At 38.1% G+C, this 72,089-nt stretch overlaps 4 protein-coding genes across 6 annotated transcripts; 2 read left to right on the top strand and 2 right to left on the bottom strand.

Annotated features, from left to right (window-relative positions):
- Positions 1–31,230: 31,230 nt before the first annotated feature.
- Positions 31,231–32,983, bottom strand: LOC113322563 (protein GPR107-like). Its single transcript, XM_026570671.1, has one exon. It carries the CDS (start codon positions 32,800–32,802, stop codon positions 31,498–31,500), a length of 1,305 nt encoding a protein of 434 aa, XP_026426456.1. The 5' UTR covers positions 32,803–32,983; the 3' UTR covers positions 31,231–31,497.
- Positions 32,984–47,899: 14,916 nt separating this feature from the next.
- On the top strand, positions 47,900–54,584 carry LOC113322951 (myosin-2 heavy chain-like). Its single transcript, XM_026571157.1, has 18 exons — positions 47,900–48,133; positions 48,704–48,916; positions 49,087–49,182; positions 49,365–49,417; positions 49,585–49,681; positions 49,988–50,061; positions 50,233–50,347; positions 50,862–50,972; positions 51,486–51,562; positions 51,781–51,847; positions 52,419–52,484; positions 52,694–52,801; positions 52,906–53,036; positions 53,311–53,377; positions 53,492–53,559; positions 53,654–53,747; positions 53,843–53,913; positions 54,015–54,584. Exons 1-18 carry the CDS (start codon positions 47,984–47,986, stop codon positions 54,400–54,402), a joined length of 2,046 nt encoding a protein of 681 aa, XP_026426942.1. The 5' UTR covers positions 47,900–47,983; the 3' UTR covers positions 54,403–54,584.
- A 3,600-nt stretch (positions 54,585–58,184) lies between these two features.
- Positions 58,185–59,702, top strand: LOC113323617 (probable membrane-associated kinase regulator 4). Its single transcript, XM_026571938.1, has one exon. The coding sequence runs from the start codon at positions 58,313–58,315 to the stop codon at positions 59,474–59,476; it is 1,164 nt and encodes a 387-aa protein (XP_026427723.1). The 5' UTR covers positions 58,185–58,312; the 3' UTR covers positions 59,477–59,702.
- A 7,393-nt stretch (positions 59,703–67,095) lies between these two features.
- Positions 67,096–69,092, bottom strand: LOC113325442 (cilia- and flagella-associated protein 298-B-like). 3 transcript variants are annotated; one of them, XM_026573650.1, is made up of 6 exons: positions 68,839–69,092; positions 68,349–68,416; positions 68,107–68,239; positions 67,728–67,834; positions 67,591–67,648; positions 67,096–67,452 (listed from the first exon to the last, which is right to left on the bottom strand). In XM_026573650.1, the coding sequence occupies exons 1-6, from the start codon at positions 69,008–69,010 to the stop codon at positions 67,433–67,435; spliced, it is 558 nt and encodes a 185-aa protein (XP_026429435.1). In that variant the 5' UTR covers positions 69,011–69,092; the 3' UTR covers positions 67,096–67,432. The 3 variants fall into 3 exon arrangements, 2 of the variants coding, with proteins under 2 accessions (XP_026429435.1, XP_026429434.1); XM_026573649.1 differs by having other exon boundaries at positions 67,601–67,648; XR_003348033.1 differs by lacking the exon at positions 67,096–67,452 and having other exon boundaries at positions 67,609–67,648; positions 67,728–67,940.
- Between the last annotated feature and the right edge of the window lie 2,997 nt (positions 69,093–72,089).

The raw sequence follows: 72,089 nt of genomic DNA, 5'->3' as shown, positions 1-72,089 counted from the left end.
AATAATCGATTTTCAGAATGTACAATGATGTCGCTAAAGTGATGAGATCACACATACCAGCTGAAAACCTACCTGCAAGGTTACAAATCCTCAATAAGGGATATACACCATAAACTAAGGTGTTGCGACTACACTTAGTGGAAGTGTGGTTGAGGTCGTGGCTCCATAAAGGAAGTTGGAGAGACCACTTGGTTCGATCAATCCTCACCTAGAAAGGAAGTAGGTGAGGAAGGCACAACTTACTTATATCATCAGAAATCATCTCATAAGATTGTCTTTAAATATGCCCGAGAATCAAACTGGAGGACGCTCTGAAGTTTAATGATTCCAGAGAACAATGGCATCCCAAGTGGATTATGAGAATGCGCACGAGTCAATGGAAAAATCATGCGAGCATATTTATGATTAATTTCATATACACTTGCTTAAGGAAATGAAACAAGATTAGATAGAACCAATCTACTTGTTGCTTAATTTCAACGAAGATCATATTTGGCTTATACAATCCAGGTAGAACTTGGTTCTTTGACAAATATACAGGTATTTGGCGTGGTAGTGCTAACCAACCAAGTGTAAAGCCTATTGGACATACATGATTAATTTGTCATAAAGCATAATGAGAAGAAAGCAGTCTTAAAGGATAAAGACTCGCTTTGTGGATCGAGGTTTCCCACAAAGCCCTGGAATTGTTCTCTTGTAATGAACTTCATAGTGTTCCGCTACTCAGTTAGATTGGTAATTTCAAAAGGACTTGAAATGCAGCATATGTATGTGGTTGTTACGTATCTATGAAAGAATCAACAGATAAAGATATTTACAAAATTAATTGATAGACTTTTGTTACCCAAATCAAGTGACTCTAAAACACAGAGTGTGTTTACAGTTAGATAGAACGCTCACTTATAGATAGAAGCAATCAGGCGGATGTGGTATACCCGTCTAAGTGACCATTTGATTTAGAAGGGATAGACAAGAAAGTTATTTTCATTGCGTATCACAAGAAAGTTCCTGATTTTGATTTGTAGCTATCTATGTCGATGGTACAGACATGATGGGTACTCTTGATGTAATAAGACACCTTAAAAGCTATTTGATTCCGAATTTGAGATTAAAAATCTGGGGAAAGCTCGACCGAATACTGATCTTGTGGTATATCATTCCACCAGTTTGTATATGTCTAAAGTTTTCAGGAAATTTAATAAAGAAATGCATCCTGATAGCACTCCCATGATTAGTCGAGGTATAAATGTAAGTAAGTGACCATTTCGTCTAAAGAAAGATGACGAAGATGTGTTGGAAGATGAAATTCCCATATCTAAGTACAATATACGCATTGTTGTACTTAGTATAGTAATATACTCGATTAAAATCTACATTCTCAGGGAACTTGTTAGCTAGATATAGCTCATCCACAAGGCAACGTCATTGGAATGGTATAATGAATGTAATCATGTACTTAAAAGTAACCATTGACATGATTATTTTTTTATCCCAGCAAAGACATAAAAATGAATGCTAAAGAAACTGCAATCCAAAAGTTGTTGATTATGAAGGAACAATAATCTATTCTCCAACGAAAGTAATCAGGGGGAGATATGGTAGACTATTTTCTAAGTCATTACCGATATTCAGTTTCGAAAAGTACATGACTAAACAAACTGTCTGGAAAAATTTTGACAGTAATCAAGGAGAGATGCCGACATCAGGGGGAGGATCCAAGGATATGATGTCGACATATTTTACTTCGAAATTGAAGCTGTGTTGTACTCTTTATCCCTTCGATCGAGAAAAGTTTTTCCCACAGGTTTTTGTCACTCGACAAGGTTTTTAGCGAGACAACACTAAAAAAACATCAAGTATGTTGAACGTTGCATACATAAAGATCGCGTTGATATTACTGATCTGAATCAAATAAATGAAACACGATAGTCCGTTAAGCAACGTAACTTCCAGAATCAACAACAGGGTCTTATAAACATTCAAGTCACCAAATTAATGTGTGATAAACTCCTTTTAACTGCATTAGACTAATGAAAATTGTCTGACATCAGGGGGAGCATCTAATGGTGTGTTGAACTCTTTTTCTTCACCGAGGTTACTTTTTCCCACATGGTTTTGTTGCTCGGCAAGGTTTTTAATGAGACAACAACAAACACCGGGAATGTAATTTCCTAGCTAAGGTTATTGTATTTCCCACGTGAATTTTCTGCCTTAGAAGTTGTGAAGCAACTAGTCAAATTCAACGGAGCAAAGTGATCATTTGCAACAGATTACCTTTACTTGCATCTGTCACGTTGTACTCTTTTTCCTTGTCAAGGTTTTAATGAGGAAACGTATACGCATCCAACTATGTTCTAAGTGTTCTTAATATTGTTCTCTTTTTCTTTATTTCAGTTTTTGTCCCTCTGGGTTTTCCTGACGAAGTTTTAACGAGGCAATTAACTTAGAGGCGTCGATATTTGAAGATCGTATTGCATGTGATGAACTACATGTAAAGTACGAGACAACATGTGAAGTACTACATGTGAAGAGTTGTACCAAGGTTTTATCCCACTGGATTTTTCCTTGTCAAAGTTTTAGTAAGGCAATTGATTTCGGCACACAAGTCATCAAGGAGACAACGACATTTGAAGAACTACATTCGAAGCACTATATGTGAAGCACTACATCTGGAGTTCCATTGTTGAACCGCATAAGGGGGAGTGTTATAGGGCACGTGGCCCATAGATGTGTGGTCCATTAGATGACTAGGTTTTCCTTTACATGTATATAAAGAACATTATGTGTATGCAATATCTTATGTCTCTTTATCAATAAGAAGTTCTTCCCCTTCTCTAATTGTTACTCCAACAAAATAGTAATAATAAATAAGAAGTTGGTTGGGAGTCGTGCTATAATCTATGCTCTAACGCCTTTTTAAATAGCAAACACTTCTATGAAACAAAGAGCCGCAAACTTTACGACAGGAATCATGAGTAGCTACATAATTCTTCAATCTTTTGAAGAACATAACCATATCATCCCCAACTTCTGCTGAGGTGGAAAAGGCCGATATACCAAAACCGTAGCCGTGAGGGATGTACTTATCTACATATCTATTGTGTTTGTGGGTGATTGCACTAGATATTGCATGTCCGCCTCTATCCATTGTGAAGGGTGAAACACTGAGGGTGAAACACTGTGACATCAAAATATACATCATGTCCATTCTAACACTAGAATGTCTATTGGAAGTAAAGAATTATCATTTTGCGATAAGAAACCTGGCGAAACTTCTTTCCTAGATAGGACGCCAGCTTTGAAACCCGCCAATATATCTCGGACAAGGTATTGTCGAAATTCGAGGCCATTTCTCGGTTATGACTATGGAACATACTTCCTTCACCAAATAACGGTATGCTCTAGCGATAACCGAGTATCGGACGAAACTGCCTCGGCTCAATGGTTTGACTTTTATACCATTAGGGGGCACTGCCTTAAGGTAATCTTGTGTATGGTCAAGTTTATTACTTTTCCAAAGAAATTAATCACGTGATGACTGAACAAACTTGGTGGTAGATTCTTCTTGACATAGTCGAAGTATAATGCCGCAAATGTGTGCATAGTATGTGCGGAAGCATCGACAACTCGGAGATCAGAAGAAGATAAACCACAAGTCTTCAAGAAGGTGTATTTGCCTGCTGGTAAACATGGTATGTGTCTGAAGTACATAATTTTGCAAGAATAGTCCCTTATAACTGACGAGTCTGTATATATGAAGCGATATAGCAGTAATGACTAGTATCAGCCATTGTATAAACCCACTAACCACCGTCTTTGATAGGTAATGTAAGAATACACAGTTGGAGTGGTCCAAAACCTGCCCCATCACCAGTAAAAATGTGTGTCAAATAGTGAACCGGTTGTGGACCAAACAATTCTGTAGCTTCTGGAAGTGCCTGAGGGTTTGTGGTGCGCATAGAGAAATAGAGTCGAGAGACTCTTGTACAATTTCGCAAGAGGAGTAACTCTCCCGGGGGATCTTGTGGTTTTTTTATGGCAGCAATCAACTGTGCAGTTTTGTCTACTATGTATTTCAAAATGTCACTTCCGTATTGAAGGTCAATAATCACATGACTCCCGAGCAGTTTTACTCCCGGTTGAGTGTGAGCAATGTTAACAAGGAAAACACCTTCCTCGGAGAAATGTTATAGTATGTTAAGCATCACATTACAATCAACAACAACAACGATGTCTTCAAGACATTTCATGTCAGCAAATTAAAGTTTCATAAAGGTATGACTGACTTATTAACCAAGTACACATGTAAAAAAATAGAAGACTAAGGAAATTGTCCGAATTCTGTTGATTGCGCAAGATCGACTAAAGAAATTGTCTGTGTATGAATGCATAAGACTAAAGAAATCATCTGGCATCAGGGGGATCTTGTAGATAATGTAACAATACGCAGTTGGAGTGGTCCAAAACCTTCCCCATCACCGGTAAAAATGTGTCTCAAATATTGAGCCGGTTGTTGATCAAACAATTGTGTAGCTTGTGGAAGTGCCTGAGGGTTTATGGTGCGTATAGAGAAATAGAGTCGAGAGACGCTTAAACAATTGCGCAAGAGGAGTAACTCACTCTGGGGATCTTGTAGGTTTTTTTTATGGCAGTCATCAACAGAGCAGTTTTGTCTACTCTATATTTCACAATGTCAGTATTAAAGGTGAAGAATCACATGACTACTGATTAGTACTTTTACTCCCTGTTGAGATAGAGCAATGTTAACCGGGAAAATACCTTCCTCGGAGCAATGCTCTAGTCTGTCAAGCGTTACAATACAATCAACAACAACGATGTCTTCAAGACATTTCATGTCAGCAAAGTAAAGTTTGATGAAAATATGGTAGACTTATTAACTAAGTACACATGTAAAAAGTACAAGACTAAGGAAATTGTGCGAACTCTATTGATTGCACATGACTAAAGAAATTGTCCGAGTATGAATGCATAAGTAAAAAAATAATCTGGCATTAGGGGGCATCTAACAGTGTGTTGAACTTTTTTTTTCCTCACCAAGAGATTACTTTTTTCCTTAGAGTTTTGTTACTCGGTAAGGTTTTTAATGAGACAACAACAAACCCATGTAATCCGATTTTCCAAGGTTATTCTTTTTTTTCACACGGGGTTTTTGACAGTTGTGAAGCAACAAGAGAAGTGAACTTCAGTGAATTAATCTTCCATGGACTTATCACGTTTTACACTTTTCCCTTCATCAAGGTTTTGTCCCACTGAGTTTTCCTTGTCAAGGTTTTAACAAGGCAATATATGCGAGTTCAACTTTGTTTTATATATTCCTAATATTGTACTCTTTTTCCTTAGTTTAGATTTTGTCCCTCTGGGTTTTTTCTTGAGGAGGTTTTAATGAGGAAATAGACTTAGATACGATGATTATCGAGGACATCATAACTACATTTGAAGAAGTACATAGGAAAGACTATATGTGAAGCACTACTAATATTTGACCGCACAAGGGTGAGTATTGTAGGGCCTTTAAACCATGTATGTGCAGCCTATATAGAAGTCTTTTAGTTTTACCTATAGGTCTTTTGGTTTTCCCTTTTCCTAGTATATAAAAGATGTTATCTATATATATTCTAAGGGACAATGGTGTTTTTCCATATCGACGGTCATCTACATTTCGGACACATAAAAGACGGTCCAGATGGACAATGCATGAGATCAACATTTTAGATAAATAAATGACATCTTAGATTGATCCACCAACTCTAACACCCCAGTAACACTCCGCCTGATATCTTTACAGGACTTATCTTCTCATTACTCTAGCATTCAACTCCATCTGTTTCAAGTTTCCTTCTCATCGATGCAAATGGATCTCCCTCATCAATGTGAAAGGCGTTACGCTTCAGAAATCAATGTAAATATGATTCATCTCATGTTTCAAAAAATGGAAAAGAAATCTTTTATTTTATTTTTTTGGATTCAGGACTAGGGTTCTTCAGAAATCAATGTACTTAAGAGCAGATTTACCGTTAATGTGGCGTACAACCAAATGATTAAAGCAGCAACGATTTTGAAAAATATATACTTCTTTTTTTCTTCCAAGGTCATGATAATTGGATGTGTATTTTTAGTGATGTTTGATTGGATGTTGTTTTCAATGGTTTAATTCTGTTAAAAATATTAGCTAATTTATGATTTTATAATTATAATATAGAGAAATCTAGATAAATTATCCTTCGAGACTAATCTCGGTCAGTACGTATAGATAAGCCTAGAGATATCAATTTCTAGGTCCTTCATTGTCGGTCAACAATCTCTAGAGAAATATTTCTCTAGATTTTTTCTTTCTTAGAGCAAGGGCTATGGAATGAGTGTTTTTAACACTCATTCACTACCTAAACGAGTGAGAGACTGAGTGAAAGATTGTGTTTCTAACCATGGAAGAGGCTAAAATAGACACTAAGAGGCACATGATCAGCCTCTTGGAGGGAAAATTTCTTGAAGAGGCTGATTATCAGCCGCTTGAGAGAGAAAAAATCACCCAAGAGGCAGAAGATCAGCCTCCCCAACATGATTTTAGATATTTTAATATATATTTTTTTTTATCTCCAGGAGGCAGAAGATCAGCCTCCTAGGACAATTTTTTCTCTAGGAGGCAGAAGATTAGCTTCCTAACTCAAGTTTTTCTCAGGAGGCAGAAGATCAGCCTCCTAGTGAAGACTGTCGACCACTCATTCACTTGAATGAGTATGTGAGTGATTTTTGATGAATGAGTGGGTATTCTCACTCCATAGCAGCACCTAATGTGATCAATTCTAGTGAAACTCATTCATTTTGAATGAGAACCCTCACTCCATAGCCCTTGCTCTTAGTCGGTGTTAGTAGGGTCACTCTAGAATTATCTAGAGATATTAAGTGGTCGGTTAGCAATGCCTATAAATAGGCAATAGATGCGATCATTTGGGAGCATCCAAACTCGAGTGAGTAAACAAGCAGCACGGTGAGAGCTAGAGTTAGTAAGAGCCAAAAAGTCCTTGTAAATAGTGAGTCAAAGTGCTACACCAAAACCTCTTGTACCATTTTCATTTCCAAATTAATCAAAGCCTCACTTTTCAATTAAACCAACCTCTTCTACTAAATCATTTCCATAAACTCATCACAATTCTGCATTGCGCCAATAAATTTGGTATCAGAGCAAACCTAACCAAGTAATCCTAAAACTCTACCTATGGCAATTAACCAAAGTATTCAAGGTTTTAATTATGTCCAAAGTATAAATCCAATTTTTGATGGTGAGAGCTATGATTATTGGAGTTTACAAATGAATACTTTGTTCATTTCGCAAGACCTATGGGATCTTGTAGAAGAAGGTTATAAGGTACCCGAGTCCGCAACAACTCTATCATCATTGACGGATGCAGTGAAAAAAGAGTATAAAGAAAGTAAGAAGAAAGATGCTAAATCACTACTATTTCTACAGCAGGGGGTAAGGAAAGCTATTTTTCCTCGAATTTCGGTGGAGAAAACTTCGAAGGAGGCCTGGAATATTCTCAAAGTAGCATTGCAAGGGTCAGAAAAGGTAATCTCCATTAAACTACAAAATTTATGGCGAGAATTTGATAATTTACTTATGAAAGAAAATGAAACTATCCAGAATTTATTTTCAAGAGTTACTGGTATAGTGAACCAAATTAGTAGTTATAGAGATACCATTGAAAACAAAAAAGTTGTAGAAAAGATTTTAAGAAGCTTACCGTTTAAACTCGACCATATCGTCGCTGCCATTGAGGAGTCAAAAAATTTATCGACTCTCTCGGTACACGAATTAATGGGTTCACTTGAGGCGCACGAAAAAAGGATACATAAGTTCGTCGAGCAACCGTTGGAGCAGGCATTTCAATCAAAAATAAATTTCAACGAAAAGAAAAATACGGAAGCCAGAAAAGAAAGCTCTAGAGGGGATCATCATCAACATCGCCTCACGAGAAAAGGGTCGGCATCAAATCAATGGCCCAGGAATTTCTACCGGGGACGTGGAAAAGGAGGTTATAGAAACAACAACAGAAGGTACGGAAAAAGTTACTCCTCAAATCTCCGTTGTAATGTGTGCAAAACGTTTGGCCATGCAACTGAAAATTGCAAGTACAAGTGCACCAAGTGTGATAAATTAAATCACATGGAAAAAGATGGTTGGCTTAACGAAGCTAAATATTCTGAGTAAAATGATTCTCAAAATCAAGTATTTTATTCCTGCCTCACCTCAAAACAAAAAGCGCAAGGTATATGGTACGTTGACAGCGGATGCAGCAGTCATATGACAGGAAACAAAGAATATTTCATAAAATTGGAGGAGCGAGAGATTCCACCGGTAAAACTCGGAGATGGAAAGTTCCATAATGTTGAAGGAAGAGGATTCATATCCGTACGTACAAGGTCAGGTAAAACTCGATACATATCTGATGTTCTTTATGTTCTTGGCCTAGCTCAAAATTTATTAAGTGTTGGACAACTTATAAGAAAAGGGTACTTGTTACATTTTGAAGACGGATAATGCACAATTTATGATAAAATTAATAAACAATTGGTGGTAAAAGTAAAAATGTCAGAAAATTTTGTCTTTCCTCTACAAATGCCACCAATTGAAAATTGTGCAATGAGTACCAATCATATTGATGAATGTAAGTTATGGAATTTGAGATACGGGCATCTCAACTACAGAACCTTTTGTTGAGATTATTAGTCCCACATTGTATGGGCATCTAAGATCCCGCGGTTTATAATCTTTTATGGCCTCTCCACTCATAGCCAGTTGGTTTTGAGTTGGATGCCGGTATTCTAACATGGTATCAGAGAAGGCTATTTGTGACGAGTCATTTGACCGCGCCTTTACTCCGCGTCACCGATTTAATTGTCCACGTGTTAGACCCAACGAGGCTACACGTGAGGGGGCGTGTTGAGGTTATTAGTCCCACATTGTCTGGGTAATCTAAGATCTTGCGGTTTATAACTCTATAGGCCTCTCCACTCATTGCCAATTGGTTTTGAGTTGGATGCCCGTATTCTAACAGTGCCAACAAGGTTGCAATGAATTATTTGACCACTAGTATTGTTTCAATGACAAGGGCATAAGAGAGATCTAAGTACTTGCATGTAAGTATATGATTTATTTATTTTTACTTTCTAGTTAGAAACTTAGAATTGTGTTTGTTAGTTATTACTTTGAACAAAAATCTAATACTTGTATCAATCTACATCTTTTCAGGTAAGGTGTGCAGCTCATGTACTTGCACTTTTTGTAAAAGATGTTGTAAGGGTCTACAACAAATCAATTATAAGAATCAGGTCAGTTGTCAAGTATATAAAGGGTTCTCCAGCTAGGTTGGCTAAGATTAGGCAATGTGCAAATTTAGTTGGAATAGAGTCTAAGATAGCATTGATATTAGATTTTACGACTAGATGGAACAGCACATTCTTGATGCTAGAGTCTGCACTAGTGTTTGAAAGAGGTTTCATTAGGTTAGAAAGGTATGATAGGGAATATCAAAAGTTGTTTTATTTCCCTAAAGACGGCGAGAAAGATTTACCCAATGCTGATGATTTTGATATTGATGTTAATGTTGGTGAAGAAGAAGAAGTTTTTAGTGAAGAAGAAGAACTTGATGTGAAAGGCAAGAAGAAGGCACAAAAGAAGAAGAAGAAGAAGAAGGCAATAGTGAAGAAACCTGCTCCATGTCAAGAGGGATGGATCTTTGCCAGAGGCCTTGTGAAATGTTTGAAGGTATTATTTGATGCCACTGTTGCATTTTTTAGCCTCAACTAAGGTAACAACACATACACTCTTATGGCAATTAGTTCTCATTTATGAACAACTAGTTGATTTTAGAGATAATGTAGATGAAGATTCTTTTATTGCAACTATGGCTGCCAAAATGTTTAAGAAGTATAACAAATATTGGGGTGATTATGCAAAGATGAACTCTACAAAAAAAAATTCCATGTTGTTGGATCCTAGAGAGAAAGAAAAAAGACTAGAATTTGCTCTTGAGTGTTTGTATGAGAAGAAGTCTTCAAAGGTTGAACTTGCTATGAGGAGTGTGTTATTGTATTTTAGGATTCTATTTGAAGAATATAAGGATGTGTATTCAGTTCATGGGGAGGAGTCAAGAACTTCTATTTAGGGACAAGCCAAATCAGTGCTAAGTAAACCATGGGCAGGTCCAAGTCGTACGAAAGAGTTGATGTCAAGGAGTAAGAGGCATAAGAGCAACCCAAATGATGATGTGGGAAAAACAAAGTTGGATAGATATTTCATAGACAAGTTTGAAGAAGGTGAAGAAGAAGATGGTGATGATGAGGACTTTGACTTATTAGGCTGCTGGAAGACCAACAGTAACAAGTATAAGATACTTGCACATATGGCTAAGGACATACTAGCCATTCATGTGTCTTCTTTTGTCTCTGAATCTGTTTTTAGCATAGGAAAGCGAGTGTTAAGTCCTTGTAGAAGCTCTTTATCTACAAGGACATTTGAGGCATTTCTTTGCACACAAAGCTGGCTAAGGAAGCCAATACAACTTGATCTTCTATGTGACTACATACTATATGACGATGTTGAAGTTGAAGAAGGTAACATATACATATTCTATTTATTCCAATCTTTTTCCTTGTTACTTTTTTTAGTAATAGACCAATAGTTACTAACTGGATAACTACTACTACTTGTTTTTGCAGCGTTACTTGGTCCTATCAACAATAATGCCACCACCAGTGTTGTTGTCATGGAATAAATTTTCAAGACTTTGTATTTGCCACCAGTGTTACTTGTTACTTTTGCCACCAGTAAGACTATTGTTTGATGTGTGTCTGAGTGATTGTGTCTGTCAGTCTTTTGCTACTTGTTACTTTTTCAGATTTTCAAGACTTGGTATTTGACACTTTTCTTGTTAGTTGTTATGTATTGTGCTTTGAGATATTTCTTAATATATTGTTTCTCGGTAAAACAGGTTCTTAACAGAAAAAAATTACTCTGGAAAAACTAAGGACCGAGACTAGTACCGGGATCGTCCCTGGTACCGTACTGGTCCCGAATGGTACCGGAACAGAGGAACAAGGTAAAGGTACCGGTCCAAAATCTAAGGACCGAGACTAGGGAGGTACAAGTACTCGGCCTCGGCAAGAACCGAGCCGAACCGTACCGTGTGCACCCTTGCATCCGCCATTAGAGAAGTTTGGTGACGACTATGTGAGATTGAAGAAGAAGGGTGTTCTAGCGAAGAACCGGTTTGGTTGGTGAAGATTTATCCACCGCATCCTACATCTCTTCAAAGGCGTATTTTCTAGGGTTTGTTCAAACTCTACATGTAAGTAATCCAACTCTTATTAGTGTGATGATTAGTGTGAAACTTACCTATTGGGTAGATGAATTAGTTATCCATCGTTAGCGGTGTTAGCGATGAGTGAGTAGACAAAAAAGGCATTGTTATCCAAGTGTTATATGCATCTTGAAATTTTGTGGAACCCCAATTTGGGAGATATCGTTGTAACCCATTATTTATCATAATGGAAATTTTCTCGTGGTTGTTTACTCTTCGTATTGAAGAGGTTTTTCCACGTTAATCGTTGGTGTTGTGTGATTGGTTCGTCGTATTGCGTATTATTGCTTTTGTAGGTTCCATATTATGCATAGCGTCCCGGATCGGTAATTCCCCCAACAATTCTTTCGTAACAACATTATAGATTTTCCTTTTCCCGGTTGGAATGGTCCAAAAATGAAACGCAGAGAGCGAGAGCAAATCGGAGAAACAAGGAAAGCATTAAACAAACAACTTGGGCCTGGACAAGAAAACTACTTGTATCACTTACTGGGACGAAGAAAATAAGGCTAAGGCCCATTTTTTAAATTTTCTCTGCCCTCTCCATTATCATAATTTTTGTGCACCATCTCTAAGAATTAGTCACCTGCTTGCTTAATAGCTGTTATAAATCACGCATGAAAGTTTATTTGTATAATAAGTCCTCTTGTATCAATTAACTGTTTGGCCTATGACAAACATAGCAATGTTTAACAGAATTATTCCGGTCCGCAAACACTTTTTAATTCCATTTTATTCGAGTATTTGGTTTTCTCAAATGTTTTATAAACTAAAAAAGACACTCGCACATCTATCCATTATTTGACACTTGCTTAGGTTCGCGTTTTCAAGACTTCTTTTGTTTCTGGCATTTACTTGATCTAACAAGAGCCGTTGAGAAAGGTTATAACCACCAGTTCCAAGGTGTTAAACGCATGACACATGCAGTTTATGCAGACTTGGGTGGTACATTAACACCCACAGTTTTAGGGCAACAAGAAAAGGTGAAAGTAATGTGAGTGAGACTGAAGATAAGGCATGCCCTGAATTGATTAGTGAAAAACAGGCAATTATATTACGAGTACACATTACAAGATACGTGATTAGAAAACAAGAATTAAGTTCAAATCATAAATACTGCATCTTTAGTCAGGGATTGATGAGTACTCGTAATCATCGAGACAAATATTATAACACAATGCTGAGAACTTGGGTTTCAACAAGCACTTGCAAGTCTGACATGATGGTAGCACTCGGCATCCACGTACTCTAGATTTTTGGGAAGACAACCCCTGGAGCTGAATGCCTCAATCCAAAATAAGAAAGTCAAAAGTGGCAAGCAACACCGAGGGGCCGAGGCAATCAGTTTCGCACTGGGAAGGGTCAAACTACAATATAAAAAGTTTCTGCCAAAGCTTTCTTTGAGAAAAGCACCATTATAAATGATTGAAACAGTGCTTCGAAGGAAATGTCAAAAATCTATCTGAAATAGCCAATAAGACCAATTTTAATCATGATTTGCTACTATGCTTCATACTTGAGCAGAGGCAGTACGTGTTCTAAAATGCACAAGAGCAAGTATTAATAAAATCCTACTAGCACCACCTTAATTGGTAAAATCTGAAGGTCAGTCCACAATGCGAGGTATTACTCTTAGTTCCCTGATATGTACATGCCATTGTGTAACTGTGGACACACGAACTACGCGGGGTCTGCGTGCCCGCAATCAATTGTTAAAGTCTAAAGAGATTACGATGGTGATACCCTGATGTGGGTTCATTGGCTCAAAACCCACGGGTTTATCATGGCCTCCTCCAACTTCCCCGTGCGTAGCGATTATGCATGGGGTACAAATATAAAAGGAAAGCAACATATATAAGCAAATGCATGCGGAACTAGATGAATGTAAAGTGCTGAAATGTAAATAAGACCAAGGTTTACGTGGTTCAGCACTAAGGCCTACATCCACGGGGTTTGTTGTTCTCCTATATTATTCACGGTTACACGAATAGTTGAATGACTTGGGGTTTACATATTTCTCTCCACTATGGGATTCCTTACCTTTGCTATTCTCTCTCTCTCTCTCCTGATGTTTTTCGATCCCCTCCCCCTTTGTGGAGATTGGGTATTTATAAGGTAGGAATGGGACCCATCTCTGAAGACCGTTGGAACCTTATCTTCTAGTGTCTTGTGTCCATCACGCAGAGGTCTGCGTTTCCCCCTCGATCCCGCGGAGGCATCTTCGCTCGTTCCATAGGTCGGTCGACACGTGCACTGCTCAGAGTGTTTAATGCGGGTGGTTGAGGGGTCTGCTCGTGTCAGACAAGTGTCTTCTGCCCCTGTCAGTCCGTGTCAGCTGACTTTCTCTCCACCGTTGATCTTAGCTCCTCTTCTGGGGATGAGATAAAGCAACTCCTAGGGGTTTATTTGGTGCTTCGCGACGCATCGTGTTTTGATGTCTTGGCTTGCATGCTTTCCACGTACCTTTCTGTATACACGTGTCCGATAGTGAGATATATGTGTACACAATTTGCCCCTTTTCTTCAGGCTTAACTGACTAATGGGTGCCTTGAAGAAAAACTATCGTCGCACATTCTTCTCACTCCTAATAACTTCTCCTAGATACTTGGGCACGTCTTTTATTCGTGCATTAACTGCTTATGTAACGGGCACGTTTTCCTATTTCTCCCTTAATTTCCTCTTTTCTTTCGGGTATTTTAAGGATAGAGAGGAAATTTAATTTCATTCTTCCTAAACACTCTCTCAGTTCATTCTTCCTTTAAGTTTCCTGCCTGCCTTCATTAAACCTGTGACCTTAAATTCTTTGTCAGTCTTCATTGCACCTGTGATCTTAAATTCTGTCAGTCTTTATTGCACCTGGGATCTTCCCCTGTTCGTTTCTTCTACTTGCTGTTTTTGCCGGTGAGTTTTTCTTTTCTTGATTTCACTGTTTTATGCCGTGTTGATTGTGAATTTTCTGCTATTGTTGTTCCTTGTTTGTGATGAAGAACTTTTCTGATGCTTGCATACTAGTTTGCCCCTGTTCTTCATCTTAAATTAAGGCAGCCATTACTTCGAGGGTGGAGTATTGAGATTGTATCCTAATTTTAGGGTTGCTATGTTATGTTTCGTGGTTGTATTGCTATGAATGTGTTTTTTGATTTTTGGTTATTGTGTGTAACCTGTTCTTGATTTTATTCTTTCCGCAGCCATGTCTGACCGTCCGCGGCCTACTTATGAGACTCCTGATTCTAGGTTGTCGAGATCTCCTCAGCGTCGAGAGTCTCAAGATGATGTTCGTCGGAGTCGAGTTCTTCCGGAGCGAGAGCCTCGTCTTCTCGGGAAGAGATTCCTCCGATAATTCCGTCTGGCTCACGGAGAGTCTTTAATCACTCAATGGTGCGTCCTCGTGAAGAGACTCGGAGTACGCAGGCTCCTCCCCGCGCTGTTGCTTTTGACGTTCCTCCTTTACGTTCGTTAGTGCCCGAGCATCATCTACGGTCTTCTCCAACTTTAAAGGGAAGAATACAAAGGGCGTAGCTCCTGCGGCTGGATCTTCAAAGAATCCCCCCGTGAAGAGAAAAGCGTCTGAAGCGTTTGTTAGTTCATCCGGCCCCGCCGAGGAAGAGGCTGCTCCCTTGATACGCAGTGTTTCTGTTAGCAGGAAAAAGTAACCTTCAAGCATATCGATCTTGAAATATTCAAGGAGAAGCATGAGCTCCAAGCCTTCGGGGTTCGTTTTATGCCCCCGAGGATGATATTACGTATGAGCTGATCTCTAAGTACGAATTCGATGAATTTCACTTGTTAACGACGGTTGGGGCCTTCGAGGCTGGTCTGATGCTGCCGTTGTACAAATCGGGTGATTCCTTCTACTACGACGTGCTCGCTAGTCGTGAGGGTTCTTCCACAAATACTCATAGCCGTTCCGTATCCCAATTATCGGGGAATTATCTCCGCGCCCTGAAGGAATGCTATCTGCGGAGTAAGGGGGAAACGTCGATGACTGCTACGTCCCCAATCCCTTGGAGAAGGAATGGTACACTCCTGAGAATTTCAATAACTCCTTCGGTGATTACGTCAATAGCAGGAATCGCAAGCCGTGGAGTGTCAGCCTTCGGAATCTTCCTGCTCCTCGAGGCGAGATTCGTCTGTTAAATGAGGTCAGCGATGCCAAGCTGAAGTATGTTCCTGGCACGGAGGCGTCCAATCGTCGGAAACTCTTCCCCGCGCGAGAAAGGATCAAGCGCGATCATGACTACGAGTGGCACGCCACTGTCATTGAGATAGTAGGTCCGTGGGCTTACGGTTGGATTCCCGGTTCCCGCGGATGGCGGCCAACCGAGAATAGTAAGCCGCGCGAATCTCCTCCCGCTCGCTATGGAGATTTCTGCCCCTGGCGTCTGAACTTTGCGGGCATGAATTTTCCTTATGCCCTGGATGTCGTAGAGGGAGACGAGGAGGATGGTTCCGGTGCTATACTCCCATCGAAGAATATCTCAGCTGCTCAGGTACGCAGATTCTAGTTGTGTTTCGTTTTTATAACTTCCATCGGACGGGAAGAATAATTCCTTTGTGGTGTCGGTTTCAGGTATTGAAGAAGAAAAAGATTAGGCCGAAGCAGTCTTCTACTATGGTGGTGGGCGAGGTTGAGGCCCAAGAAGAAGTTACTAGTCCTGTGAACGAAGAGTTTGCTGAGGACGAGATTACAGATGGGGAGGAACGTACTGGTACCTCCCCTATCAATGCCGAAGAAGAGGTCTTCGCTGGTCCGCGGTGGAGGAAGGAACAAGGGTGTAGTGGCGGATGATGTTGTCATCGAGGATGTTTCCGTCCCTGCTGGTGATGTCATGGATACCCTCCCACTTCTCAAGAATTTTCTTTCGATCGGATGTATTCCACGGGGGAGTTCTTTGACGAAGCCCTCGATTTTCCCGAGGACTTCTCTTTACTTTCCCCTAATGACGATTGGGATGTTCTTGGTGGTGATGGTAATGGTGATGCTGCTGTAGAAGGTGTTGGTGCGGAGGAGCCTGCTGTGCATGTAGGCGCGGGAGAACATGCCAACGTTCATGCTGAGGGGGTCGAGTCGGTCAAAGGAAAATCTGTTGTTGACGCGCCCGCCGATAGTCTTCCCCAGTCGCCGATGTCTGAGGGTGAGGATGCCATCATGAGTTGGTTTAAGGAGAAGAATCTTCTGTTTGTCTCTCATCCTGCTCCTGTGGTTGTTGGGGAAAAGGAATCAACCGCGTATACCCGTCGCATGATGGAGATGTCTTCGAGGCGCAGGTGTCTGAAGCCTGGGGAAAAAGGTTGACCGTTCCCGAAGCTACCCTCGTGCCGGAGCCTCCTACTTCTGTTGCCGATATGATGGCTATTGCCGACGGGTATCAATATGGCTTCCCGCAACAGCGTGTGCTGGAGGTAAATTTTCGTACATGCTTGTTCGTGAGAATAGGACGCTTCGGTTGAATAATGTTTTGTCATTTTGATGTGTAGATGATGAGGAGCGAGCATTGCAACCACGTGCTATATGTTCTTTAAAGCAAAATCTCTGAAGCTCGAGGCTAAGCTTCGTCATCGGGAAAAGGAATTATCTGCGGCGGAGTGGTGGAAATAGAAGAGCTGAAGAAAAGCCTTAAGGAGAAAGAAAACTGGGTGAAGCAGAGGCTGATCTTCGTTCAGAACTTATTGCAGTGCGCGCTGAGTTAGAGCAAACTCGTAGCCAAGTTTCCACTTTCACAGGTTTGGTTCTTTTCCCTCGCCGTATGTCGTCATTCTTTTATCTCTTAGTTGTTCTGTCTGAGTCTCCCCACCCTATGTCCAGTGGGTGGCATCCCCGAGCTGGTATGGCTTCGAAACGAAAGAGCTCGGCAAAAATCTCGTATTAGAGATTTGGTTGAGAAGATTAAGAGTGAGGCTAGGAAATGGGATGCTCGGGCTGAAGTATGGCGCGCGCGGCATGTTCAGATGGTCGACATGCAAAATCTGTACAACCATGATCGTGCTTTATTTAATGGCACACTGCTGTGGACCAGTGATAATCTGCGGGAAGCCCGCGAGCGTACTTCCTTGTTGGAATCTAGGATTCAGCTATTGGAAGAAGAATTACAGACGGCGGGTCCATTCCTCTTTCAGGGGTCCAAGATAATATGCTTGGTCTTGCCAGGGAACGAGATGATGCTCGTGCTGAAGTCTATGCTCTCAGCAATGCTCTTTCCGCGTCTCGTGCCGATGTAGCCCGTCTTGCTGAGTCTGAGAGGAATCTTGAAGTGTGCATGTATAGACTCAGCAAAGGGGTCTCAGAGATAAATAAAGAGGTCGACCACCTTCGTCATATGGACTCGATGAAGCAGGTAGAATTAGATGCCTGTCAATTTACTCTCACCAACCTTCAACTAGACTATAAGAAATTATCCGCGGAATATGATCATCTTGATGAAGCGCGAGATGCGGTTGTTAATGAATATGAAGAGGCTTCGGCTTGTGTCGAAGGTATAATCCCAATTCATCGAGTGTGATCTTGTTTGTTTTCTACGCTAACTCCGTGGTGTTGTCTTTTTCAGGGCTCGAGGAACGCCTTCGCGTCACAAATGAAGAACTTGAAAAGGCTCAATCTTCCTTAGCACAGCAAGAGGAACAAACCAATCACTTCAAGAATTTAGCAGCCACCCGCGAGGAGGCCGTTGGTGCTGCTTCCAGAGAAGTGAATCGGCTATCCTCGTTATTATCCCAAGCCCAACAGCGGACAACAGTTATTAAACATAAGGCTCGTTGTCAATTGGCTGAGGAGACGAACAAGATGCTGGAGAGGATAGAGCTTGGCCTAAGGAATGAACATGGTCTCGTGAAGAACTACCCTCGTCGTCCCGTTCCTGCTGCATTGCCCAGCTCCTCGGGCCCCTCTTCTGGTGGGAGCGTCCCATCAAGTCTTCGGAAAATCCTGACGACGGGACCGCCACCTAGGTAGAGATGGCAGCGTTCTGTAGGGTCCGCGGCATAATTGTGCTTTTTGTAACGATGTAAAAGGAATGTTTTTTGATTGTGTATCCTTGGCTTTGGCCGTTCACTTCTTGTAATCACCCTTTATGAAATGAATCCTCTTCTTGATATACCTACAATGTTTTTGTATTTTAAGTTTGTGAAAAATCAAAACAAAAGTTAAGTGTTTTTGAGTGCGATACGAAAGGAAGGTACCTTCGTGATCGTCTTGAGACCTGTCACCCCGCTGGCAAATCCTGGGCCAGAGGATTCCCAGACGGTGGGGGCCGGGGCAACGTTCTAGGATATGGGGCGTAAAATATGTACGCACCCATTCCGTCGACCCGTTGCCTTAAGATTGGTTGGGTATCTCTTTCTGCTGGGTGCCTTCCCCCTGGTCCTACACTTATGGACACTGATGGGGGAGCCCTGAGAGATTGTAGATTAACTACTTTCCCCAATATTGTAGGTAGATTCCACAGACTTGATAATTTGAAAGCTTGTTTAATTGATAAGTTGAGGTCTGCAATTCCTCTTCCAGAGATAGAAACATGTTGGGCGGGGAGGCTCCTTTCTTCTTCTGGTATATTCCCAGCAGATTCAAATCTGCGTTGCTTCTATGGGAAGTATGGTTTGAGCCATTTAGCATTCCAAGGATGCCGGAGGACCTCACCTTTTAGATTACGAAGGTAGTAAGAACCATTACCCGCAATGTCGTGGATCATAAACGGTCCTCCCCATGTAGGTGCTAACTTTCCCCATTTCTTTTCTTGCTGATATCGTGGGATTGTTCTCAACACATACTGTCCCTCTACAAAATTTCGTAGCTTTACCTTTTTGTTGTACTCCCTTGCTAGTCTTCGTTGATAATTTTCCATCTTTTGCAATGCTACTTCCCTTCTTCCCTCCAAGTCGTCCAACCTTTCTAACATCATATCTGTTGTTAGGTTTTTCTCCCAGGCTTCAGTCTTCGTGGTTGGCATGAGGATTTCTGTAGGTATGACTTCAGCTCCATAAGTAAGAAGAAACGGGGATTCCCCGGTAGCGGACCTTCGTGTTGTCCTGTATGCCCACAAGACATTGTGCAGTTGTTCGCACCATCTTCCCTTATGCTCGTCTAATTGTTTTTTGAGTATAAGGGCGAGGGTCTTGTTGGTAGCTTCCGCTTGTCCGTTGCTTTGAGGGTATAAGGGGGTGGACTTGTTCTTTCTTATTTTAAAGGTGTCGAAGAGCATGTCTATATTTTTTCCCTGTAATTGCTTGCCGTTATCAGACACAATTTCAGCAGGTATACCAAATCTGCAAATGATGTTCTGGAATATGAAAGTGAACACATCCGCGTCTCTGATCCTGGCCAAGGCCTTAGCCTCCACCCATTTACTGAAGTAGTCCGTGGCTACTATCAAAAATCGTCTCTTCCTGGATCCTTCGATGAAAGGCCCGACGATGTCTACTCCCCATTTTGCAAATGGCCACGGGCTATCGACAGAGTTTAACAATGTTGCCGGCGCGTGGATTTTTTTCGCGAAGCGCTGACATTCTTCGCATCGTCGGGACATCCTCGCAGCATCTTGTATCATGGTCGGCCAGTAATATCCTTGCGTTTTTGCCTTGTCAGCTAGTGATCTCATACCGCTATGATTCCCTGCGTCACCATAATGGATATCCTTTAGAATTCGATGCCCTTCTTTTCGGGATAAGCAGCGTAGTAATGGTCCGAGGAAAGATTTTCTATACAGGACCCCGTCCCGAAGATCGTATCTTCCCACTTTGGAGAGCGTCTTTCTAGCTTGCTTCCGATCCGCAGGTAGGCTTCCTTTGTCGAGGAAGGCATGTATTGTCACCCTCCAGTCATCTTCATTGCTGAAATCTTCGTCTTGATTTGCTTTTGACAAGATTCTTCATCAAAGTCGTTATGGATGTCTTCTCCTACTTGGTCTTCAATATATTCTTCCATCGTATCTTGATTGGTAGCGAAGGAGAATTGAGATGCAATCGAAGGCTCGTATACCCTTGCTATTTTAATACCTTCGGCATTTTTATCCCTCAACATGGATGATATGTATGCTAGGGCATCCGCATGCCTGAGGTCCCTTCTGCATAAGTGCCGGAACTTAATGTTCGGGATTTGTGAAGCCAATGTTTGGACCAATGCCATGTAAGCTGAAAGGGTGTCATCGTACACATTATATTCGAGCGCGATTTGCCGTATGACCAGCTGCGAATCACTTGTCAGCCTTACATCGGTTACCCCCATCTCTATTATTATACGTAGGGCATGTATGACAGCTTCGTATTCAACAATGTTATTGGTATGCTCTTTGAATTCCAATCTAAGTGCCTGTATGATCCTTTCTCCAGTTGGGGTGATGATGACAATACCTATTCCTGCCCCTTCCTTATTTTTAGATCCGTCGACGAAGACTTCCCATTGTCTATGACTCGCAGGTTCGAGGATATCCATTGGATCCTTGATTGCTTCCTCGGCTTCTGGTATTCCCTTGATCTCTTCGTCGTTGTCTAGAGGGAGGTCTGCTAAGAAATCTGCCAGAACTTGGGACTTCTGAGAATGTTGAATTTCATGAATGATGTTGAATTGGTCCAGATGGGTGTTCCATTTGGCTATTCGGCCCACTTTTCCTGTGCTTTTGAGGACTGCTTCCAATGGTGCTCTGCATGGTACCCTGACGAAGTGAGTTAGGAAGTAGGTTCTCAGTTTTTGGGTAGCCCATACCAGTGCGAGGATGAGTTGTTCAATCTTAGTATAATTTCTTTCCGCGGGATTGAGTGTCTTGCTGACGTAATAGATAGGCTGTTCTATCTTTGTATTGGTTTTGACTAATACCGCGCTGACTGCGTCCTCCGTTGCTGCTATGTACAGTGCCAAAACTTCATCAGGGTCAGGTTTCTGCAGGATAGGGATCGAAGCTAGATGTTCTTTGATCTTTTGGAATGCTTCCTCGCAATCGGCGGTCCATTCGAACCTGCTCCCTTTCTTAAGAATATTGAAGAAATGTTTGCACTTGTCCGAAGACCGTGCAATAAATCTGCCCAACGCTGCTATGGACCCATTGAGCTTCTGCACTTCCTTTAGATTCTTTGGTGACGGCATCTCTACTATGGCTTGAATCTTAGCTGGGTCTACCTCGATGCCCCTTTTCGTCACCAGATAACCGAGGAACTTCCCTGAGGTGACACCGAAAGTACATTTCTCCGGATTTACTTTCATGTGATGCTGTCTCATTGCATTGAAAATATTCCTCCGGTCCTGGTGGTGATTTTTACGCAGCTTGCTTTTGACGAGCATGTCGTCCACGTAGACTTCTAGGGTTCCTCCAATCCATGGTTTGAAGATAGCATCGACCATCCTTTGGTATGTTGCCCCTGCGTTTCGGAGCCCGAAAGGCATTCTGGTATAGCAATAAAGGCCATGTGGTGTATAGAATGCTGTGTGTTGCTGATCTTCTTCTGCCAGGGCTACTTGGTTGTAACCAGAGTATCCGTCCATAAACGACAGCTCCTCGTACCCTTCAACTGCTTCAACCAGTTGATCTATGCTCGGCAGGGGATAGCTGTCCTTTGGACACGCCTTGTTGAGATTGGTAAAGTCGATGCATATTCTAACCCCTCCATTTTTCTTAGGAACAATGACCATGTTGGATATCCAGGTAGGATACTTGACTTCCTTGATAAATCCTGCGTCTAGTAGCTTCCGAAGTTCTGTTTCTACCGCCTCATGATATTCTGGAGCCACTTTTCGTATTTTCTGCCTGAACGGGGGTGTGCCCTGTTTGATGCGTAGTTCATGTTGGATTACTTTTGGGTCGATCCCTGGCATATCTCCTAACTTCCAGGCGAACACATCCGCATATTCCTTAAGTAATTTGGTTAAGGAATGTTCTCTCCCTTCGCCCATGATGGTCCCGATTTTGACCCTCTTCGGGTCTTCTTCCGTTCCTATGTTGATTTCCTTAGTGGGTTCCACGGGTGTGAACATAGGCCTTGGATTTCCGAGGACTGGGGCGCTCTTTAATTGCTATTTGGCGTGTTTCTGCTCTTTGTTGATCGTTGAGGTACTTGTTTCCGAGCCTCGGACATTACCCTCTTTCGTCAAGCCTTTTCCTGTGGTTTCCTTAAGGAATAGTTCCACGGCTTTCTCTTGCGTGGTTTCTTGATTTCTTATTCTTCGGATTTTTCGCTGTTCTTCTTGCTCGTTGTCCCCATCTCGCTAGGACGCGGTTGTAGTACCGAACATGTGCAGCAGGGTCGCTGGACCCATCATAGCATTCGAACGTCGGGACAGGGCATTTCAGGGGAATAGGGGTGTTGGCCAAGCGATGCGTCAGGGGCGTGGAGTTAGCTTCTCTCATAACCTCTTCTAACCTTCCCCCTCCTTGTTTATTTTTCAATTGCCTGATCTCTGCCATCATCTCATCTCGCAGTTCCTCCATTGCGCGTTGGTGTTCTAAATTCTTCAGATCATTTCCGTTTGATTCTCCATCGTCATAATCCAGGTCGGATACGCTATGTCTCCTTGTCGCGTCTTCATTAGTCGCTAGGACGACTCTGCAGTCTTGGTTTGGCTCTGGTGCTTTGGAGCTTGCTTCATCAAGTTGTTGGTTGGTCTTTGTGCTTAGAGCAATCCGCTCCTTTAAATCTTGATTTTCTCTGGCCAAAAGTGCTACAGCTTCTGCGTAAACCTGTTGGTTCCTTCTCAGTTCCTCGAGCTCAGCCATTAGTTGGTGTGATTGGTTGGACCCCTGATTGGGAGTCCCCGCACGTGCCGCTACAGCCGTGGCGCCGCCCTCCTCCATGGTCTGTACTAAAGGTGGCAGGGGTTCAACTTCTGTTGCTGGTGTTTCCAAATTGGAGTGAGCGCCCCTCTGCGGTGCCCGAGCCTCCGGTATGGTTTGATTCTGGTTATTTGTTAGCGGCATTCCAAAGGTTAGCAGATGCGCGGGTTGGAATGTTCTGGATTCATCCACCCTTTCCCTTGGTTGGTTAAGTTGACTCATGGCGAAGGTATTGCTAGCCTCCGCAGCCTTCGGGACTACCGCGGCTTCCCCGTATTTTATCGTTGCTGCTCTGAGAGCCGCCATTGCAACAGAATTAGCGTTCATGGGTGAAGTGATTTCAGTGGTATCCTGCCTTCGATTGGTCATTTTAGTTTTATCTCCTTTCTGCTTGCTTCGGGTGATGATCGGGGTTGTCCGGGGTGTTTCTTTTGACAAAGCTTTGGATTTTCCTGCTTCCTGCGTCTTCTCCATCACGTGCCTTTTTGTTGACGAAATCTAGCGTAAACTCGCCTTCTTTACTCACAACACGTTCTCTGTAAAAATTTATTCAAACAGAAACGGGGATGTCCGCGTGAAGCGGGTTAGTTGTCGAAATACAATTTTTCAAAAGCGGGTTTATTAAAGGCGATCTTTAGTATATATAAAAAAAAACTGAAAATTGTAAATCCGACGGATTAGGACAATAACCCATGCTTGGAACACTAACTCTTATCGAAGGCAAAAGGTGGGTTTTTGAATATAATACTGTTGACGAATGATCTATACAGTCAGAGCTGATAAAATCGGAGCAATCGTATGCCAAATTAGAATGAAATCACAGGACAAGATAAATCTTTTACCGGGACGAAGTCCCTGTTTCTAGCGCCAAATTGTGGACACACGAACTACGCGGGGTCTGCGTGCCCGCAATCAATTGTTAAAGTCTAAAGAGATTACGATGGTGATACCCTGATGTGGGTTCATTGGCTCAAAACCCACGGGTTTATCATGGCCTCCTCCAACTTCCCCGTGCGTAGCGATTATGCATGGGGTACAAATATAAAAGGAAAGCAACATATATAAGCAAATGCATGCGGAACTAGATGAATGTAAAGTGCTGAAATGTAAATAAGACCAAGGTTTACGTGGTTCAGCACTAAGGCCTACATCCACGGGGTTTGTTGTTCTCCTATATTATTCACGGTTACACGAATAGTTGAATGACTTGGGGTTTACATATTTCTCTCCACTATGGGATTCCTTACCTTTGCTATTCTCTCTCTCTCTCTCCTGATGTCTTTTTCGATCCCCTTCCCCCTTTGTGGAGATTGGGTATTTATAAGGTAGGAACGTGGGACCCATCTCTGAAGACCGTTGGAACCTTATCTTCTAGTGTCTTGTGTCCATCACGCAGAGGTCTGCGTTTCCCCCTCGATCCCGCGGAGGCATCTTCGCTCGTTCCATAGGTCGGTCGACACGTGCACTGAGCAGAGTGTTTAATGCGGGTGGTTGAGGGGTCTGCTCGTGTCAGACAAGTGTCTTCTGCCCCTGTCAGTCCGTGTCAGCTGACTTTCTCTCCACCGTTGATCTTAGCTCCTCTTCTGGGGATGAGATAAAGCAACTCCTAGGGGTTTATTTGGTGCTTCGCGACGCATCGTGTTTTGATGTCTTGGCTCGCATGCTTTCCACGTACCTTTCTGTATACACGTGTCCGATAGTGAGATATATGTGTACACAGTAACAATTAGAAGTTATCTGTGAAATGATGATATTTATAGATCAATGGCTTCTCTCTGATTTCCTAAATCTGTTCTATGATCTCATCCTTCCTCTTATCTGATATCATCTCCTCTTCATCTATTTATTTTTCTAATCTCCTCACTATACTCATTTGATAAGTTTGCACGTATCACTCTCGCTTGAATTTTACACCTTTCCCTATTTATTTTCGTTACATTCTTGCATCCTCATTTAGCTTTTTCACATTATTTTCGTTGAACATTGTAAACTTCAAACACTTGCAATGTTGGGAACTATTCAGTCCATAACGTTCGAAGAGAGATTTGCTTTTCCTTTTTCCTGACCTGAAATGGCTCAAAAATAAAAAGGAGAGTGGGAAAGAAATCGGAGAAACAATAAAATCGGTAAACAAAAACCTGGGCTTGGACAAGAAAGCTACCCATATCAGTTAATAAGAAACTAAGGTTAAGGCCCATTCTTAATAAATTTGAACCATAATATTGGGCATACCAAAATCTTCCAAGGCATACTAAATGAAGACAAAAAAGGTTGTGAAATAGCAAAATCAGATAACCCCTTAACCCAAAAAAATTTTAATGGCAAATCTGCCCTTTACATATTAGTGTTAATAATCTTGATTAGTGATTAAATATTTTGTTTAGTGATTAAAATAATTTTCAGAATTATAAGAGTTGTTTAGATGAAAAATTTGAGGATTAAGAAGGAGAGAAAGAGGAGGAGAAAGTGAGAAAATTCTAATTCTTGATTCAATGGAGGATGAGGAGGGTCATATATCATCTAAAAAACCTAGGAAAATGCACATCAACTACACCAATGATTCCCAAATGGCTGATTTCTTAGATTATGAGAATGATTTTACACCCACTCAAACTCAAGCTCAAACTCAAACACAAACTCAAGATGATGATTTTTATGAGCCAAATCCTGATGATGAAGACATTGATGAGGAACCCAATGCTTCTAATACACAGGTACACTTATATCCTATACTTAATCTCACTTTTATAGCTCTCAATTATCAAAATTTAGGTTTTTTGAATCATGGTTCGGCGAAACAGGTTGAGGTTCGGCTCACATCTATGAGCCGAATCTACCAATTGATGAACGGTTCGGCTTACTGAATCTTTTTACTGCATGCGTCGAACCTATAATTTCCAATTACGACCCTTTTGCTAGACACTAGTTCGGCTTATATGAAAGTTTCATAGTAAGCCGAACAACATCCTGAATAGCCCGGAATAGAATCATTACTAATTCGGCTTACATATCCAAAATCGTATGTGCCGAACATAATTTTTGAATTTATGGGTTGAAATATTGTTACTGGTTCGTCACATATGGAGAATATCGTATCAGCCGAAACCTCTTATGTTTAAGGTTCGGCACATAATATGATTATAGTCTGAGCCGAACATGAATTTGTAAATTTTGGGTTAAAATATTGTTCGTGGTTCGGCACATATGGAGAATATCGTATCAGCCGAAACATCTTATGTTCAAGGTTCGGCACATAATATGATTATCGTATGAGATGAACATGAATTTGTTAATTTTTGGGTTAAAATATTGTTCGTGGTTCGGCACATATTGAGGATATCGTATAAGCCGAAACCTGTAAATGTTTATAGTTCGGCACATAATGTGATTATCGGATGCGCCGAACCTTGTTATTATATTCCCTTTCTAGTGTTTAACCTTGTGATATTCTTTGTAGATCGTGCTTGGACCCATGGAAAATCAACCTGATCCAGTAGACATAATTCACGAGGATACCAAGGATCACTTCCAAAATGATTTGGTATGTAAGAACCTTTTGTTTACCTTAATGTTGTCGGAATATTCCAAAGTTTTTCTTACAAATTACTTGTTTTGGAATGAACGTAGATATAACCTTTTGTTTACCTTAATGTTGTCGGAATATTCCAAAGTTTTTCTTACAAATTACTTGTTTTGGAATGAACGTAGATATGGAAAACTAAACCAGAAGTTCTGGATTGGCTTGAGGAACACGCGATGAAGATAAATTGTGTACTAGTTAAAGGACAACAAAGCCGATGGGATCGGTTTGAAATGATTTGTGAGCGTAGTCACACACCTTTTCCTTGCCCACCCGGAATGCGCCCAATTGGCTCTATGCTTCCCACAAGTTATTATATTGGATTGCACGTACAAGACTAATAAATATGGAGAATGCCAAGGTCCATATTAAACTCATTAAAATCAATTAGATCTTATCTTCAACTTCAAGAGAATGAAAACACAAACACAACGCAAAAAGAATGAGGTCATTCCGACATCAGACGAAAAAGTTATGGTCAAAACAAGATCGAAAAACTTGAGTGTGCAAAGAGAAGGTTCGGCTGATAACTCAATAACACGAGCTAGACGAACCTAGATCCTGCAAATCAATGTTTTCGAAGTGTTTACAGAGAGAGGTTCGGCTTGAAAGTGATCTAATCGAGTCAGCCGAACCTGACAACCACCTGGGGTAAATTTCACTTCTCAGGTTCGGCCGGGAAGGTTTGCAAGGTATTAGACGAACCTGGCACTGTTCTGGGACGTATTCAATACACATTTTGGGGTTCGGCTAGAAATTGACATTTACGGTTTAGCCGAACTGTTCATAGACACTTTCAGGGAGAAATTTCAAGAACAGTTCGGCTCAAAACTCAACTCAATTATCAGTCGAACCCGCTACTGTCATCAAAAACCCTAAATTTTTAGCAATTTAACCCATTCAATCCATGAAAAACAATAAATAAAAGACTGGGTTTGTAGGGATTACCTTATTATCCTCATTTTAGTATTTGGAGCTTCAAATGGTTGAATTTCCGATTCAATTTCCGGTTAAATTATAGTTTTTACACCTTCATCTTCAATTGGTTCTTCTTCTTTAATTCATAGATTGGAAGAGGATTTTGAACACCTGACGTTTTCTTTTTTCTTTGTCGATCCATTATATAGTTCAATTTAACCGATGATCGAATTTTCACGAATCGATAATTAATTACAGTGATGAAAAAAAATCTGAGAGAAAAGGAAGGAGGTTTAGCTAGAGGAAGAAGAAGAGATGTTTAGGATAGTTTATTTTTTGATTTTAAGTTCAAGGGTATATAGGTAATTGAACTACCCAATAGACACCCCTTATAAGATCACCTAGGATGGGAAAACTATTTTTGTATGCCTTGAAAGTTTTTGGTATGCCTAATATTATGGTTCATAAATTTCTTCGCTCTCTCCCAAAGAATCATTTTTTTGGGACCATGGGTTTTTTGAGGGGCCCATGATTTGATTAGGTCATCTTCCCTGTAATTATAAGGAGGTGTCCTAAAAGGTGGAGATGACTAGTTTACCCTTTTACCTAATTAAAATTATAAGTAACCTACAACAACTTCTTCCTCTATTCTATAATTTTTCTTCTTCTCTTCTTTATCAATTTATGATCATCTAAACCTGATCATATACAAATCTAATCAAAATCATCAAATTTTCATCGTCGTCGATTCATTGAATTTTCATAATCGATTAATCAATCTTTTATAAACAAACCTGTCCATAAGTATTTTCCCACAAACCCATAACTTATAATTCGTTTTTGATTGAAATTTTGAGCCGTAGTCATCAAAATATGTTGAATTTGGAGGTTACAGTAGTAAGTTCGGTTAGGATAATTTTGAAAAAAACTCTACTTTTATAACCGAACTTTTAAAAATGAAGAACACGAAGAACACTTCGGTTAAGAATTTTTTTTTGCCTAACCGAACACCTGAGTTCGGTTGAGTCGCAAAAATAATTTCAAAACCGAACTCTTCTCTATATAGCCAAATGTTGAGTTCGGATTAATCGCAAAAAAAAAAAAAAATATCCTAACCGAACTTTACTCTGAAAACCTATATAATGAGTTCGGTTAACTCGCAAAAATAATTTCAAAACCGAACTCTTCTCTATATAGCCAAATGTTGAGTTCGGTTTAATCGGAAAAAAAATTGCGAACTTACCGAACTCTATTGTTTAAAGCTCGGTTACAACTTGGTCGAGTCGACTGAACCGAACAAAACTCTGTAAACTCAAGCATAGTAGTTCGGTTACATTTAGCTAGCCGAACAAACAAAAACTCCATTAAAGCTCTGGTTCGGTTGCCTGTGATTTCAGATTTATTAACCGAACTGCATTTGCAGAAAGTTTGGTTACATGTTCTTCATATGATATAACCGAACTTTGTTGACCTGGTTGACATTTTTTTGTTACAATTTTGATTTTGAAGATATTTTAGGCCATTTATAGTAACATTCACTAAGTTACAAGCATACTTCAGTACCCAGATGATGTTTTTTCTCCATATTCACCCATCTCAAAATATTTTTTTTTTCCATCTTCTTCTTCTTCTATCAATAATCTACTTCTTAAAAAAAACAATCTATTAGTTTAACCTTAATCAATGATTAATCACACTAACTAATTATTATACAAAAATAATCAGGAGGGTAATTTTGGTATTAATATAAATATTTAGATAAGGGGTGACCTAGAATTACTTTTAATGTCTTACCCAAAATAAAACAATGGTTCCCTCAAAAAAAAAAAAGTTGGTCACCAAAAAACCGTTCCTCCCAAGTCTCAACTCTTTTATATAATTTCAAACTTTTAAAATTATTTCTATAAATAAGGTTAAGGCCTATTTTTAATAAATTTTTACGCTCCATCACAATGTTCTTTGCTATTTTTAAGAATTAGTCCAAGACCTTCTTTCTTTATAGCTGTTATCAATCACTTATCAAAGTTTATTTTAATAAGTTCCCCACCAGCAATCACCTGCTTGGCCTATAACACACGTACGTATGTTTGCGTTGATTTATTTTGGTTAACAAACACTTTTCAATTCCATGGAATTCCTTTATTTAGCTTTCTCAAATGTCTTATGAAATCGAACACACTCACAGTTATATCCATAACTTGAACTTGCTTAGGTTTCCCTGTTCAGGACTTTTTTTCTTTTTGGCATTTACTTAAGCTAACAAGAGCCGCTGAGAAAGGTTATAACCACCAGTTCCAAGGTGTTAAACGCATGACACACGCAGTCTATGTAGAATAGGGTGGTACAATAACACCCACAGTTTTAGGGCAGAAAGAAAAGGTGAAGGTAATGTGAGTGAAACTGAAGATAAGGCAATGAATTGATTAGTTAAACACACGTGATTAGGAAACAAGAATTAAGTTCAAATCATGAAAACTGCATCTTCGGTCAGGGGATAATGCAATATCCATTATCATCAAGCCAGATGTTATAAAACAATGTTGGAACTTGGGTTTTAAAAAGCACTTGCAAGTTTGACATGGATGGTGGTGCTTACCATCCACACTCTAGATTTTTGGGACAGACAGACCCCTCAAGTTAAAAGTGGCAAGTAACACCACGGCAATCAGTTATGCCCAGGGAGTGAAGAAAAAAGAAACATCAAAACTATAAAATGCTTTCGAAGAAGATAATTGCTCCTACAAAATCAATCTCATCACTCTGTCCTGTGCATTTCCAGAAAAGCATATAGCATCATCAACAAGCTGACAGGAATAAGATTTATGGTGACCTGATCCTGTGGTATGAAGCTGCGGATAGAATCAAAATGAATAGTGTGGCTCTGCTAAGCAACATGAAAGCATGTAGAAACGCCAGCGGATCACATTAAAGATTCGCCACAGAGATCTTTATTGGTGTAAGATTATCCACCTATAACTTGGTATTCCAACGAAACCTACTTACCCAAAATATCTTACCAATAGCAGGTGATGATTTCCTGAACCTGAAGCGACAACATGAGCCTGTAACAAATATTCTCACCCTAAATGCTGAAACGTCAAACTACATCATAAAAGAATTCTGCCAAGCTCTTGCAAAAAGCACCATCATAAATGATTAAACACAGCACTCCAGAGGAAATGTCAAAAATCTATCTGAAATAGGACAAAATTTACTCATGATTTGCTACTATGTTTCGTACAAGAGCAGAGGCAGAGTTTTAAATCAAGTACTATCACATCTTTCTAGTAGTAAAATGCTTCATATACTAGTGCCACATTCTTATGTCTACTTGGTAAAGGGTTGAAAGACATTACAAAATATGTACCGCAAAAGTATCATTCAATTAGACAGAATTGATTGATAGATACATACAGTAGATCATTGCATAAATATAGAGTGAAAGAAATTTCAATGTTTTCGAAGGTAAATCAAATTGTGTCGCTTTCCATGATAAAATGATTAGAGTTCAAGAAAAAGCAAGCATCACAATCTCCCTCAAAATGTTAAAAACTCCTGACGTAACTACAATTGGTTTGCCTCCACTGAACATGCAACAATATGTATGAAGCCCCAATTCTCATTTCTTAGTTCATAATTACTACAGTAAAATTGGCCGCAGCCCAAATAAAGAAACTTTAGAAAGAAAAAATGTTCTTAATACAACAAGGAATACTATTAAACAAACAAAACAAAACAAAAAAAACGTAAAGTAAATGGAAGCAGCAGCATACCATGTCCAGCAATTCTTCTCTAATTCCAGAGGACAATGTCTCTGATGCTTAAAGGTGACACCGATGAGGGATCTAAGCATTACCTTCAAACCAACTTATAGTTCAAAATCTTCATCCTGGAGAACCAATTGTGCTGCCTCTTCTTCTTCCTCATCGATAACGAAATACTCATTCTTCTCAACTGGTCTAAACATATAGAACATAATCGCATAGAAGACCAAACTTGCAATTTCCTCAGCAGCATTACTAACCCAGTGATACTTATATGCTGCAATTGTCCTCAATGCATACACAACAATTCTGGTAAAGTACAAATACCCAATCACAACAATGTAGAACTGCCTGAAAAGAGTCAACTTCGCCAAATTCCTTGCTGCCTTGCCATCAGTTTTTGATGTCTCCCTCAAAGATCTAATAGACCAGACAATTGGGAATATAATAGCACAACAACAAACAATATCGACCAACAAGAAAACCTGATTCCAAGTTACCCAGTCCCTAATAAACGGCCCTGTTTCTCCAATAACCGCACTAGCCAAATTTGCAATAACTTGAAGCGGTATCACAATCATCAAAACTTTCTTTTCCTTCTCTTGCAAAAACGGTTTCAAAAACGACCAACCCGTACCAATCAAAATAATCACAGTAAACAACAACACAACTCTAAAAAACTGCAAGATATAAAACAATACATCCCATCCATGTGGTGTACCAGTACTCTTAACATAATGCTTATCCTCCGCGGCAGTAATCAAATTGCAAGCTTTAATGAACACCAACCCAGCCATCAACATATGAATTCTATGAACAGATTTCTTATTGTTCACACAGACATAAACCCAAACACCTAAGAACCCAACATAAGCAATTGAAAACAAAGAGTAAAGCATAGGTAACTGGGTTTGGCCTGCAGGAAGAAAATCCTTCTCCCCACCATCCAAATTGTAGATCTGAGTATGAACAGCCATATTCACTTGACATTCAGGTACACAATTAGCAAAAAACAAACTATATTCATTAGGATTTGTAACTGGATAAGAATGAACATAAGCTGCACCTACTAAATCCTTGAATGTGAAAAGTGACAATATGTAGTGACTATCAAGTACACAGAAATTAGAGTTTTGATCCATCTCATATAATACTTGAATCAATGATTCTTCTGATAACAAGAAAAATCCTAATCTAGATGGTTCTGGTTTTGCTAGTGTTGATGAATAAGTAACATCATTAACTGATATGTTCACATGACCTGTATGTGTAAAACCAAATTTCTCAAAGAGTATCATCGGTCTTGAATCTGACCTGATATGTAAGTTCTTGATTTCTGCTAAACATGGAAGAACCAACAAGAAAACACACAGAACAGAGATGAGTACTCTGTACTTGGGTTTCTCCATCTCTGAGTAAAATTTTAAAACAGTAAGTGGGTTTTTCAGGATTTGTTGAGTGGATTTGTGGGGGTGGGATTGATTTTGGAATCAGATCGGAGAAAATTGAGAGTTTTGGGGAGTAGGGATTCTAAGTTGTGATTCTTGTGAAGTAAAGTTTTTTACAGTGAGAAAGACTTGAAATCAACGTTTTGTCAAAGTTGACGAAATTGCCCCTTGGTTTGTTTTTTATTATTTGGTTTGGGTTTTATTGTGGTGTTTGGTGCAGTAGGAAAGACGGATGTTTGATTTGTCGGTGGAAGCTGGATATTAGCCGGCGAATAGAACGTGATCCGCATTTTCAGCACACGGATTGGGTTGTGGATCGGACATGATACAGTGGTACGTACTCCCAGTCTTCATGTGGTGTTTCTAACATGCGGTAGTGAAATGAAATTTCTATAGGCTTTCAAACATTTTTTATTCATACCTAGTCTTAAAACACCAAGATGAACAAATTTGTGGTACAAAAACTCCACTCATATGTTGAGAATCATTGGAACTTCATTTTTCGTAAAGGTAATGCAAAAACACCAATTTTTTTTATAAAGTTTGAATTAGATCATTCAAGTTTTCTAATAATTCCATAACAGTCCTTCCATAATTTATTTCTTCTTATTTTCTGTCATCGCCTCCTCTTCTTCATTTCTTTTTTCCACCGCCTCCTCTTCTGTAACTACTAGCAGCACTTCATCTTCTTCCTTCTGCACCACCACCAGATCGACGACAATATCTTGATCTTCCGACTCTTTTTTCCCCTACCAGCAACAACACCTCCCCCTTTCACTCAACGTATATAAAATACAAATTGAGTATACAAATTGGGGGAAATAAAAAGGTAAAAATTAAATTAAATCTAGAGATCTGATTTTTAGTGTAAGATTAATGTAATTTTTCTTCTCAATCCATCTATTTTAAAGTTGAATGTCAAAAAAAATTGGTTTTTTAGTGTAAGATCTGATCTTTGACTACTAGTACTAAGTTTTAATTCAAAAACATGAATCAAAGTAAAGCGAATTGAGATCAGGTTTCCCTGAAGAAGGTTGTTGTGGAAATAAAAGATGATAATAAGCGAGGATTTACTATTTGTTTACGGACCAAGAGAGTACCTAGTGCAGCAGATTTGACTAAAAGCAAACTATGGTTCATGCCTTATTTTCACCATTGTAATTATGCTGGAAAGAGCACGAAGCTATTTAAAGAACAACGTATAGTTGGGAATGTGAGTGCCGTTTATGACTGCACATGGGATGGGACGGGTTTTTTCCTAACTCAGTACCCGTACCTCCCTAAGATCGGTACCTTACCTGTGTACTTGTACATGTACCCGTGAAATATGGGACGGAACAGGACCTGTACCTGTTTAACTCGGTGCGGGACGGGATGGGACCAGTTCTTTACCTATAACATATGTAAAAAAATAAAAAAAAATCTTGAAAGTTCTAAGTTTAACAACTTCAACTATTAAGACCTGAATTCATACTTTAAAAACACTGCAATAACAACACCAATACATCCTTTGTAAACAATTTGTTTCATTTGTATCAGCTTCAAAAATTTGTTTCAGATCAACACGACTCTGCACGCAACCATTTCCATTTTAAGCACTCAACAACACCATCAGCCGCCCTCCATATCAACCTTACCAGCTTCATGGCTCTATCTGTTGCGGCTCAATACCACCTGCAAGTCAGGTTTAATACTAGACTCAACTGCAGCTGCATAATTCCACCAGAACCCTGCAAACCTATATATTCATCTAGTTACAATTCATTCTTTGCTCAACCATCTAGCCTTGACAGCAAATCAATCTGAAACTGATGACCAACTCATTCTTCTCATAATAAGACCCCAACTGCAATGTCATTGGCTCCATCTCCTGAACCCGCACTTTCAGGTTCGCACTCAAATCGCAAAATCCATTCATTCTTAATCTTCTTCTCAAACCATCAACAACAACAACACAGACATTGCTCTAGTTTTTCAACCGCGACAAATAGACCAATATCTCCATTTACCTGCCATATCACTCCCCTACACTTGATCTAACACCACAAGCAGAACCCTTAATTTCAACATGGGAGATACCCTTTTCTTCATTTCCATCACAGTGAAACCAGTCACACTCATGTTACTGAAAAAATCAAAAAACCCATCACTCAAAATAACAAACAAAATCTAACATAAATTGATTCAGCTCAGATGCATCAAAACCCTAAAATCAAAAATTAGATTCATCAACAGAAAAAATCAAGATATGTGTGATGCATCAATAGATTCAATATTAATCTTTACCTGTTGTTGTTTGTTGTTGACCAAACAATCAGCCCATATGAAGTTATGAACCCTGAACGGTCAGTTTCAAATCTAAAGAAATATACAAAAATTAAACATAAATGAACAAAAACTAATTAGTTTTCAAAAATCCTAACTATTATTAAGATTACAAGTATCAAATCCTGAGAAGGTCACCTTTAGGGTTTATCTGATGATGGTGAATCTGATGACGACTAGAAGATGGTGGCTGATAAGTTGGTGGTGAATCTAGTGATAATGATTACAAGATGGTGGACGATGGTGGACGTATACGTATTTTTCTACTCTGATAGGAAGCCTGAAAGAGGGAAGAAGAAGAACAAGGAAATGAGGAGAATGAGGGAGAGAATACGATGGAAAGGGTATAACCCCTACTATCAATGGATGGAATTAATCCCTAATATTAACGGATACAGATCCCCGGTACGATGGGACGGGATGGGAATAGCCTAGGACCGTTACTTGTACCTACTCTAGGCCTGGTACCAAGTTTTGGTACTTGTACCTGTCCCATATGACAACAGTTTTAGGACGGTACCGGGACGGTTCCTTCGGTTCCGATACGGTTCCATGGGACGGGACCCCAACTGCAATGTCATTGGCTCCATCTCCTGAACCCGCACTTTCAGGTTCGCACTCAAATCGCAAAATCCATTCATTCTTAATCTTCTTCTCAAACCATCAACAACAACAACACAGACATTGCTCTAGTTTTTCAACCGCGACAAATAGACCAATATCTCCATTTACCTGCCATATCACTCCCCTACACTTGATCTAACACCACAAGCAGAACCCTTAATTTCAACATGGGAGATACCCTTTTCTTCATTTCCATCACAGTGAAACCAGTCACACTCATGTTACTGAAAAAATCAAAAAACCCATCACTCAAAATAACAAACAAAATCTAACATAAATTGATTCAGCTCAGATGCATCAAAACCCTAAAATCAAAAATTAGATTCATCAACAGAAAAAATCAAGATATGTGTGATGCATCAATAGATTCAATATTAATCTTTACCTGTTGTTGTTTGTTGTTGACCAAACAATCAGCCCATATGAAGTTATGAACCCTGAACGGTCAGTTTCAAATCTAAAGAAATATACAAAAATTAAACATAAATGAACAAAAACTAATTAGTTTTCAAAAATCCTAACTATTATTAAGATTACAAGTATCAAATCCTGAGAAGGTCACCTTTAGGGTTTATCTGATGATGGTGAATCTGATGACGACTAGAAGATGGTGGCTGATAAGTTGGTGGTGAATCTAGTGATAATGATTACAAGATGGCTGACGATGGTGGACGTATACGTATTTTTCTACTCTGATAGGAAGCCTGAAAGAGGGAAGAAGAAGAACAAGGAAATGAGGAGAATGAGGGAGAGAATACGATGGAAAGGGTATAACCCCTACTATCAATGGATGGAATTAATCCCTAATATTAACGGATACAGATCCCCGGTACGATGGGACGGGATGGGAATAGCCTAGGACCGTTACTTGTACCTACTCTAGGCCTGGTACCAAGTTTTGGTACTTGTACCTGTCCCATATGACAACAGTTTTAGGACGGTACCGGGACGGTTCCTTCGGTTCCGATACGGTTCCATGGGACGGGACGGTTCCTGTACAACCCTAGTGCCGTTAAATGCTTATGTTGGGAATGGTACGATAGTGGCGCTACCCAAAGACTAAGATATGCTTAAGAAAGCAGTACGGCAGATGGCGATAACCCGAGCATTACTGTTCGAATCAGGAAAATATGTTAATGAGTGAAACGTACTTATTAAACATAATGAGAAGCTATATCAATTGAAAGTGGTTAATGTGCAAGAATATATTACCTTCTTTTGTTTTAATGGACATGTAGGCATGCCATGTCAATCAGGACATTTCAATGACGTCTTTTTATCAATGGAAATGTATAATACCTCCTGTAATTTTCCTTGCAGTTGAATAGAAATTAGCACGAAACCATAACCAATTATGATTTCATATTATTTACGATGAAACCAAAACTGGTTTCATCGTATTTATGATGAAACTGAAATTGGTTTCAGAGTACTAATCATTTTACAGGTAACGGATTTATAAAAAATGAGTAATACAAACCGTCTCTTGTTGTGTTCTTATTGTGCATTCTAATGTCTTTGATGTGGCGGTCAACTGTAGGCTCTAGTGGAATCTCTTTGGGGGACGTCCTGGATGATGTTGTGCGTCAGAGACAGGTGAAGATTCAGATTCCTTCGAACATATTGATTGCGGATTGATCATGCCAAATTCGCAATTTTCATCAGTTACTTAGATGGGGTGCTTCATATTTATTCAGACTATTGGTTGAGTTTCATAGTTCATCTTCATCCTCTGGTTCTAGCTTCTCTTCTGAACATTTGGTGATGATTCCTCAATGGTTGTGAAAGTTAATCGAACTGGAAGGACATATTCCAAAGATATTTCTTTACCTGGTGAGCTGGAGATGCAGTCAGGTTATGAAGATTCGTCTCATGTCTTTTGGACAAAATTAACGAATAGGAAGACCCCAAGGTGGAGATATTTTCCTGTTGCATCCTCACCTCAGAGGATCCGTAAACGAGTTCAATATTTCTAAGGCTCATTGGAAAATGAGAATTTTGACAGTGATGATGTCACAGAGAAGAGAAGGAAGGTTCTCACTGGTACCATTGCTGCAGGAGAATCTGAAACTCCAGATTTTGATTGCACCAAAAAAGTTGACGGTGGTGGTAGGTTTCATCTTATTGTGTTTCTTTTATGATGAAACCAAATTTTTCTTTCACCTGATTTTTTCCTAGTTTATTCGGCCTGACTTGGAAGTCAGCGTGTTTGGTTTCATCATTGAAGTTTGTGTTGGTGAAATGAAAATATGTGGATAAATGATGAAACCAATTTCGGTTTCATCTAATTTTGGTGAAACCAATTTTGGTTTCATCATTTTTTTCTCATTTTGTTGAATATTAATCAATGAAATTCATTTTTTGTGGCTGTGGCATCTGGTTGGTGGTGGTGGTCGACGAAAATGGTGGTGTTGCTCGGCGACGTTGGTGGTGTTCGTCGGAGGTGGTCTGTGGTGGTGGTTAGCGGCGGCGATGGTGGTTGGCGGCGGCGGTTGGTGGTGGCGTTGTGGTGGTTGGCGGCGGTGGTGGCGTGGTGGTGGTTGGCGATGGTGGTGGCGCGGTGGTGGTTGGTGGCGGCAACAACGGTGGTTGGTGACGGCGGTGGTGGTGGTGTTGGCGCGGTGGTGGTGGTCGCGCGGTGGTGGTTGGTGGCGGCGACACGGTGGTGGTGGCGCGAAGGTGGTGGCGGCGTTGTTGGTGGTTTTGGTGGTGTGGTGGCGACGGCGTTGGTGGGCGGTGGTGGTGGTGGCGCGGTGGTGGTAAGCGACGGTGGTGGTGGCACGGTGATGGTCGATAGAGGTGGTGGTGGTGGTGGCGCGGTGGTGGTGCTGCTGGTTGTGGGCGACAACAATCGGTGATGGTGGTCGGTGGTATTGCTAGTTACTGGTGGTGCATTATTGTTGGTGGTGATAATATAATAAAAATTAAAGGTGGGGTTGACTTTCATTTTTATTGAGGTGATTTAAACTAGAAGGGTAATATAGATAGTTTATGTTAAATTGGGTTTTCGTGAACAATTTTTTTTGGTGGAGTATTTGTGCATGGATAGTGACATCTTTGGTGTTGTAACTCATGGACTATTTTTTATTTGAGTGACTTTTGGAGATTCTCAGAAAGTTCAGAGATTTCTACTGATTATCTTAGAGTATATTAGAGACTCTTTATGACTTGTAGAAATAGAAGAATGAGATTTGTTAAGAGTATCTATGATTTGTAGGGACAAAAAATGTAAAATATCTAATCAAAAATTCAAAACTTATACCAATTACTTTATTGTCAAAATAAATCTCACAGTTGTTTTATCCCTAAGTTTTCATTCACTTTATTCCATACATCCCATATTTTATTTGCTATGCTATCTAGCCACTAGTTTATTGCGCAAATGGTCCGTTCCTTGATCATCGACTCAAAAAAAAAATTGGTTTACTCAGAAAAACAAATACTCCCTCCGTTTCTAAAAAATAGGCAGGTTTTCTTTTTTGGATATGTCAAATAGGCTTGTTTCCATATGTGGAAAGTCAAATGTTATGGTTTTACTACTATACCCATAGAGGGACCACTTCTTTCTCTATTTTTTTCATAATATAAAATGGGGACCGCTTCTCTGTCCTCTTTCTCTAATAAGAGATGAGTGGGGACCAAAGGATAGATTAGGAAAAAACATGGAAAAGTGGTTTCAATGATTAGTTTTCTTAATTTTTGTGAAAACCAAATAAGCCTATTTTTTAGAAATGGAGGGAGTATATTCAAAATTTCCAAGTCTCCTAAAATATCACCTCTTAGGAAGAGATTTCTACCATGCTTATTTTCCTAAAAAGTCTGTCCAAATCTCTGAAAACAACAAATCAATGACTCTCAATTCTCATTCGAATAACAGGGTGTTGGAAAGACTCTTATAAAATCCTAATCTCATAACGTGGAGTTTCGGAGAATTTATATGACTTAAAAAAGGTCACTAACCGATAACAAGAGATATTAGGAGACTCTTCAAAAATCTCTATGAACTAACAATAGATTTGAAACTCTCTGAAAATCACTTGAAATCTCAATTGACTATCTCCCTGTAAAACATACTACTTCCGTCACTCTGGGCTCTATCCAGAAAGAACCAGTGGCAATGATGAAAATTGAAAGACCGGTAGTGAACTCAGGTTCGTAGGAACAGGGTGTAAAATTTTTCCCAAAGGTCATACCAAAAAAATGAGCTAAACTAATTAGGTTTGGGGCCAGCTAATATGGAATTTCCCACATATGTTCTAAGCTGTCTTCGCCACCGGGAGTAATATAATCTCCTGTTCTCCTTTAATATCCCGAAGTTCCAATTGCACACATGTATTTAATCAACGCTCAATTGCACACATAATATTCAATAAGCGATTGCATTATGGATTGGATTTTTTCAAAGGTGCTACTTCGTAACTTGGATAAAATTGCAATAGCTTTATGGTACATCTGGAAACATAAATGCTCAATAGTTTTCGTAGAATTTACCCGGACCCAATGATTTTGGTGGAACAGATAAGGAAATTTCTAAACTCTTCTCCTCAAAAGGATCAAAACACAATAGCTAGACAAAATGGGAGCATTTCTAGTTTTCTCACCTGGTCAACAATAGAATCTGACTGGATAATATTTGTGGACGCTTCTTGTTGATACATGAAAATTATTACCCCTTAACAGGACTAGGGATCCCCTAAAGGGGTTCCAAATCCAACATGAAACAAAGGAGACTTGGGGACTAAAGCCCAAGTCCAGAAAGGAGTATCCATAAGGAGAAAAGGATAAGGAGGGAATTAAGGGGGAAAAAAGAGGTTGTATTAGAGAATGGATGGCATTAGTGGTAATTAAGGAGGTTTAGGACACGTAGCATGATGTCATAAAAGGATGGCTTTTGGGAAGTGTATAAAAGGAGGTACATAGTACAATGGAAAGCAAGTTCTTTCTCATACCATTCCTAGAAAATGTTGTCATTAAGGTGTAACTAGGATAGGTAGAACCAATATAACATTCACCCCTCAATGCTTCTTTCAAAAAAGATACCTTATCTATAGGTTATGCCCTTATCCTTTTTTCGCTAGATCACGAATCTTACATGCATATTGCAGCAGTTCGGACAAAGCGAATTCGGGTTTACAAGCTGAAGCTACAACTTTACTTATGGCAGGTAAATGATTAACGGAAAATATTCTATCTAGTGTATCTATTATAACAAATTGCAAACAACTCGCAAATATTATCCATAAAGGAAATATGGAGATTCCGTGGAAGGCAGAGAATACTATTGAAGAAACAGTGACTATCCTTAAAAAGCTTCCACAAGCGTGTATTCAATTCATCAGTAGATATCATAACTCGGTAGCTGATTCCGTGGCAAAAGAAGCACACATTAAATATCTCCAATACATGTCGACTCACTTAGATCAAAGAGTGCAAAAACATAGTATAACTTGTAATATGTTCTGTAAGCAAGAAATTTCTAACTTATTGTATAATATCTCTTGATTTATATCTATACCCTTTCCATAAAACAAAAATAACAATATTCCGAAGTTCATATTTGCAACCGTTTTTTTTTAACAAACTCCAATAATTCTAAATATGTTCAACCTAATATAATGTGGGCAATTCACGTCCTAAAATGTATTAACAAACTCCAATAATTCTAAATATGTTCAACCTAATATAATGTGAATTGTAGTCACCTGTGGGTGGCTATTATTTCACATGTATACAAACCATTTAGATAATCTTAATGCTTGTTTAACGTGTGAATAAAAACTACGTGTGAGCAGCATTGTTCTAATCGTTAAATCAAACTAAGAGGACTCAAAATATACAACACTTACCAGATAAGAGCATAACATCACTGTGGTGATAACTAAACTATCCAGCAAACATGTACAATTGCAAATACCACACTAACTTTTCTTGTGATATTGCACAGTCCCACTCAATGATATGGACATACTTGATCTGATCATAAATTTAGTCGCTTATAAACAATAATGAGTAACTCTAAAAAATCAATCACGAACATTTATTCAAAAGCATGCCATACATAAATTGTGAAAAAACTATCAACACCCTATAATCGAAAAATATCCAAACATAATGAACTTTTTCTTAAACTAAAATCGAGCATGAAGCAAGTCTATAAATATAATTCAATAATGAAATTTCGTTAAATAAAAAATCTTTGATGCATCTCTCGTTTAAATATGATACAAGCTTAAATATCATGATAAATAACAGATATATGATGAATTAATATGAAAGGTGTTAAAATAGTCAATGGATATCATTTTTCAGAAATATGGAGAAATTTATCAAAAATAAAACCTCAATTTCATAGAGGATGCAATAAGTTTTGGACAACATAATAAAAATTTGTAATAGGTTACTCAACTCGATAATGAGTTAATTTATGTAAATTTTCTTTTATGCACTGCCGAATATTTAATTACCATAATGTATGATCAGATATTGTACACTTCAATGTTATCTTAAACATGTGAACTCAAATTACCGGCGGGTAATTGTTGTTCTAATACATTTAAGAAAAACAATATTATAAGAACTTGACTTGATAAAGATTATGACTGGAAATATTATTTGACATCACTGTGGTGATAGACAAACAACTCAAAAATAATGCCATAATAACTGTTAAACCTTGCCTTTACGGCTTGGCGTATTCGTGCTTACAATAAAATTATTATTATTGCTAAGATAAAACAATCTAGTATCACTGTGGTGATAGCTAAAGAATTATGACCTAAGAATCTTAAGCACAATAATTTTAAACGTACAATTGAAATTATCATCAACATTGGGAGAAAAGTGAAAAATAATGATACAAGACACTCTCAAGATTCAATCAGTTCATATCCATAATATATTCATATCAATCAATGTTTTCATAAAATACACGAACTCAAATTTCCTGTGGGTGAATTCTGTTCTAATATATTTAAGAAAAAACAATATTACAAGCATTAGAAAAACTGTGATCATGGCCAAAAGTGATTTGACATCACTGTGGTGATAGCCAATCAACTAAAATAATGCCATTATCACATGATATCAATAACTGCAAAACCTTCATTTTACGGTTTGCAAATTCATGCTTATAATAACATTATGATTATTTTGAGATATAACACCCTAGCATCACCGTGGTGATAACTATAGAGTACCATAATAATTTCAAGTATAATCTCATAAAATCCAAAAAGAAAAACAATAATCTGAGAGAAATTATTCCCTAATTCAAAAGCACACAAACCATATCATAACATACACACAAATTTTACAGTGTTAAACATGGTTCGAATTAAAATCTTATAATGAATTCGGTAAGAAATCACCTCAGATTATATGTACATTAGTTTACAATAAAGCGGAAGCATATTAAGATGACCATATTGAAAAATCGTCTTTATAATTATTAATAACACATTATGATTAATAGTTTATTACACTGAGCTAAATCTATTAGTAAGTTTCCCGATCATAATCCATTCCTGTGAATGCGTAAAACTCGAACGGGTAGAAACAAAAAACAATCTGGATCCTCTTGAGTGCGACAAGATCGGGTTAGTAAGGACTGATCGAATTTTAAAGATGATCGAATCTAACGTAATACGGGTTATTTGTTACCTCTAAGCCTAACTTAACGAGCAACAATTAATACGTTTACAAATAACCCCTGATATTTTAGAAAAAAAGAAAAGACAAACGTGTGGCTACCAAAATTACTACCGGCCCATTAAATGATATACATTTTGACTTCACGGGAAACAATCAAACATTGAAACCCTCAAAAACTTCAGATTAGTTACACACTGGATAGGTATGGGTTGGACTGAGTTGATCCGATTGGACAGGATCGGTTTGGAACGGGTTTAAGTTCCGCACTATACAGACAATTCCAATTGAACTATAATTTTGGGCATACCAAAATCTTCGAAGGCATACTGAATGAAGACAAAAAAGGTTGTGAAATAGCAAAATCAGATAACCCCTTAACCCAAAATTTTTTTAATGGCAAATCTGCCCTTTACGTATTAGTGTTAATAACCTTGATTAGTGATTAAATATTTTGTATAGTGATTAAAATAATTTTCAGAATTATAAGAGTTGTTTAGATGAAAAATTTGAGGATGATTTGTTTACACAAACTCAAGATGATGATTTTTATGAGCCAAATCCTGATGATGAAGACATTGATGAGGAACCCAATGCTTCTAATACACAGGTACACTTATATCCTATACTTAATCTCACTTCTATAGCTCTCAATTATCAAAAGTTAGGTTTTTTGAATCATGCTTCGGCGAAACAGGTTGAGGTTCCGCTAACATCTATGAGCCGAATCTACCAATTGATGAACGGTTCGGCTTACTGAATCTGTTTACTGCATGTGCCGAACTTTTTGCTAGACACCAGTTCGGCTTATATGAAAGTTTCATAGTAAGCCGAACAACATCCTGAATAGCTCGGAAAAAAAATAATTACCGGTTCGGCTTATATTTCGAAAATCGTATGAGCCGAACATCAATTTGTTATTTTTTGGTTATAATATTGTTATTGGTTCGGCACATATTGAGAATATCGTAATAGCTGAACCTCGTTAATGTGCTAGGTTCGGCACATATTATGATTATCGAATACGCCGAACCCCTATGCATCTTTATCTGTGACTAGGTTCGGCTTGAAATTTCATGAAATTTCATGCCGAACTGTTCATATACACTTACAGGAAGCTTTTGTGAAGAACAGTTCGGCTAAAAACGCAACTCAATTTTGAGCCGAACCCAACACTGTAACCGTCATTTAATCAATGAAAAACAGCAAATAGGAGATTGGGTTTGTAAAACTTGCTTTCTTATCCTCATTTCCGGAGTTGGAGATGCAGTTGGTTCAATTTCTGGTTCAATTGGTGGTTGATTTTCAGTTTTTACACCTTCATCTTCAATTGGTTCTTCTTCTTCAATTGATGGGTTAAAAGACGATTTGGTTTGCCTAGTCCCTGCTTTTCTTTGTACGAGTCATTATGTGGTTGTTTAATCGACGATCAAATTTTTACGAATCGACAATTAATCACGATGATGAATTTTTTTTTTCGCAGGAGGGGGAATAGTTCGGCTAGAGGAGGAGGAGGAAGACGAGATGGTAAGGGAAACTGATTTTGATTTTTTAGAAAACTGATTTTAGATTTTTGTATTAAGGGTATATAGGTAATTGAACTACCCATAGGGTATCCCTTATAAGATCACTCAAGATGGGACTATTGTTTTGTATGCCTAGAAAGATTTTGGTATGCCCAAAATCTAGGGGTGAGCATAAAAACCGGAACCGCGGATTTAATCCGTATCCGTCCGCAAAATTGCGGATTTCACCCAAACCGTAAGACGTATGGGCCAGACACGGGTGGGATTCTCAAATCCGCATGCGGTGCGGATGCGGTTGCGGTTGTCATTTGAAAACCGCGGATTACCGCAACCGTAGAAAGAAGCAAAGTTTTCTTACCTGAGTATGAACCTAGGCCCAAAGAGAAAGAAGTGAAGTTCTTTGATCACTTAGTTAACTAAATGAATTTAGGCCCAAAGAGAAAGAAGTAAAGTCCTTAAAACACTAACTGAATTTAGGCCCAACAAATAGAATCAAAACTAAGTTAACTAACTGAATATAATCAAAACTAAGTTAAGACACTAACTGAATTTAGGCCCAACAAGTACAATCAAAACTAGGTCAAATCCGCGGTTAATCCGCAACCGGCCCGTACAATCCGCGGATCCGCAAAGGTTAAATCCGCGGGTGATTGGGCCGGTCACGGTTCAATTTTACAAATCCGCAACTTTGAAGGTTCGGTTACGGGTGACCCCTAATCCGCAACCGTCCGTCCGTTACACACCCCTACCAAAATCAGGGTTCTTCCGATTCATTTCATTACAAAAGTTAACTTTGAAGGCCCATTACACGCTTTAAGAGAAATAGGCCCACTAAGCTCTCAAAGAAGGAAACGTTTAGTTCTGTTCTCTTCCCAACTTACAGGAAAAACAGGCAAACCCTAAATAATTACTTTAGCGGCGATTTTCATTTTCATTCACACTGATTACAGATTACTGTAATAAGATGCTATCATGATACATTTATTTACGCCATGATAACCGTGATGCTTTGATATAAAAAATTTATTCAAAAAACACATGGACATGAATGAGGTCGCCAAGATAAGATTATTGCATACTATTAGTGGATGATCACGAGTTCTAAACGCAAGCTCTAAATGCCAACTATTGGTTTTAATTTTATAGATCGTTAATTAGGATCATGAACTTTATGATAATCACATAATCAAATACACAAAGATTAGTTTTTATGGAATACCTGGTAGCGCTAATTCATTGTATGCTACCGATCATCTTTGGAGCAACGATAATACCTTTTGTAGGTCGTGGTTTCTCTCTTGACCTTAACCCTAATAATTCATTCCTTGGATGATGGTTATTGTTTCCCTTTCATAGAAATGACCAAGTTCCTAGAATTTTATATTAAACATTAGATCTCCGTCCATCAAGGAAGAAATAATTAAGAAATAATAAAAATATTCTTAACTTTATTTCAGGCACATATGCAGTTGTAAGCCATTTGCCTGCGCTTGCAATTCCCCTTTGTTTGTTAGGCCGTAGTTTCTTTTATTTTTTCATTTCGTTCATCTACCCGACATTCCAACGTTTGGTTAAAGATGGACACGGTCACTTTGTTAAATTTGTTATTTTAAATATTCTCACCGTGGAAATCTTTGGATCTTATACAAACTGAAGATTTGCTCGCATCGGTAAGTAACGCTACAGCATAAACGAAGAAATTCGTGTATATCTACAATTTGGGAAGAATAGATCATTGATCATTAAGTGGTTGCAAACTTTAAGACTAGTTTGGTTTTGCTCAGGATCTTACATTTATTCAAGTTACTGGAATTTGCATTCTATCTACTTGTTGTACTGATGCTCGTTCAGAACGATCACGTCTTTCTTTTGTTTTCTCTATTTTCTTTGGACCTTGTCAGGGACCAGGGTGCACACGCCACAAGCAAGCTACTAGCTCGCGTCTGTAGTGTGGTGTGCATCCAAATGCCATAAACCTTTACTCAAGTTGCTTCTTAGCTTTTTTAACTTGTTGGCATCTTATCTTACTCTATATGGGAGTCTTAGCGTAAGACACGTATATGTGTCAGAATGTTACTCAGCACCAAAGCTCTTGTGCCAAAAACAAATCCTACAACAAAAACCAATCATTAGGCATGCGTATTTGCATGGTTGGGTGCCAGATCTTTACGTGCATATATATATATATAGAAGTAGAACGGACAACAAGTCTGCAAGCTGCTTTAAAACCAAATTTATGAGACATACTACAGTACAGCAGGTACGGAAATTTGCAACACCTATCTTATAGGGTACAATCACCATGGACGAGCAAATTGCTTAATTAACTTATATCACCTTCAATAACTTCTTGTTGGAAAAAATGATAAGGCAGGTATTATACTTGAGAAAGTTTGCTTAGCATCGGTAGGCCTTAATAAAAATTTACTTTTGCCGCATTACAGATCCAAGGCATTCACGCATTCATGCCCATCCAAGGATGAACCCTATAATGACCCCTTGTAGGCTTATACCTCACCGACTCAAAAGTGTCTTGCCAAGTTGCCAACCTCGGCAAGGTTTTTGGTTGCACCAGCCAGACTGAAAGAATCAAACTCATTTCATATCGACAAGATTAGATATACACGTGTACTGTCAGATGTAATCAGTCTCCAACCCATCCAAAACAAACGGCCAAGATTGTCAAAACGCTTATTAAACCTCGAGATTCAAAAACTAAATATTATTAACCCACTCACATCTAGCCCTCTCCAATACCCACAATATGATTAATCACATCTTTTAACCGGTCAAAGCGCCAAACACCGTCAACGAAAAAAAACCATTGGTTCTGTTCACCCTCGTTAATGAGAGGTCAACAAAAATACAAACCCTCACAATTCATCTTCTTCTTCATTTTTCCCTTTTGCCATAACCACATTTCAAAGTCATCACCAGGTCCATCATCTTCATCTTCTTCATTTCTCTCTTGAGATATTTTGCCCTAATTTCTGATTTTGCCCTAATTTGGGGATTGAATAATGTCATGGTTAAAGACAGCAGTGAATAAGGCAGTAGAAGTAGGTGCGAAGAATAATCTAACACGAACAGTACGTAACTACGCTGATACTGTTGTTCATCATGCTGGTCAAGCTGTTGCTGAAGGAGCTAAACTATTACAAGATCGCATTGTAATCCTCTCCTCCCACTCTTCTCACTGATTTCTTCATTTTTTTATTTTGATTTCTTTGATTCAATAGGTTTCGATTTAGGGTTTAGTGGGATTGATTAGATTGGGTTGGTTTTCTTGCATGTGGGATCTTGATTGATTACTACTAGGGTTTTGCGTGATAGTTGTTTTTAGTTAGGATTGTGGGCATGGGGCAATTGGAAAAATTCCTGGGGAAACAAGGGGCAAAATTCAAGGGTTTTAAGAGCAAACACTAGTGACATTGGGGATAATCTGATACTTCTATTTTTTAGTGACATTGAGCAAACACTAGTGTAAATGCCTTGGGTGTCGAATCTATTTTTTCTTCTTCTTACAGTTTCTGAATGGATTTAGTTTCTGATTGTTCTTGCATGTAGAAATTAGTTGAGATTTTTTGATTGATTAGTGTTTGGCTTTTGTACTGGGTACTAAAACATGACGATTTGGAAACAATCAGACATTGGGTTATTTTATTAGTTCAGGGTTTTTATTTGTCTTTAGATTTTTAGGAATGGGGCAAAAGATAAAATCCATAATATTGATGTTTCAGGTAGCCAGGAATTTTAAGAGTTTTAAGCATACATTAAAGAGATTGGAAGAAGCTGCAGTTTCTTGCAAAGGACAAGAAAGAGTTCAATTGCTGCAGAGATGGTTGATAGCTCTGAAAGAATGTGATAAGCTTTCGGCAGGATCTGCAGAACATGCTACCGAACAACCTTCTCCATCTGTTGAATCTAAGGATTCTCCAAAGAGCCCTTCTCTAGTATGTAAAACTTGTGAACCAATACTGATATTCTGTTACGTAGTCTAACATGGATTCTGTGATTGTTTGCTCTGCGAAAGTTATTATGATATGCTAGGAAAAACACTCTTTTTCAGGCTTCTTGTCTTATTTTTAACTGCATTTGTTGTTTCTCTTTTTGTTTCCTATAGGTTCTATATTATGATCCTGAATTGGGTGGCGAACCATTGAACTTTCATGATGTATTTCTTCACAGTCAAGCTCTGGAAGGATTAACAATTTCCATGGTGAGTTAGATGAATGCAGATGATGTCTGTTCCATGGTATGAGTTTCTTTTAATTTAAAAAATAATTGGCATGTCTGTGGTCATTCAGTAGTCTGCAACTGTTAAATATAATCTGTTATCATCTTTCTTATTATTCTTGAGTAAGGAAGAATATACTTTAATCTCAATGCTTTCCTACTCAGATTCTCGAACCACCAACTGAGGAAGAAGTTTCTTTACTGCTGGTAATATTCAGGTAATATCTCCGTCCTGCTGGCATTGCTTATGGTTTGGACATAGCAGCAGAAACCAAGCTGTCCATGCCCTTTTGTTTATTATTGGTTAACTAGAAAATATCTGTGGAAGTACAACACGCTGGCCTAGTTAGAGTTTCATCTTAACTTCGAGTTGGTTGGACTGCAGACTCTGTCTTACTGGAGGAAAGGAAGTTCATAATGCAATTGTGAGCAGTATACAAGATTTGGCTAAAGCCTTCTCAAGCTACCAAGATGAAGTATTGGTAAACGCACATGACTCAGTGTTTATCTTATTATTATTGTATTGATATGTGGCCAGCAAATAATAAGAAGGGATATGTTTCAAAACAAATTTAAAAAAAATAAAAGGGAAAAGTAGGGTTAGATTCAATCAAGAACTTAGTGGTAGGGTTGAGTCCCAGGTGAAAGCTGATCTTCACAAAAAATTTATGCAAATTGCCCCCCAAAGCTGCTTATCAAGAGACTCTGCTTATTTGTTTATCATGTCAACACCATGACACCAAATGTACGATGCTTCAGTTTCTTAGCATATGCGGTTGCTTTTTCAGGTAAAGAGAGAAGAATTGCTACAATTTGCACAGTGTGCAATATCTGGGTTGAAGAAAAATGCTGATCTTTCAAGGTGGGGTTGCTTCTTCTTGAATTTTTTAGTGCTTCTGGATTCTGTTCATTGTGTTTCTCCTTGTATGTTTTTGTTATATTTGTTTCCTCAGTTTACTTTCTGTAAGACTAAGATTGTCTCCATTATCTGTTTTTCTTCTCTTTGTGATTGTGATGGGCTTTGGCGTCACAGAATAGATGCTGAAGCCTCAGCTTTACTGGAAAAACTAGAAGAAAAGAAAGCGTCCAAGGTCCCCTCAGGTGAAGGTGATAAAGACGCGTCAGAAACAACAACTTCCAAGATAGAGGTGACTCTAGTTTCAAGACTCGTCATGTCAACAGATTATTGGTGTATCAATATGACATTGTTTTATGAACTTGCATGAGTGGTTAATACAGTTAACACTATGAAGAGCCAGGTACCGGCGTGAGACAAGTCCGGCATGTTGTAGAGTTTTTATGTTCTTATTCATGAATATCAGTAATAGAAGAAGCATATGAGGTAGTCAATAGTAATATTTACATAACATTTTTCTTAACATGAAGGAAACTCCGGTTTTAAGGTTCATTAGTAATAAACAAAAAAAATCAATAAGAATGCAAACTTTTCTTTTTGACAACCTATAGATCAAAGTATCTGTATTACCAATGACACTGTATTCTAGGTGATACTTCCTCGAAATCTCTTCCTTCAGTTAAGTACTTCTCGTTGGACAGATAGTTTTTTTTTTTTAGTTATTATATCTGTATCATTGGCATGGCTTCTTATGTTAAATGAAACATGCAGTAAGCTTCCCTGTTTTTTTTCTTTTTCTTTTACAGGCTCTAAAGGAAGAGCTTGCAGAAGTGCGTCTTTATTCCAAATTAGAAGCCCTTGTGCTACAGAAGAAGTTCTTAAACAATGGGGACTCACCGGAGGTTCATGCTCAAAAGGTATTTCTTTTGTCACTTCTATTAGTATATTAGGAGAAGACACTCTTGTTTCTATTCATTAAGGTATACTCCCATGACTTTATCCATTACTAATACACACAATCACGCAACATAGTGTTTCTCACAAAAGTTGCTGTAAGAAGCAATTGGAAAGAAAAAGTTTGAACAACAACCTGTGCTTGCGATAACAGGGTCTAAATGCAATAAGTGCATCAAATGAAATGCTCTCTCTGCTTTCATAAGCCCCTCATCTATTCACTTTCTTTCAATGTTTACTTAATAATATATCAATATGGCTTCTGTGTATGAAATCTACTCTCTTGTCCAATTTATGTCATCTTTGGTTGGTTAACAGCTTAATTTTCGTGGGCGCTGTTGGCTGTCAATTTTTTTTACCTGGAGTTCAGCGTAATTTGTACGTCTACTGATAGAAGTTTGAAGCAGCTTCATCCATTTGTCACTCTGCTGCTTCATATGGTTTATTAAATCTCTTTTTTGTTAACGACCCCGCAGGTCGACAAATTGAAGGTTTTGTCGGAATCTCTTGCTAGCTCTACATCAAAAGCAGAAAAGCGCATTTCAGAACACAGGTTTGGAAAGACATAAATTTTCTGTTTTTTCCGTGATTCCATTTTCCCTTATCAGTTCTGGTTGATGGATTGAATTGGACCTCTATAGAGGAAACAGAGTATCACAGACATAGTTAGATGATTAAGATTTTATTTTTTAATAAAATGTCCAGTTAATGTTTATGTTCCCTCTTTTCTTGTCAAATAGTGCTAATGCATTTCTTCCGAATTTCGAGTAGGAAACATAAGGAAGAGGCTCTTAATTTTCGTGTGACCAAAGCCAGTGAAGTTACCGAAGCTGAGAAGGTACTGTATTTTCAAATACATAAGTTTTCTATATACCTATATAAGGTTACTGTCCCGTTTAGCTAGGAATACGCAATTATGAAGCTGAAAGCATGCTCATCCAGTGCTCTTTATTCCTTGTACAAGTATAGTATTAGTTTGAATTTCTCGGTCTGTCTGGAAGTTTCCAATGGGTGATATTTTGAATTTGAAGATTATTTTTTGTGCGTAAAATTGATGATACGACTCAGTATAATCTGATCACTGAAGGAATAGAAAACAAAATCTTCTGACTTTATCATAGAGCCATTGGAGGCATCAACTGATCAGTATCATGCTACTCCATGATGCTTTACATGTCTAGTTCTGTCTATTATGTAAGATTTAAGAAAGTCCAATTCCCAGTGAGATTGTTACAGGCTTCTATTTGCATATATCAGAAAATAGCCACCTCATCCATCACTTTCACTTTACATTTATTATACAGTACGGTGAGGTTTATGCGTCATTTTTGTGTTGAAATTCGAATTAAGTATAAAGTATTACTCAAAGGTAACTGTAGGTCACCTGTTTATTTGTGTCCCTTCTGCAGGAATTAGGAGCTGAGATTTCTGCATTAGAGAAGCAGCGGGATGAACTGGAAGCTGAATTAAAAAAGGTATTTCTGTCTGATCTTTGTTACATAGATTTGCAACACTTCCACATCTAACATGATGGAACTCTTTTTTTGTTAAGTGTTCATGCTACCATGGAGATTGTATATTAAGGGACACATTTGACTAGTTAGACTTTAGAGTTTGTTGGAGCATTGTTGTATTCAAAATTTTTCAAATATAATTGTATTCATTAACAGGGCTTATTTTGCAGGTCAATACATCCTTGTCTGCTGCTCTTGGACGACTTCGAAACACCAAAGAAGAAAGGGATCAATTTGATGAAGCAAGCAATCAGATTGTTGCACACTTGAAAACAAAGGTTTGCTGTTTGCTTCGGCCGATATGAAAATTATCTTTTTGTAACAAGAGTGGGCCACTTGTTATCTTACATGTATTTTGGTTTATTACTTTTGTAAAATATAGGAAGATGAGCTTTTGAAATCGATTGCTTCAAGTAAAGTTGAAGCAGACATAGTTCATACATGGATCAATTTCTTGGAGGATACTTGGGTTCTCCAATCTTCATACTCAGAACAAAAGGATAAGCATGCCAAGTACGATCTTCTCTTCTTTCTGGTAGCGGGATTGTAATATTTTTGGTAGTTGTATATCTTATGTAAGAAAATGAAGACCCAGGGGTTGTTGTATATCATGAGGCCTTCATGAGAACCAACTGTTTTTAGTTAAGCTTATGAATTCCAGCCCGCCCTTATGGCCTTTTTTCACAAGTGAAACCATTGAACTTGAGCGGTACACTCTAGTTTTAACCAATGGTACATGGATTTGAATTCATGATTGATGTTTTTCTTTCTTTTCTTTTGTTTCAAGTGAGGAGCTGGAGAAGTATGGAGACTACTTTTCAAATCTGGTCATCCGCAGCCTCTCTGCTTACAAGGTGCTTACTCAATCGTTGAAGCTAGGTTGCTTATGACTTACTATTTTTCAAATATGCAAGGCAGATTGAAGCATTTTATTCGTATTAGCTTACTATCATTTATCTTTTGTGTAGCACGAGTTGGGGCCTTCTATCATCCGTATCAGACAGTTCGTTGAGAATCTGAAGAATTTAAATGAAGGGTAATGTGGACCTAGAATGAATGAACCATTGTTTCCTATGAAAAGGTTATTTTGCTTAAATTGTTTGGCATTGTCTTTTCATCTGTTCTCACAGGTCAGACATTACATCTGGTTTAGATGCCGAAGGCTCAAAAGTAATGAACCCACGGAAAATACTGGAGGAGGAATATCTAGAATTTGAAGCAAAGGTTTCATATGATTACCCATATTATCTTTTATGCTGTGGTTCTTTCATACTGGTGTGGTAGTGACTGGTTATTTATGTACTCTTTCCCTCTTTCAGATTTCAACCACCTTCAGTGTAGTGGACAACATGAAAGAGATGTTTTATGCCCCAAAAGGGAAAATTTCACGGTATGATTCTTCTGTCAAGCTGCTACCTGTTTTTTCTATTCATGAGTCAACTGATATTCATGCACCCAGTTTTTGAAAATTGCAAAACTTTGTTGATGCAGGAAAGATGATGAAAAAGTGAAAGAGCTGTTTGATTCTATTGAAGAAATAAGAACGGAGTTTGAATCCATCGAGAGACCAATTTTGGAGATTGAAGAAACTCCAGAAGCAGCAAAACAGACTCCATCTGGTGAAACTGCGGCAGTGAATCCTCCCAACCCTACACAGATCATCGAGACATTGATGTCCAAGAAAGAGGAACGTCCAGTGTCCCCCACTATTCAACCACAACAACATTCTTTGGACACTGAAGCAGAACTAGCAAAGCTGGAATCAGAGTTTGGACAGGTTGGCCAAGACTACTCGGCAGAAGAGGTTGGAGATTGGGAATTTGATGAACTTGAAAAGGAACTAAGATCTGGTGATTCAGCTGCAGAAGCAACCAAATAGAAGCAACCCATGTTGCTCGTTTGAGCTTAGTCTTTGTAGAAGGTAATGTCCCATACACCATTATATACGTACACAAGATGTAAGCTGTATGTAATTAACATACATGAACTCTAAAAACTGCTACATTTTAATCGGACTTGTTCTTTTATTATATGAAACTAGATCAGCTTCACTTTCAAAAACTTCATATAATCTGAACTTTCTGCATTTACATGGGGCTTTATGTTTTGCTTTCTTATACTTGATGTATTGCAATTTGCAAATGCCGACTGTTTGAAAGCCGTGACACTTTTTCCTTGCACCTATAAAAATGCCCAGCAGGACCACCGAACTATTCCTTTCCCATGAATACTGGGATGGAATTTGCTTGAAAGCTATATTGTGTTTTTACTATCCAGTAATCTATTCCGCTTTTACAATGCTGCTTATAGTTCTGATGGCTGAAGTAGGCAGAAAATTTGATACATGATCCAGAATGATGGAAGCTCCGGATACTGGACATTCGTTCTGAACGGAAGGAAGCCTACGTCATCCAAATCCGGCGACCTTGATGATTCAAATCTTCCCCAGAATTCCCACACTTTTTAACTAAATGTTAGGGGGTCCGGGTCATGATGTAGAAAAGGAGTGATTTAGAAGTTAAAAAGGTTTTGAAATAGAGGAAGACAAAACAAAGCCTCGAGCTTTGAATCATTTGAATTCCACTCTCAATCAATTCATCTCCTTGTTCCTAGCCAAACCCACCATTTTCATTGGGTACCGAATTGAATCATTTCGTTTTCAATCTTGTTTTCTTTTCTTTTCTAGTTTCAACTTTCAAGTGAAGGGGTCAAAAAAAAAAAAAAAAATATTTGCCCTTTACAATGACATCCCAAAAAAGAGATTGATACCCACCACCATTCCCCAATACAAATCCTCAAACAACTAACTACTTGATTTGAAATATCCCTCTTACCAAAGTTGTCAAATTGACCAAAAGTCTTGTCACCAAAACAAAACATTTTATGGAATCACAACACATAAGCCATTCATTGCCCTGGAATCCGGATGCAAAAGTAGTACAAAGCATATTAAGTGCTCTATTAGAGCATCCACAGTCACGACCAAATTTGGGGACTATACCCAAATTTGGTCTCAAAACCAGCCGTAATGGAACGGACTAAAACTATATTTAATCGAGATAATTAGGGTTTGGGACCAAATCTGGTCGCCGACCCAGACTAAAATCAGTTATAGTGGGACGGGGTTATTATGAGCGTATGAATCCAGACGGGAGTATAGTGAGCGCTTCACACCGGGCGTATGTATAAAGAACGCATGATATTGGGACGGATGTATAAAGAGCGTATGAATGAGGCGTATTTATAAACACCGCCGGACCAAACGGATGTAATACATACGCCCCAGACCGAGCGTAATTGTATTATAAGTCCCAATGGGACGCTGTTTTAATGTGCGCCTGGTTGGGGCGCTGTTTTAATGTGCGCCTAGTTGGGACGCTGTTTTAATGTGCGTCTGTTCTAAACACTTTAGCAATTTGTTCTAAACACTTTAACAAATTGTTCTAAACACTTTAGTCAATGAACTGTGGGGCATTACATGATTATACTTAATAACATTTTAGCAATTACTAATCAAACCCACTAATTAAACACATCTCACCAGGTGCATTTTGTATCTCCGTCCCACCCAGACGCACTTTATATCTCCGTCCCATCCAGACGCAATTTCTATCTCCGTCCCACCAAACGCACTTTCCATCTCCGTCCCTTGTCCGGCGTAAATTATACCTACGTCTCAATCAAGCGCGCATTATACCGCCGTTTCATTCAGACGCATATTATAAACACGCTTCATCAAGAAACGTGGATATAAGTTCCGTCCCGCATCAAGCGTGGGTATAAGTTACGCTTCACCAAATTTTGGTCTACTCCCATTGTGCTTGAACACACAGAATACCAAATTTTTTTGGCTTTTAGTCTGGCTTTTGGTATTTGGCCCGTTTCATGACTGTGGTTGCTCTTAGGTCCTGTAATTTCTTGAAGCATCATAATCTATGACTATATTCTCTACAGTGTGGTCTCTGCTATGAAAAGTTGGCTACTTAATTTTTTCTTTTTTCATGCTTGGATTCAAGCATGTGGTGTCATGCCTCAGTGCATGCCCACATTCTCTCTGCATGTTTGGAACTGGATGCAATGCAGTATTAAATTTACTTGTTGGGATTGCAAAAATGCAGTAGTTTTGAGAGATGAGAAGATTCAAAATTTGAATTTTTACATGGAGAAGCATTGCATCTTTCACTAAAATTGTAAGAAGCTATGCTATGGATTAGAACTTTTAAGTTCAACATTTTGATTGTGAATATGTTTTCTTTTTTTTTTTTTGATGCAAATTGAAATTTAACTATCAGTTAACTTCATTAAAAATTCAACTACACAATTATAGATTTTGGGTCACTGGGCAGATCTTGAATCATAAACGAAGAAGGCCTCTATATGGTGTGGTCATGGATTTTGGTGTTTTAAAATATCACTAGTTTCTTCTCCACCATGAGATCATGGCGTCATGCCTCCAAGAAGTGCCCGCCCTCACTCTCTCCACCACATTCATCAATTCATGCAAACTAATATTAAAATTGTGGGAAATGATGCAACAAATTAACAAGTCATTGAGATGTGGGAAATTCAAAATTTGAATTTCTACTATATTAGTATTTTTTTGTTACAACATCATCGTGGAGATGAAATTGTATAAAAATCAAAGAACATAACCCTATCCATTCTCTTTTTTGAGTATTCCCATATGGATGTGCATTCTTCTGTTCCCATCCATATTCATTAATTCTTTCTTCTCCTTATCAAAATTCTTTATTTTTTCTCTTAATAGTTTGTCTAAAATCTGAAAACAGTTTCTGAATTCGGGTCCACTCAAATGTTTTCTTCTTCTTCTGATCAAAAACTTCATGGTTTCATCATCAAGATTGTCATTGATTATTTTTTTTTGGCTACACTGATTAGATATAAATATTTTCAGTTATGGTTTGACAGTACATTATTTATGTAACGAACGAGCCTAGCTAGCTACTATCAAAGCAAACCTGAAATTCTGTTGTTTTCACCTTTCCTTATCATCATCCAGTTATGCAAGTTGCTGCAGTTAATTATCAAAGCCATCCATATTACTGTTTGATCCACTACCATCATTTTAACCACTCGAGGAAAAATAAATAAACAGGGACCGCTTTGTTGGCGAGGGCTGGACCTTAATTTAAGAGACTAGCACTGCATTCAATCTTCAAGCAGCTTACCTTTCTTGTGTACAGGAGACTCTTCACTTGACATAGTCATGCATGATTAAAGAAATGGTAATTTAGCAAAATTAATTATCTGGGGTGCCAATCGGCTCCCATAGCATGTTTCTGCAGATTTTCACATGATATCTCCTAAATTTTTTATTGTTTTTCATTATTTACCCTCGTACAATGTGTTGTGGTTTTCAGGTAGTTATTTTTATCTTCAATTCTGGCTTCGCCTCGCTGTAATTGCAATGATATTTTACAGTTTTTTTTTTTAATTTTTTTTATTTTACAAGCCCATTTTTCTGTCTGTAATACAAACAAGAAACACACAATAGTAAAAATAACCATGAAAATTCCATAACATCCTACTATTATTTTATTAAAACTAAGGTGGTTGGTGTTGGGCAATTGAGAAAATTCTATCAATATTTTTTAGAGGGATTCAAGTTTCCAAAACAAAGTCTGACAACTTAATTTTTTATTTTCCAAACTTAGAAACTTAGGAACCATCCCCACTTAAAAGGATTCTCTCCTCCTCACTCCCCATCTCAAACAACCTCTGCAACCCATACACTCCAGACACAAGAACAGGTTTTTGCAGTGGAAGAAATGGGTAAAGATTCACCATCATCATCATCAACTAGCAACCACCACAATGTATTATCAGATGAAGATGATTACATAGACATTGAAGTAAGCTCATCATCACCAACACCAACATCCTCCTCATCATCAACTTTCTATTGTAGTTACTCAAACATCACATCACCAAACCCAAGAGAATTTGAATTCCAAATGTTCTCAACATCAAAATCATTAGATAACAAAGAAAATACAACCACCACTTCACCAGCTGATGAACTTTTCTATAAAGGAAAACTTCTTCCTCTTCATCTCCCACCTAGATTACAAATGGTTGAAAAGCTTCTAAAAAATTCAAAGAGTTTTGATGAAGAAATCAGCTCCTCTCTCATTACTCCATTAACAACTACACAAAATACTCCATTCACTTCTTGTAACATTTCACCAACAGGTTCATGTCAAGTGAGTAGAGAATTGAACCCAAATGAGTATTTCTTTGAAGATTTCAGCACTCTGTCAAGTACTGAAGCTATAAAGATGAAGTCATGGATGAAGAAACTCAAAAAGTATTCTTCATTAGGATTGAAGTTTAAATCTTATTCGAGAGCTTATCTTAAGGCTTTGTTTACTTATAAGTCTGGCTGTTCAGATGAAGCTTCATCCTGCAATGCCCAACCAACAACAAAGGTTACCGGAAATGAAACGGTTGCGAAAGCGAAAGAATGTTTGAACAAGTGTGTGAAAGCAGGGAAGAAGAGCAATCCATTTGGGTTGATTCAGAAACAGAGGATTGTTGTCAATGGAGATGGAATTGAGAAGGAGAAAATGATTGAAGATAATAGCAGTCACAGAAGATCATTCTCAGGAGCTATAAAGAGATGTACTAATCCTACTACTATTAGTAATACTACTTCGTCATCATCATCATCTGGTTCTGGTTCATCAAATTCTTCATCGTTTTCATCCAACAATGGTTATTATGAAGTACAATTGTTGAAGAGAAGTAATAGTGCAAATTCAGAGATTGAATCATCAATTCAAGGAGCTATTGCTCATTGTAAACAGTCTCAACATCAACAACAGCAACAACTGTATAGGTCTGGTACTAGAAAGACTGTTAGTGAAGTTGGGTTAACTGTTTCGAGGATTGCTGATGATTATCAAGAAAGACCACAACTCTGTAGAGGATGATGATTGTTCATTGACAGTGGGCTACCCCATTGCTGCTCATCACAGGAAACTCAGCCATTATGGAAGAGAGAAATAAGAGGAAAAGGACTTGAGTAGTACTACAAATCTTTGTCTTTTGGTTTTCTGGGTATTTTTGTTTTGATTTTCTGTAATCTTTGGCTCAGTGCTATGTTCAGATTCTATGAATGGTTTTTACTGTACTCTGCTCTCATTATGTTGTTGAAATGGTCTTTCTGTGAAAATTTACCTATGGAAATGAAATTTACTATGTGCTTGTAACTTATTTTTGTGAAGATCTTACTCCTTCAAATTTCTGTCCGGTTGGTATTCAAGGTGTGAGATCCTAAACAAATTCACAAGTTTTAGTAATTTTATTTTTGGTATGGCAAAAATAAAATTTATAATATTATAATAATTGACACATCTAATGTATTAAAAGGCTGAAATTCTAAACATATGACGGTAAGGATTACGAATCTTGAGGATCAAACATCTATCAACAAGCTCAAGGGCTATGGGAAGAGATGCCGTCCGGCAGGTTGACCTGCTAAACAGACTGATTTTTTTGTTAATGCAAAGACTATAGCGCTTTTGGTAGTAAATATTCTTGTTTTCTGTTTCAGCAGCTCACCATATGCAAATAATCTTTTGACAATGTAAACTTATAGTAAATTTTGAATGAAGAGAAGTCAAAAAGGATTTCTACTTGTTGAGCCAAACTTTATATATGGAAGTCAAGTTACTATCCCCCATTACCTAACTGTAGATATAATGGTGGTGGTACTGAGAAATTTTCCTTACATAATACTCTGGAAATAATCCTTTTGTTTGGTTGTTTTCAGGCTTTACCCACCACTATGATAGATTCCTAACAACAACAAAAAGACTCTTGAAAGTCTGACAATTATTTTCTTTGCAAAGCAAAGCATCATCTTACTCCTCTTTTCACTTCTTTTACTTAATAGATACAAAGATGTTCCACCGATTTACTTAGCTTTATCATTAGCTAAACATCAAGTACAGTATTCAAAAGTAACCAAGGAGGACAGATCAACCAAGTGACCAACTCTAAGTTGCCATTATCGTTTTTCTTATCTTAAGACTAACTTTTTTTTTTCTTTTTCTTTCTGCTCGTCTGCTTTGCGGAGACGACTGATTTAGTCGTGCTTATCTGCACGTACTGCTTAGGTCGAGCACTTTCGAATGCGACGGGAGTGATATCGTGTGCATCGACAGTTTGATTAATGTAATCTGCACAACAGCTCCTTCGCAAAAAAAAATGTCTGATATTTTTATCATCTTGTTTGCATTATTAAGAAGTCAAATTTAACATGTAATTTAGTTTAAGTAAAGAAAGTACATCATGATGTAATCTTCTAGGGTAATAGGGGGTGATGCAGCAAAGAAGCTTAAGACCCACAAAAGACATATACTTTAACTCACTATGTAAAACAGTTCTATTAGGCTCAAAGCTAATAAAGAAATCCTTTTGAAACCAGCTTGATTAACCACTATAAATCACTTCTTTTGCAGGAAACCAGGATGCATTAATCATTTTGATTAATCTAAACCCACTTTCAAAATAATGTAATTCAAGGACAGAAACCAAATCTTCCAATTGTACAATAGACTAATTTTTCTTCTTTTTTCAACTTTTTTAGATTTTAGCAAAGTGGGGCACTAAAAACCTTAAACTATGAGAATTTGTTAGCCATAAGTTTGACAAAATTTGAGCTTAAGAAGGAATTAAACAAAACAAAACCCGTTGTATGTTTTTGAGTAATTGGCTAAGGGGTTAGTGAGGGATTGCTAACTAAGCATTAGCATAATTCATTACCTAATCTCCAATTCCTATCACAAGGTGATGAAAAATAGCTGTCTTTGATCAATCATTTCGAAGGGGCATATCCTTTTTACCTTCTTCTTTGTTTACCTTACAATCTACTTTGTCTCTTTGTATTGAGATGTATAAAAAAAAATGGCCCTGAAAAAATTGCATAAAAGATACAAGTACACCTTTTCTTATAGACATGCCCTGCTTGACTTATGTCAGTCAGATTATCACAATGCTGCTTTTGGCTGCAAAGAATGTGTATTTTGCTTCTTTGCATGAGTTTACCATCAATCTTAATCTCATAGTACTGGATAACATCTTCTATATGGATGGGAACTCATCTACGATTAATGCTTATATGAAAAGTTATGCAACTGAACTAAAGAAATAGATATTCAGCTAGGTGAACTGAGGGAGATCCAAGGGATGATATCACAAATACATTCTGTTTTTAGGGATCGATGACACACATTATATAGGAAACGAATATACTCCCATTACGAAATTCTTTTAGAGACGTGGCGTTATGTTGTCCGTGAAAACCATTCCTGGTTTGACTGGTTTTCTCGTCCTAACATTCATTTTTGTAAAGGTCTGAGGTGGCTCCCTTCATGACCAGACCTAATTTTGTTCCCCATTTGATGAACATTGCAAAGTAAATGAAAGAAAACGGAACATATTGGAGTGTGTCTGTCATGCCCAATCAGTTGACTACGTGCCCTATCATCAGTAGCACACTCGCACTCTAAACCATCTTGTTTTAAGTTTCACACTTTTTTTCCTTTGTCCATAGCGAATAAAAATGTGGAGTTTGTTTATACCCACAAGAGAAGCATTTTTCGTGTATCTGCAATTATCCTCCCATGAAATATGAATAAAGTAATTACAACCATTTCGACATGCACTGATTCACAGTTTCAAAATGTTCACGTGAAATAGCCAAAATCTAAAAAAATAAAGACATTTGGGGCACAAAAGAAAGTAAATATGATGTTTGAAGCAATCGTAAAAGCTGAAACCTTACTACCTTGGGTGTGTGAACTTGGTATTCATTTGGATTTATTAGCCACTGGCGAAAACTAAATATATCTATTTCATTAATTCCGAATACATGAGGCCTAGTATGCATAAAAGTCGTCTCCATTTGTAAATGAGTTAGATATAGTGCACCTACGCAGCTGGGAAGATAAACTCATTCACGGAGCTGGGAAGATGAACTTAATCAGACTATTGGGACGTCTACTGTTGATCCGTTTTTGGGTATAGGCCCGTCAAAAGAGAAATAGCCCTAAATGCTAGAAGTAGTTTCGTAACCCTGGAGTGAGACCTATTGTTAGAAGATTACAAACATAAGACAGTTTTCCTTATAAATAAGGTGCGGTTTAATACTAATATTTAGAAGTAACTCAACTTACTCATAAGGTGTGGTTTAGTACCTGTAGGAAAAACAAGAGATTACTAGAGAAAATACTAGTAAAAATATTCTAGAGGAAAAATAAGAACAAGGGTACAATTCCTATCGCAGAAAATAGCTTATAGGAAAACATTGTAAGACTCTTTCAAAAAAAGCAATAAAGTTTAACGTTTCTATTGCAATGTGTTAGCTCTTTTATTCTACTTGTGTAGCTAATTCTCTATCTATCATATTGTTGTCCAGAAATTGATCAGTGGTATCAGAGCTAGAAGGTAGTAAAGCAAGATTTTAGGGCTTCGATCGAAGGAAAACGAGGTGTTAGCAACTGATCCAAATGTTAATAGAAGCAAGAAAATGTTTATCTCATCTATCTATAAGAAAACATAATGGAGAAATTGGAGGAAGATATAAAAACAATAAAGGAGGATATGACTACTCTAATGGAGATAATAAAATAATCACAAATTAAGAACACAACAAGAAACGGGAAAACATATAGAGTTCATCGTTCGACATTCAAAGCGGAGGCAAGAATCGAAATCCCTGTCTATAACGGAGATTTAGATCTAGAAAAATTAGATGGCTGGCTCAAGTTTTTGGAGGTTTATTTCAACACCAAGGGCTTCACTGAAGAGCAACATGTAAGTTTCCCTAAACTAAGACTCGATGGACATGCCCTAATTTGGTGCGAAGCATATACATCGGGATTGGCTCTTAGAAACGAAACACTAGTAAGTACTTGGAAGCAATTCACAATTACTATCCAAAATCAGTTTTATCCAATTAGTTATAAAGAATGATTGCGCAAACAATGGCAGTTCTTGCGACAAGTGAAAGGGACGAATTTCCAAGAGTACGCTACTGAATTTCGCAAGCACGCTATAATATTAAGTGTGAATATGAGAGATTCTGAGACTATTGAGAAACATAAAGGTGGTCGTCCTTTTGCTATATGGACAAAACTTGTGTTATTTTAGTAACCGACATTGACAATTCTTGCAAAAAATCTATGTATATTGAGATGAAGAATCAATCCTATGGAGCAAGGCAATCAAGAAATAAATGAGAGATTGTGAACGCTTCCCATAAAGATAGGAAGACATATCGTATTATGGCAAATAAAAACAACCAATACTGTGAGAATTGCAAAACTGATCAACACTCAAATGAAGGATGTTGGAAATTACATCCAGAGTTGAGACCAGCATGGTGGAAAGACAGTACGCAAACTGCCCCAATCATTCACAACAAAGAAGAAATAAAAGAAGAGGAAGATGAGGTAATCGACGGATCCCCTCAACCTAATAGCAAAATTTTGATGATGAAAATAAAAGGAGTCACAAGTGTGACAACAATAAAAGTCACTAGTCCAAAACCGATGATACCACAGTCTACAAAAGAAAATCTATTTTGGGTGAATCCACAAGTCGCGAGGACATTTGTTCTGACTCTATTTGATTGCCATCTTATTTTTGGAAGCCTTTACCTATGAGATAGGGATGCAACTTTATCTCTACGAGAAAATACTTGGAGGCTGGTGAAAGGTGGAAAAGGATTCTGCATTCTTGTTTTTAAAGAGAAGAAAAACAAACTACAACTTTGGTCTTCCCAACAAACCAAACATTTGGTAAATGCTAATCAGAAGTTTAGTCTACTCACGGTTCATCTAGCTTTCAAAGAACCTAGTGAATTGGTTTGTGCAAAACAAGTGCACTAAACTGAAAAGAACAGTTTGCAACCACCGTATAAATTACCACCAAAACAACACGTGGAACCAGAAATTAAGTTACTTGACGAGAAAAAAAAATCGTCATCATTACAAGTTGCGCAAGACAGCTCTAAGTGAAGTGACAAAAGGCAATCTAATTCTTAGCAAGAAGACACAAATGACTAAAATTGGAGAACAAATATTGTTTCAAAAATGTTTTAACGGGAAAAGTTTGAAGCATGCAAAGTGGTACTCAAGAGTGCAGCTTCAAGCTGAACTTCCATGCATCTTAACTCAATGCTTTTGAGGGACCAAAAGTCTCCTGATGGGGGAGGTCTGATCCGTTTTTAGGTATAAACCCATCAAAAGACCCTATATCCAAGTATGCATACAAGAGAATTAGTCCTAGTAATTCTAGAAGTAGTTTCCTTATCCTAGAGTGAGACCTATTTTTAGAAGATTACAAACATAGAGCCGTTTCCCTTCGTAGAAAGACTAATATTTAGAAGCAACTCAACCTTTAAATAAGGTGCTGTTTGGTACCTTAAGAGAAGAGAAAAAACTGGAGATTACTGGAGAAAATACTAGTAAGAAAATTCTAGAGGAAAAAAAAGAAAATAAAGTTCAAACTTTCTATTGCAATCTGGTAGCTTTTTTATTCTATTTCTGTCGCCTATTCTTTATCTAGTAACCCATTATAGGGGCTGAACCATGACAATAATGTCTACCAAATTGGTTAGGATTGTCGTAGTGTCATGTTAAAGGTCTAGATTACCCTTCCATTCTTAAAATGACTAAATTATCCTCCTATCTATTCAAACCTAATCATAAAAAAATAAAAATCAATTTTTTTTGATAATCATCATCAAATATATTTAAACCTTAAAAAAAAAAGATTGCAGATGGAGTTACGGGTTGTTATTCTTAATTAACCAACTATAACTATGATTTCTGAAGATGTTACGGTCGGTGATTGAAAAACTAACAAGCGTAAATCCTAAAACCTATTTGGAATATTCAGTTACGGTTTATTTTGTAATCGTAAAAATATTTACGGTTGGTTTCGATTTTAACAATACCAACCGTAAAAATCCTGAGCAAAAATAATTTAAGATTTTGAGTTTTATTACGGCTGGATTTGACTTAAACATTATCAACCGTAAACAGTTACGGTTGGACACTAGCCATCAACAAACGAACTGTAACTTATTTACGGTTCGTCTCGCAGGACATAAATCCAACCATAACTGGTTTGTGATTGGATTTTCCCAATTTTAATCAATTTCGGTTGGATGTTCTTTAGATACTAACCGTAACTGGCCCATACGGTTGGATTTTATGGGTAATTGTAACCGTAAATGGCCCCTACAGTTGGCTTCTATGGTTAATTCCAACCGTAAATTGTCCTGAGCTAAGAGATCAACCATAGTAGGATCTCCATCTTGGGGTATCTGTAAAATATGGTTTCTCTATTGTATTGAGATTCATCCACCTCCAATTTGCCATTGAAATCACTCATTTTGGTTGAATAAATTAAAATCTAGGTTTTTGAAATAAATCTCAAAAAAAAAAAAAAAACTTTCTATTTTATCTCTCCTCCAAACCCAACTCTTAATCTGATTTAATTTTTTACTAAGTATGAAAAAAGTTCATTAACCTAATAATTAGCTAATAAAATTAACAACACTAACTAAATAAGGGTTTTTATTCATTATGAAAATTATATAGATAAAGCGTTTTTGAAATTATTAATAGGTGACCCTTTTTGTCGTATTATATCACCCCCTATAACAGATTAAGATAAAATTAACAACACTAACTAAATAAGGGTTTTTATTCATTATGAAAATTATATAGATAAAGCGTTTTTGAAATTATTAATAGGTGACCCTTTTTGTCGTATTATATCACCCCCTATAACAGGTTACTTTATCTATCACATTGGGTCCAGAAATTGATCTAACTGTTATAAGGAAATTCAATTCGGTTTAAGGAGCTTTGGGTGAGATCTGTTTGAGATAGAGTCTATAATAAATATTTGTTACACAAAACAAAATTGGATTTAGAATAAAACTTAAGAATAATATTTTAAGACCTGTAGTCTGAACAATGAGGATAAATCTAGTTCATTATGATTTTGATTTCGATTTCTTACCAAACCTAAGCTAGGCAAAGCTTTACACTCAGTCATACAAGAAAAACTTAAAAGTGATACATTCAGCCCTACAAAAATATGTTAGTGGAACTGCCAGTGGCTAACAGGCTAAGTGAAGCATGTGAGAAATGTCAGACGAGATGCTTACAGATTTTTTAGAAATATTTCCTCAGTACCAAAAATCTCTGTATACTTAATCCCAAAACACGTCCTCTAGTAGGTGTAACCAAATATAGAAACTCCCAAAGATACATAGAATTATATCCTTTTCACTATCAATTAAAAAGAAAATCACATTCACCAATTACTCTTATTTCCTAATTGTCTGATTCCCTCCAAAAATATTTGAAGTTCAACTGCACCAAATTACAGTTCTTAAATTTAAGTGTTTTACTTCATGCTATTTAATGAGATTCGAAGCACATCGATCAATTGAGTTAGCACTTATGCTGAAAGAAGCCATAGTTGTAGATAAGCACAGGTAATTACGCGAGGAGATTGTACGACATTTTACATAAAAGTTTTTAGAAGGATTTATGTGAAAATATACCTAGTGTGCATAATACCGTGTGTGGCTCAATTCTAATGGCTTAAATCATATCTTCACCACTCTTCATTCTACAGACATATTCTATTGAACAAAGAAGAAGAAAACAAGAAGAGACTGCTAATTGGCTATACAACAAAAAAAATGCATAAAGATACTGTAAAGCAGAACACCAAAGCTGTGGTTATGAGTGCAGTCACCATGTGGCTATAGATTGTGTGACTTGTGAGAATATGAGTCTATGTTTCATGAATGCCAACTTTGCTCTTTTTGACTGGTGAATCTTTAGGATGCCTTTTCATAACTGAAACCATTGTCCTGTCGATAAATAAAGATAAATAAAAAAAAACAAGAAAAGTCATGAATTCAAGGATCCCAAAATTACTTGCATGAGTCTAAAAGCAATAAGTACTAAATGAGGATTTCGACAAGAGCGGTTAAAATCAAAATAATTACCAGTACTTACAGATTGACGTGCACTACCCAAGCTTGGTTTCTCCAACTTGATAAGGATCTATAATGAATGGACGTTTGAATAATGTCAGGTTTATTCTTTAATAATCGATATTATAAAATGCGTATAGCTCTTTTACCTTTGTTTTCTCATTTTTGCCAACATAATCACATAAGCATTTACTCCTCATAAGTTCCTTCCCTGCCCACCAAAGCTTGGTAGTATCCTCTTGCAGAAGTTTCATATCTGGTAAATGCGCATGAGCTCCGTCAACATGTACAATCATGAACTACTCGAGCCTTTGGGCACACTTGGTTATCCTCCGAAACTATAGGGCTTAAATATTTCCTTTCTGAAATTTCATATATGTGCATATCACAAAGCATTTTAGTCATGTGCAGTATAAGTAATTGTCAATACCACTATTTATGAATTGGGTCGCTAGTCTTAGGATGTGAATTCAAATTTGTTCATATTAGTACTGGCTACAACACAATGACATTAAGTTATGATTATACCCGAATATAGCTTCTGTAGTTGATAGGAATCAGAGAAGCCCATAAGATGACTCTTCAAGACTTCTCGTTCTATAGTTTGAATATGATCTCTCAGTACATGAGGTGATAAAGGTCGCTTGTTGAGGGCAATATCCTGCAAGAACAGACAGCTCTTATTTAACAACAACCAAGAAGAAAAGCAAGATGTAACAAAGCCGTTTAAAAGGCGAGGACATATTCCTAAATGAGGGTTAGTGCAAAACCTTAGATGCATAAGCCTGAGCTTCTGATAAAGCCCTCATTAGAGACCTTGCTACATCCTCATGACATCCTGCAGTGAAATTAAAAGGGGGTATTTAATAATTAGGAAGTTTGCTAACAATGACCTCTTCAAGCCACAATCAATTTTTTTAATTCTTACACTTGTTTTGCCCATCCTGGGAATTTTCCGATCCAAAATAAAGTGAATTCCAATAAACCCTAAACCTCATTAAATTGCAGTTTATCAAAATCTTTTTTATGCCAGTTCAGATAATTATCTACTGGAATTATAATGATCATGACCCAAACTGTTCTTAGTCTAGGGTACAACAATTTCTTTCGATCTTAGTACCATCAAGAGTTCAAATCACAAATCCAACAAAAATTAGCAGATAAAGGACACATTGAAACTAGGGTTTTCTTGGATAACGAAATGAAACAAAGGAGATCAATCAATCAATCATAACATCATCAAAAAGATGAAAAGAGTACCTTGGAGTGGACATTGTTGTTGTTGGAAAGTGAAATTAAGATACTGAATCTTGGAAATTAGGTTGTAGATCTCAGTGACATCTTTAGCTATCTCTTCTACTTGTTTGCTGCACTCAGATTCGTACAGAAATTGCTGCTTTTCCTCTGCATCCTTCACTTGTATTTCCACCATTTTAGTTCAATTTTGAGTCTGTTTCGGACTTTTGACTATTTGCATTTACCCGTACGACTTATGCTGGATATCTTTACGAAGTGCGTCGAGATTTTCTTTTTGGTCTTGTTAGAACAACTGCAGTGGAGGAACAAACCTATAATTATGGTCCAGGGACGAGACGCAACGGGACGGAGTAAAGACTAAAATCTGGACCAAAACCAAATTCCAAACCATATTTGGTCTGGGACCAAGACCAAAACTATATATAGTGGAGCGGAGGTATAATCACCGTTTGGCATCGGGCGTGTATATAATCTACGCCTGTTGTGAAACGTACGTAAAGTCACCGCCCCATAAAGAGGCGTGTATATAAATTATGCCCGGTTCAGGCGTTGATAAAATGTTCGCCCGTTGGGACGTTGCTAAAGTTTACGCCCCACGTCAGGCGTTCATAAAATTAATGGCCCATTCAGACGAAGATTATACAAACGCCCCAGCCCGGCGTTGATATTCTTAACGCCCCACGCCAGGCGTATGTATAGTTAACGCCCCAGCTCGGCGTTGATATAGTTAACGCCCCACGCCAGGCGTTTATATAGTTAACGCCCCATCCCGGCGTTGATATAGTTAACGCCCCACGCCAGGCGTTTATATAGTTAATGCCCCAAGCTTGAGTTTAAAAAAAAAATTAAAATACTTAGACAAAATTGATTTTGAAATTTTTTTATACCGTTGGTAATTCGAACGTTGAAGAAAATGGAACGTTGGATAATTTGGAACGTTGGAAAGTTTGGAAGACATTTCGGAACGTTGAAAATTTCGGAAGAAACACCTATATATACACATGAGATCCTGTGACATTTTCCCACGACTAATACTTCAAACTATCCACACCAATAAGAAGAAATATTGTTTCTGCTTTCAAATCAGTTGGAAAATTTTCACGGATTCGCTTACAATGGCACCAAGAGTAGCACGAGGTCCAAATTTTACGACAATCGAAGATGTAACAATGTGTAAAATTCATTTATCTATATCTCAAGATTCTAGTGTTGGAGCTGATCAATCAGAGGCGACGTTGTGGACTCGTATCAAGGATGATATTGAACTTCATTTACCTAATAATCCAGAGCGGTCTTGGAGTTCTTGGCAAAAACGATATCAGGGAATAAGTAAAGATGTGGCGTTATTTTCGGCAAAAGATGCAGAAGTTGAAGGTGAATATCATACTGGATGGGGTCCTGAAAAGAAGGTAAGCATTCTTGATTTTTCGAACAATTGTTTTCTAATATTTAATAAGCGCCCATGTACTTAAGTGTTTTTAAAAACATTAACAGCTTGAAGAAGTTAACAAGAGGTTCAAGGAATGCAACGATGGGAAAAAATTTAAGCACGAAGAGTGCTACCCAGTTGTGTTAGAAAATATAAAATATAATCGACGATCGACTTTTGTATTCGATACGACGCATGATTTGGACACTTATGAGAATAACGAGGAAGATGATGAAGGACCGCAAACAACAACTCAAGGAGAGACCGGTAACGACACAGATGGGGGAGACATAGAGAACACATATCTTCGTAAGATGGGGAAAAAAGCAGCAAAAAGATTGAAGAAAACAGGGAGAGAGAAATCCAGTCACCAAGAGGAATTCATGGGAATAATTATTAAAGAACAACAAAATTTCAATACTCATTACCAAGCACAATCAAGATTCAAGATGGAACAAAGAGCAGCAGAATTTGCAGCAAAACAAGCTGAACATGCGGCAAAAATAGCCAAGCAAGCTGAAGACGAAGAATTTCGCATCATTATGATGGATCTTGAAAAAATGGAACCTGTACAACAAGAGTACTTCCGACTTCGCAGGGCGGACATAGTTCGGAATAAAAGAAACCAATCTTAACACAAAGGCGGAATAGTTCAAACCTTAATTATTTCTCCTATTTAGTGATTAGTAGTATTATTAATATTATTATGTTTTAAATTTCTTATTATCTGAACAATTAGCATTATTATTATGTAATTTTTGTATTTTAAATTTACTTCCGTTGATTTGAATTAAATTTCTACTTTTTTGAAACATACGACCTTAATTAAAACTTGAGGATGTTTACATACAAAGAGATAATAGAAAGGAAATGACAAACGACAATTTTTAATTCCCATATATATTCGATCAAGTCATCGCGCAAGCGAATATGTGCATCTTTGTTACGCATTGCACGTCGGCGTTGCTGAGCTCTAATTTGGGAAAACTCGTCACTATTGCCTCTTAATATATTAACCGGTGCTGCGTTGCTACGTTGTTCATAAACATGTGGCCAGTCACCGGGTAGACGCTCATCCTCGACTATCATATTATGTAAGATAATACAAGTTTTCATGATATAGGCAAGCACATCTGGATTCCACATTCTTGCAGGTTGTTTGATGATTCCAAATTGTTGTTGAAGTACACCAAATCCCCGTTCAACATCTTTTCTTGCACCCTCTTGCATCGATGAAAATATTTACTTTTTCCTACCAACCGGATGTTTAATGGCCATAATAATAGTAGGAATCTCTGGGTATATTCCATCACCTAGATAATACGGCATATCATATGAATGTTCGTTCACCTCATAGCTCACCGGCGGTGCTTTTCCTATTACAAGACTTCGAAAAACATATGAACGGTTCATAACATTAATATCGTTGTTAGAACCGGGCATACCAAAACCATAGGTCATACGACACCACTGCCTCCAACACGATACTTTCGCTCCCTTTATACGCGGTGTAAGCTCCAGATTCTGCCGACGGACATTTATCCCATTTCCAATGCATGCAATCTAGACTACCCAGCATCCCAGGAAATCCCCGGTCTTTGTTTTGCTTGAGCAACAGTTCAATATCACCAGCCGTTGGTTCACGCAAATATTCTTTCCCATACACATTCACAATCGTCTTACAGAACCTACGAGTAGCTTCCAGCACAGTTGTTTCTCCTATGCGTAAGTACTCGTCTATTGCATCTGCCGCACATCCGTAAGCTAACATTCGTACTGCTGCTGTTACTTTTTGATGAGGGTTTAATCCTAAAACTCCACAAGC

The sequence above is a fragment of the Papaver somniferum genome, chromosome 11, assembly GCF_003573695.1.
Source record: "Papaver somniferum cultivar HN1 chromosome 11, ASM357369v1, whole genome shotgun sequence".
Lineage (NCBI taxonomy): Eukaryota > Viridiplantae > Streptophyta > Magnoliopsida > Ranunculales > Papaveraceae > Papaver > Papaver somniferum.
The sequence above is the reverse complement of the archived record's forward strand: the minus strand, read 5'-3'. Positions and strand labels throughout refer to the sequence as shown.

Coding starts and splice junctions, on each gene's coding strand:
- LOC113322563 (XM_026570671.1), bottom strand. CDS start 32,802: ATGGAGAAACCCAAGTACAGAGTACTCATCTCTGTTCTGTGTGTTTTC.
- LOC113322951 (XM_026571157.1), top strand. CDS start 47,984: ATGTCATGGTTAAAGACAGCAGTGAATAAGGCAGTAGAAGTAGGTGCG. Junction 52,485..52,693: donor TGGAAGCTGAATTAAAAAAG/GTATTTCTGTCT, acceptor CTTATTTTGCAG/GTCAATACATCCTTGTCTGC. Junction 52,802..52,905: donor TTGCACACTTGAAAACAAAG/GTTTGCTGTTTG, acceptor TGTAAAATATAG/GAAGATGAGCTTTTGAAATC.
- LOC113323617 (XM_026571938.1), top strand. CDS start 58,313: ATGGGTAAAGATTCACCATCATCATCATCAACTAGCAACCACCACAAT.
- LOC113325442 (XM_026573649.1), bottom strand. CDS start 69,010: ATGGTGGAAATACAAGTGAAGGATGCAGAGGAAAAGCAGCAATTTCTG. Junction 68,417..68,838: donor ACAACAATGTCCACTCCAAG/GTACTCTTTTCA, acceptor ATTTCACTGCAG/GATGTCATGAGGATGTAGCA. Junction 68,240..68,348: donor CTCAGGCTTATGCATCTAAG/GTTTTGCACTAA, acceptor CTGTTCTTGCAG/GATATTGCCCTCAACAAGCG.